Below are 72,089 nucleotides of genomic sequence, written 5' to 3'. Positions count from 1 at the left end.
CTTGAGATAATCTGCCAAGGGGTTTTCGACCACTTTTATAGGCAAAATTTGGAAGTCGAAGCAAGATTAAATGGCTTGCCATCTAGCAAAACTTTGTTTAGACACAAGATTCTTGACATCTTTTTCTAAAACAAATTTAGATGCCCTTGATTTTGTATTGATAACAAAGCTTTTGTTAATTAAATTGCTTTGAAATTTTTTGTAAACAAAGTACTATTGAAAGTATTTCTTTCTTCACTGTTGAGTAATTTTTTTTAGTAAAATTCCATAGTCCCGAATGGAAACGGACAATGGATTCTTTCTTGTCAAGAGACTGTTTCAGGATTCCTCCACATCCAATAGCGGATACGTCGGTCTCCACTATTAAACTAGCCCTTAGGTTTATCAGCGATAAACACGGAATTGACTTGACAAGGGATTTGATTTTTTCGACTGTTTTGGTGTGTTCTTCAATCCAGGGCTTTGGATTCTTTTTTAGCCTTTCAAAAAGTGGCTTGTAAATGGGTCTGATATTTTGAACGAAATCAGACATAATTGAGACATCCCAAAAATCTTTGTAGTTGGGTTTTATCCGTAATTTGGTCCGAAAAGTTAGTGGCAAACTCAATGGATCTTTGAATGGGTTTAATGAGACCCAAATGAATTTCAAATCCAAGAAAACGGATCTTTGTTTGAAAAAGTTTAATTTTTGGTTTAGACACAACTAAACCGCTTCTTTTGACTGTCGTAAAAAATGTTCGAAGATGCTTGAAATGTTGATCGATGTTTTGAGAAAAAATAAGAAAATCGTCAACATAAAGAATTGAAATGATTGAAAATATCATTCATAATCTTTTGAAATTTGGATGGAGCGTTTGTTAGCCCAAATGGCATAACGTTCCATTCGTATTGTCCGAAAGGGACATTGAAAGCCGTTTTGTAGTTGTCTTTTCTGAAATGTGGATTTGCCAAAATTTAGATTTCATATCAAATTTTGAAAATACTTTTGCATTTGAAACTCTTTGCATTAAATCGGATTTATTTGTTATTGGATATCTAATCCATTCCAAAACCTTATTTAAGGGTTTGTAGTTTATTACCAGTTGTGAGACTCCACGTTCCTTCTCTGCCTGGTTGTTGACGTAAAAAGCCGCACATGACCAGGGGCTCTTTGACGGCCTAATAAGACCCTTCTACAAAAGATCATTGGTTTCTGCTCGGCCGAATGTTAGTAATTCCTTATTCATTTGAATAGGTTGGGCCTTCGTAGGAATATTTTTCTCCTCAAAGTTTTTGACATAAGGAAGATTAACTATGTGTTGCTCCCTATTCTAAAAGGCATTAGGGATAGTTGAACAAATCTTCCTTTCTATTTGAGTTTGTAAAGTTTTGATTTTAGACTCGACGGTCTTACTTTGAATCGGTTCTTCTATTCTTTTGAATGAAATTTCTTCTTAAAAAAGAAATTTGTTTTTGTTTATAATTTAATACATTTATTGATTGAATAATTGTATTTTTTGAAGGTTATTTATTTCACTAATTCATATAGTAGAAAGAAAATTAAATTTTATTTCTTTACTAGGCTTTTGACTCTAACCACTTTTAAGTTATTTTAAAAGGGTATAATTGAGTAATTAAAGGAGTACCTAGGATTAGTTATTGTCCTATGTCCTCTACCAAAAGGACGGAATTTACGAAGCAAATTCCGTCATTACAAACATGGACTTTAGATAATTTGTAATTAATTTTGAGTCTATTGTTATTTCAACTTCTACGGCCCTCAGTAGTTTTTTTAAAATACTTTGTAGGTATTAGGCATTCCTCAATGCAATTTTTATCGGCTCCAGTATCTATGAGAACCTTTAGTGTGATTTTGAAATCATAAATTTTTAAGGTAACGAGAGCATACCATTTTTGATATTGAGAAGTGGTGATGGCTCCAACGAAGGAACTTTGAAAGTCATCCTCGTCCAGGTTTGGTTGCGCCATTTTCTTTCGTTCTGACAGCCGTGCGCCTGAAGTTTGAGAACTTCTTGGCAAAGCATATAGGATTCTGACCTGGTTTCATATCTTAATGCCTGTACTTCTTGTTTGAGATTATTAATCTCTCTTTGTAGGTCTTGAGTAGTGAGTTCTCTCGATTTTTCAAACCTTTGTTAAACTGATTGAAGTCTGTAGGGATTTCTTTCTTCCCTTTCAGGTGGCTTAGAGATTGTCATGGCATCTCTGAGTCGTTGAGCGACTTTCTATTGACTTTCTATTGAATTTCTATTTCTTGAACTTTTTCTACTACTTTGAGTAGAATTTCTTGATCCAGACATTTATGCATCCTTCGCACGTCCTCTTTCCTTCTTTTCCTGATTCATATTCTGTGCTAGAATATGAATCGGATTCTTCTTGGAGTTCGAGGATTTCTCCCTCGCTTGATTGTTCTGAGTCGGTTAGAGCCAGTCGTAGTAGCTGATTTTTCAGCTCTTGATCTATATCCAACTCATTTATCATTCTTCTTATCGGACACTCTTTAGCATAGTGTCCTTCTTCTCGACATTTGAAGCAAGTTTGCTTTTTCTTTCCTCTATGGGTTTTTGTAGGAGTATACTTTCTTCTTGAATATGTTGGTTTTTGAGATTGTACTGGTTTGTTCCGATACTTTTCTCTGGGCCTGTACGAATTATAAGGCTTTGGATGCATCTTAACCTTCATCCTTCTAGAGGTTGAGGGGGCCTCTATCCCCTTGCATCCATATTGATCGCAAAATCTTCAAAGCTCTGAGTCCTTCTTCTATGATGAAGGATGCTATTGACTCGTATGACAAAGTCAGCCACGAAATTGTTCCATTATACTTTGTCTTAAGACCGTCTTTGATCCTTCTTGAGAAGTGTTTTGGTAGTCCATTGACAAAATTCTCTTTCCAGAATTCCAACGAACTGTCTATTCTAATAAGAACATTGCAGAAATACATGTCTTTGTACCACCTGAAATCTCCTAAGGTGGGATACTTCAGGTTCATGAGTATTTTGGTGGATCTTTCCTGGTATTTCAAGGGGTCGCCAACGAAGAATTCTATAAGGGTATAAATGAGGGTGTTGACAGGATCCTCTACCCTTTCATGTTGTACTTCGGTCGTAGTTGATGGACCTTCCTCTTTGATGATTTGAGTAGTTGGCCTAATGACATAGTGGCTTAATATCTGTTGGCGAGTTGCTTCATCGAGATATTTGTCCCACCAGTCCTTGAGTTGCCCGGTAAATCCGGTCACTAAAACTTTGAGCTATTTGATGGTCGGATTTATGGCCCTGTAATTTTACGCGCCTGTGGCCATCATCATTTCATTGACAACATTCATTTGATGGTCGAATTATGGGGCTATAAATGAGAAAATGGTGAATAAGAGTGGAATATTAACTCCAAAAAGACTTGATATGACTCTACTTTTAGATAGTTATCACTTTGTCCTCATTCACATGCATCCTAGGAAAATTTCTAAAAGGTCTCCCAACATATAATTGCTCCGAGTAAAGCATGCTTAACCATGTGGTCCTATGATTGAGCTACCATAAAGGAAGGTGCTCCTTGGTTGTATAGGTAGTGACTTTCAAGTCTTTTAAACATTTCTTAGTCATCTTATCCTCACGGTCGCTCTTATAAGGATGTGATCTTAGGTGATTCATGTACCCATAATTTACTCAGAAGTCACACTTATTCACATAGTATTGTTTTTTCATACATTACTTTTTCAACCAAATTTAATAAATTCAAAGTTAAAAAGAAAAAAAAAGTAAAATAAAACGGAATTTGAGATAAATTGACCCGAATATTACTTTAACATCTTTTTTAATTATTATATGGATAAATATATTTTTGTTCTAATAATTGTAATATTATATATATTACATAAATTTACTAGTTACTCAATTCATTTTTTGTCTGAGCTTTTTTTCTTTTTTTTCATCAAACTAATATGTTTTTCTTGACAAACAAAATGTTAGTTAATATGTAAGGAACGTTGGAAAGAGAAAAATAAAATTTAACAAATGTGAAATAGAAGTTTTAGTCCTAACAAAAGTATACCTAGTTGAAGAACAATCATTCTATTTTGAGTACAAATCTACTAATTTTGCTACGGCATAGTAATATAGCATAACGTGAGACATCCGATTCCTTCAAAAACTTTTTTTCAGAACATGCCCATTAGTAGATTCATTGACAAATAGGGGCTCTGTGGTGGACCTCTTGACAACTGCAATGGAGATTCATCGTCTCCATCTTTTAAGGTAGGTGGAGTTTCTATCTTTCTAATTATGGTCATCTTATATTGCATGAGACATCCATTCGAAATGGAGCAAAACAAGGAAAGAAAATCTATTAATTGGGATGTCTATTTCCCACCTAAGGAAAAAACTTTCTTCCCAAGATCTAATTGAGGTCACTATTACTTTTCACGAGATGTGTGCTTATGGCGGGACTGTATACAAGGCAGTGATGCATTCTGGACAGGCCATTACTGTCAAGAAGTTAACATCAAACAGGGAAGGGACTAACATCGATAATAGGAAAGAACCTGTAAAGTATTTTCAGAGTTTGTAATATATGAGGTAATGGTTATGTTACCCAACTATTGCTTAGATTTTGCATTTGTTCTAGGATTCAATAAAGTATTCTCTGTATAGTTTTTGAAAGGAGCTATTTTGTTCTTGATTCTCAATCTTGTAAGTTTCTAAGGTTCATAATTCCTTGAGGCATAAGTTATAACATGCGTTCAACCATATGATTACATCGTAATAACAAACATGAGTTGTTTTAGAATGTCATACATTCATAATGAATTCCTTAGAGGATTCTAGAAGGGTCTTGATTTTTGTGTCTTGAGGTGTTTCCTTTAGGTGTTTCTTTGCTCCTAACTTGCTTTAGGTTCCAAGCTTGCTCTAATCAACTTGAACCATTGAACATAACTCCTTGTCCTTACGAATAGGCATCAAAAGGAGTAGCAAGTCATTTGGAGCACATATAGACCTTGAATTTAAATAACTAGTCCTAGGGGCATTTTGGTCATTTTATCTTTAATTCTTGGTTTGGCTAATTAAAGTGTTCCAACAACTTTCAAACATCATCACATCTTCAGACATCACATAATAAGGTCTACCACATAAGATAATAGCATTTGGAGGTCTTTTAGGTCATGAACCATAATTAGATATAATTAGGGGTGATATAGTTTTGCACCATTTCTTTGATTACTTACTTATCCTTCCTTATCCAATGTAACACCCCAAAAGTGAAGAAAAGCCATCCATGTAAGACCCAATGAATGCAAGAAAAGAAATCAAGAGGATTGATCAAGGACAACCGTCTTAATAATGACCAAGAAGGGATGAAGAATTGTTAGGAAAATTATGGATTTTTTTTTTTAGAAAAATAGTAATAATATATTCTGAACGTGACAAACTACCTAGTGACCCCTGAAGATATGGATAATTACGAAACTGCCATTATGACAAGAATCAGATGATCAACCGTGACCATTTGCACAAAATCCATCGAATCTCGACTCTCATCCTATTGGAGCAAAGATCTTAAGCAAGGTAAGGGGTTTGACCCATATCCAATCTCGACTCTCAACAGTGACCATCTCGACTCTCATTACTTGTGGATTCATAGACTAGTCGGAGAAAAGAATCCAAGCCCTATATTCTCCACCTTTAAATATCTTAAACAAGGTAAGGGTTTGACCAATTTGTAGAAGGACATCTCTTTCATCATCATTAGGACCACCAATAAGATGGAATACATACTTTATGATGAAGTTTTAAAATCAGGTAAGACTAAAAGTGTATTGGACATTCAAAATTATCTATATTGTACATTTAGTCCACGACAAACTTTCAACTTTATATCTATTTGGTCCGTAAACCTAAGACTATGTCCAATAGGTCTCTAAATTTTCATTTTTGTAAGTTCAACATTTTAGGAGTAAGAAATTGAACTACGGAACTTTGTGATCTTAATTCATACTGTATCTACTAAATTATGCTTAGGGTAGTTCATACCTTATTTGCAAACCGTCAAAATGTATGGGTCAAACTACTATAATACGACAGTTTCTCATTAGTGGAAGCATTTGCGGGTCAAACAAAACTGAGTTAATATGCGAGTGTCGCCCATCGGACCACTTGAGAGTCGTAATAAAAAAATTCCATTATGCCATTGATGTAAGACCGTGACACTAATCATGTCAATTTGAACAAACTTATAAAATGAATTGTTTTGATTGGGTTGCTATAAATTTAATTGATAATTCCATAGTAAATAGATTAGCAAATAAAAATAATGATATTCTTCGAGACTTCGCCCACATTGAAATCGGACCCATTATCATCGAAATAATATAGACAAGTAACGTAACATTAAAAGCTAATGAGATGTTTAAATTTTATAACCAATAAAAAAAGAAAGAAAGTTAATTTGGTTTTGTATTCTTGTCATATTTGAGTTTGATTTATGTTCGAAAAAATGATGGGAGATTTCGATAAATGAGGGCAAATAATTCCTATCCGGAAGAAATTAATAAATAAGTATTTTATGCATTGAAATACCTTAACAAATCTTAATAATATAATTCATTAAAACTAATACACCGTATCAAATTTATATCGATTTATTATATTCATTTAGCCGGCCATGTGTAGCAAATATCATACAATTTGGTTTTATAGTTGAACATACAAATACCATGTTCAACCACTAACCACAAACATAGAGTATCGTTGCATTTGGTTCTATCTCTATCATCCTTGTATATATCAAAGTAATGCGACCAGCCAGACCACTGGAAGGTGCAGTAAAGCTGTGTTGAGCCCCAAAAGTTTGGTCAAAAACTAAAAGCGTAACCGCTCAAAGGTGGGAGATGATGGACTCCCAAGTCATCATCACCAGATTTGCAGTGAATAGTGAGCTGATCATGAATTCTTAGAACATTTGTTATGTTTACTGTAATCGGTGGGTTTCGGAAGATTTTTCCATCGATGTTAGTAAATAAGGTAGCAAAGAACAATGACAATAGGAGAGACCCTAAAAGTGTTGAAAATGAATTCATTTTGTAAATATGAGAATATTTGTGCTGGATTTGTTCCACTTTTATATGAGTAAAATTAGGTTCCATTGTCAATTACCCCACTAAAACTAAAGAAACATATTATTGTTATATTGGAATAGGTAACCACCACCCTGTTAAGCTTGTATATTTTTTTTATTTATTATTAGTAATATTTTAGTTATTTTCAAAATAACCCATGGGAGCTATTGTTAACCATCTGTTGTTTGTTAGCAGTAACACCGGTTCTAAAGTGTAATGCAATGGTCCTTTAAATTTAAAGTTGATGAACAAGGATGACGTTTCAATATTTTATATTCTTGTTGTGAATGAAGGCAATTATGGACATGTTTGGTAACGAGTTCTCCTTCATTGTTTACTATAAAAATAGAACCATGATTGATAACGGGTTTTTTAATTGAAAAATATACATTTGAAACTCGTTACGGGTCTTAAGGAAACTCCATGAGAGAGTAGCATGAATGAGTTAAACAATACTGAGTAAGTAATCAATTCATGGGTGTTTAAAAAACTCAATTAATTTTTTTATTAATTATTCTGTTACCTCTTAAAATAAATAATATTTTTATTAATTATTCTATAATCTCTTAAAATAATTTTTTGAAGTATTTAGATGGTGATTTTTCAAAATATATATTGAGATTGAATTAAAAAAAAATGTAATTCAATGTTTTAAAATAAATAAATAGATTTTTTTAATAAATTAACATTTTATTTTTATTGAAAATAAAATTTAAACAAATGACCCGGTCTTACCCACCTAACACAAATATTCATTGGTGTGGGTTGATTCCATTATTTAATAAGGGTTTCTTAGGTTAAAAAATTTACAGTCAAATAATGGAACTAGATCTAAAAAATGTCTCAACAAAACCTAATGCAACTCATGAACACTCTATAGTGTGCAATTACGATATCATACTATGAGAGTTACAGTGATCACAATAATGTCAAAAAATATTAACCCCGATTTAGTTTTTTTCACCGTGTGGTTCTTATTAAGATTTCAACTTTAAGCAGAGAATGACGATGATTCGATACAATTAGTAGAAGACATTGTGGATGCTCTAATCCTCAGCGTGGATAGTCCGATTGAATCTTGGATTTTGGATTCAGGTGCGTCTTTTCATTCGTCTCAAAATAAAGAGTTGTTTCGAAATTTCAAGTCTGGAAGTTTTGAGATGTGTATCTTGCCAACAACAAATATTTGAAGATCGAAGTAAAAGGGGATGTCTACATAAAAACTCCGACAGGAAATTAGTGGACATTAAAGGATGTTAGATATATTCCTAGTCTCAAGAAGAACCTGATCTCTATTGGTCAGTTGGATAGCACAGATTATGCAACAAAGTTTGGTAAGAGTTCGTGGAAGATTATGAAGGGTGCTATGATGGAAGCACGTGGCACAAAATCTGGAACTTTATACACCACTGCAGGGTGTATGAACAGAGCTGTTGTTGCTGAAGTGTTTCAAATTGAAGTATATGACACAATAGACTTGGACATAGCCAGAAGAAGTTTTTGGAAGGTCTGAAATCTGTTGATACGAGTCCTTGTGAGAACTGCGTTATGAGGAAACAGAAACAAGTTAGCTTCACAAAGTCTGCCATAAAATTGAAGAAAAGTAACCGGACAACGAAGCCAGTGGGAGTTGAGGTTGAGTTGCAGAATAATTCACAGAGTGATGTTGTAGCAGATACTCGAGAAACTCCTGAGACTGTTGCTGACAAACTAGAGGTGAAGCAAGTGGCAGCTGAGGTTGAGTTGGTGAAAGATTCACATAGTGATGTTGTAGCGGATACTCAAGAAACTTCTGAGACTCTTGCTGAGGAACCAGTGGTGAAGCAAGTTGGAGTTGAGGGTTTAGTGACTTGAGCCCTTACAATTTACATGAGCTCTGTCATCCTAGTTCAATTTACATATTCAAAATAAAATTCTTTGAGTATAAGAGATTTTGAAAAAAGATTCAGAGATTCCCTATTGCTATGAATTGGGATGTTTTTCTCTGAGAATTTGATGCATGATCTTTGAGTAAAATTGAAGGTTGAGATTTTGTAGATAGTTTTAGGATCTACCTTTGGAATAGTCCAATTTTGGAATTGATCTTCGATCCTGGCAATCTGATATTCTTGATTGACAGTATTTGAGATTGTGAGATTTTCTCCCCTTCTATGTTCATTTGAACTTTCTTCTTCATTGGTAGAACATTTGAAATGGTTTGATTTTCTGAGCTTTCGCAGAAATTCATTCATAAGAAGATAGATAAGATAAGAGATAGAGTAGAATATTTTTTCTGTGAATTTTTCAATTGATATTCAAGAGAGAGCTATTGGCTGATCGATGCTCTCCTTACATTAATGAAGTCATTTTATAGACTTCGGGTTTGAACGTAAATTTGAAAAACACCAACTAAGAGATAAGATCAAATCTAACAGGACAGGACCCCTGCAAGATCTGCTTTCCTAAAAGAAAGAAAAGACATAAAGCAAACTAATAATTTAAAAGACTAATAATTTACAAACACTGATAATTCACATGTGAGCCTTCACTGTGTGGCTGACAAGTTGTCAATCTTTTTTTTTTTTTTTTTTTTTTTTTGTCTCTGATAAAGGTGTCAGGTTAGATAATATTTTCTTCAGAATTTTTCATATGACTAAGCACCCAAGCTTGCCAACGGACTTACTGCGCTTCCCGCGTCTTACCACCTGGAACACAAGGGCTATTCGCTCAGCTATCACATACTCCAAATTCTTCTGAATCTCTCTTATCATCCTCCTAGTTTACACTGTCGTTCTTAAAGATCGAGTAATTCCTCTTCCCTCACAAAAATTGAGAGGCTAGCTCTGATACCATTCCTATGCTTAATGACTTTAGTCCTTACAATTTACATGAGCTCTGTCATCCTAGCTTAATTTACATATTCAAAGTACAATTCTTAATGTACATACAAATAATTAGATGAAACTGGAAATCCATATTCATCAATAATGTGATGAAAATGGGTGGGAAAAGTGAAAATGATAAAGCAAAAGATAGAAGACAAACAAACATGATGAGATATGTGAGGAACTGACATATTTCACCTACGATTTTTTTTTTTTTTAATGTTGTAGCGGATACTCGATTCAAGGCATGAAAACTATCTCGATAGACCAATATAGTCTTTCCAACATGCTTTGTGATGTAAAATTCACAAGAATAAGTGCAATTATACACTATCACAAGTAGCAAGTAATAAGTAAATTATCGATTCCACAGGGAACCTATCTTTTTGGTTAATTTTATCGCTGGAAATTAAGTGAGTTTTTGAGTAACATTCAAATGGGTGTTGGAGATTTAACTATTTAAATAAAACTAAACAGAGTGCTACTGCTGTCGAAAAACAGAAAATGATGAGAAAATAAACTATAACGAGGAAGGTTCGGCTAAGAGAGATTAAATAAATAAGTTGTTGAGTTTTGTGGTAGATTTTAGTTCCTTTTAATAGATTCTCAAGCCCACTTCCGAGGGTCATGAATGGTGATTATTTCCATAATCGTTGTAATTTCTATTAACAAGGCTCTAGGAGAAGAATTATTCCTAATCCTTCTATTACCCTTCAAGTCTCCTTGCTATGGAACTAGAGTATTAAAGAGGATTTCATTGCTCCCTCTCTTCTCCCGAATAAGAGAACAACGATGTATATAAAGTAGCTAATTAAACATACATGTAAATCTTTAACAACAACTCTTTAATAAACTAAAATCATATCGTCAACATACTTAAACTATATAAAACTCTATCGCCTCCTCTATTAAGTTTAGCTTTCCATACAAACTGAATTAACAAAGAAATCCGCATCTTCATCATGTAAAATTGATGGAATAAGGAAATAGAGAGTTATTCCGGTTTGTTGCCGTTCGTCAATGGAAGTTCCCTTCTCTTGAGCTCTCACGTCCACCTCTTTGCCCTAATCAATCCTTGTTGGTCTCCTTTTCCTTCTGCTGTCAATAGCTGCTGGATTACGGTTTTCTTCTTCGTCTCTGGTTTCACAGTAGTTCACTGCAGCAGAAGCTGCTGCTGTGTAATTCGATTTTCTCCACAAAATGTGACTCTTCTCCTCTTGGTCTTCTTTTTCCTTTTATATTGAGCATGGGTTCCCCTTTAGGGCTGAAAAAAAATAAGTAGTACACATAGGATGTTCCTCATTGGGTAGTCAATGACCCACTTGGGACGTGAATTTATCATTTCCATGTCATCTCCCATTTGTTTCCAAATTCGCTACTCCCACACGGTTTAGCATAAATGTCTGAAATTTTACCACATAAATCAATTAAATATACAATTAAGATCGATTTATGCCAAATCATATTTTTTTCATGTTGGACCGCAATAAACGATTTCATGCTCACTAAGTAGAATAAATGGGATTATAAATGAGAAAATTGTGAATAAGAGTGCAATATTAACTCCAAAAAGACTTGATATGACTCTACTTTTACATAGTTATCACACCCCCAAACTTAAAATATTGCTCATCCTTGAGCAATCATTCTCTCCACTCTCCCCTTTTTTTTCTCATTAACAAAATGTTTGTAGAGTATTCATCAAAGGCATGATTTAGATCATATTCTTTATATTCCTTCCTCAAATTAGTTTTTCCCCACATTTCACCCTACACTTGTCACAAAATCTTACAAGAAAAAAAATAACACATTCATAACTTCCACCGTATTCCCCAAAACACTTCTAAAATGATTACTATGCCTTTACCTTTGCTTTTGTGACTTGGCTTCATAATTTATTTGATTAACTTTCTACATTTTTTTTTTCTCCCAAGAATCCTTCAAGTCATCCCCCTATTCTCTGGGTGCCTCCACTTGTGGTGCAAATCACCTAAGTCTTCAAGAGATGACTATATAGGCTAACACTCATTCTCCCTTAGCTCGACTCTTTTGCTAGCATCCTGTAGTTTTCAGTGTGGCCACATTTGTGATGCAACTAACCTGAACAATAAGGATAACTTTTTTTTTTTTTTTTCAATACATCCCTAGTTCTTGCACAAGACATCATGACTACATATGAAACAAAATATGCATGATCTATTACCCTTTCTAGAACTTCATGCTTCTAGGTTGCATGCATGAGCATGATTCAAAATTATATGCAGTCAATACAACAAAACAAACACAACATAAGGATGCATGCTTCTAAATCAGGCAGCAAGGTAAATCAGACAGCAAGGTTATAAAAGGTGTGGTAAGAGAATTCCCTTGATTTTAGGCATCATTAGAGGAAGTGTTCTCTTCCTCCTCTACCGCATGCGATGATTCTTTGCGGCTCCACTCTTTAAAAATTTCGTCTGGAAAACTTGAGAATGCTAAATTTTTGGACTTGGTTCTTAAGGCTTTATGTATTTCCTCATCCCTCTTTTTGACATAAGACCAATACGCCTTACAACTCCCTTCACTGTTTTCACACCAACTATGTAAAGCCTCTTGTTGTTTTAGCAGTTGATCCATATCGTCTGTTACTCTACTGTCCCTCCTTTTGCCACTGCTGGCGCCATCCCTATGGGTTTCTATGTAGTCCATCAAATTCCTTGCCTCAAGTCTTTCTTCTTCCTCATTAGAAGGGACTGCAGCCTCCAGGCACAACATGGTTATCAGCTGTGGAAAAAACAGGCTCCCCATTTTCTTACTTGCACATTTGACAATCTCATCCGCTACAATCTTGCCCACATCGATGCTCAAATTCATTATGATTGCATACACAAGTAAAACTCTGTCAACTAACAATGTAGTATCATGTGTAGTGGGTAGTAAGTTGGTTTTTACGAAGGCAGCCCAAACTTTCGCTTCGGGGTTGAGGTCTGCTGCTATTATCGTCTTGCTCCTCCTCTCGAGAGTTGCCACCGTGTTCCTTCTATGGTTACCATCTTCAAGGCCATCTCAAGTTGATCACCCAATGGAGCTAGCATCATTTCGTTGAAGGTAGCATACTCAAAAGATTGTAGGTGAAACAGTTGGTTGATGGCTTTAGAGCTTCAATCAACTATTTTTCCTCTTACTAATGTTGTGTACCGTTCCACTTGATCAATATGTGCGTAAAACTCCTTCACTATCGGCACTATAGCTTGTTCCCTTTTGTGACAGAACATCTCCCACCCTAGATGTTGATGGCATTAAGAAAGGACTCCAGGAATGTAAGGTAAAATGCTGGGAACCTTCTTTCCACCAACACTACTCTTGACTTGAAGAGTTCATATCTGTTGTACGCCTCCTCGTTTGCGAATATTCCTTTTTGTGTTGGGAGGTTCTCCATTTTGTTCTTGTCCTTTTCTTTTCATTTCGAACCGGTGCCCGTTAGAAAGAGATCTTGATTTATTTCTTGCACTTCATGTTGCTGCACTTCTTCCTTTCCTCGCACCATTTTGTTCCCTCTTTTTCTCGGTGCCATGATTGTCGGTTGCAAGCTATTTTTTTATTATTTTTTATCCTTGTTGCTTGTAAGTTTGAAAGTGAATTGTTATCTCTTGTAGAATAGTTTGTATATAACACAAAGGATGACTTCTTGGGGAAGTAATTTATTTTTTATTTATTATTATTTTTTTTTTTTACACAAAGGAAAATAGGCTACTGTATGCAGCTACAGTAGTCTGCTGTCAAGAACAGATAGCAGTTTGTATTTTTTTTTTCTAACAGTAGTCTGCTGTCAAGAACAGCTACATTGATGTATTTTTTCTAAGTCGGTGAGTGTCCAGTTTCTCCGACGAACCCTCAAACCACCCTCAAACCAACACCAAACGACCTGTTACCGCCACGAGAAGGATCCCTAACGAAAGCACGATAACTCAAGGTGCGTTTTGTGCTTTTTCCTAAACGTCGTCGTCGGTAACTAAGGTCGGAAAATTGGGTATTTTCTAATCGTTCTTGGATGTGTGGTTTTAGGAACCTTTAGGCCGCAAAACTCCAAGAAAAGAAAGAAGGACGACAAATAAAGAGGAAGAGGAAGAAAGAGGACCGAAATCGGCAACGGAAACGTCGCGGGAAGGAGAGAGAAAACTCGCCGGAAAATCGACCGCAGTCGGGTAAGGAAGACAAGGTCCATGTTGGGTTTTATGTTCTAAAACTCATAGTTTGTAAACAAAAACATATTCTATTTTCAATAAAGTTATTATTGTTGTTTATTCAGTAAAGATTGTTATTGAATAAAGTGAACTTTACGATCATTAATCTAAATCCAATAAACTAAGAACATTCTAGCTATAGTATGATTACTTGAACTATATGTAGAGACATAAGAGTGGATCAAGTTCAAGTATATATGGTCAAAATGATATATAGTATAAGGATAAGGCTGAGTACCTTATTCTGGGGACACTATGAATGCGGCCCACTTTTGTATATGATATAAACAATGTGATCACTAAATTGTATATGTGGAGACATGTGAGTGGGGGCGTCCTATGCAATGAGTATTGCATAAGATCGGACCATGAAGAAAACCACTCTCACTTTATAATGTCGTTTACTGTTGAGACTGATTTTCTTTTCATTCGATAACCTAGGTAACTCGGTTTTAATCTTGAGCTAACCATGAACTCCTATTTGTTCGGAAATATCCATAGATTTGCATGGGTGAGAGTGGCTCTAGATCGCCGACTCAATAGGCCTCCCATTTCAGGGGTAAGACTGGGTAAATGGCTTGGGACGTGGGGTGCAAGATGGAATTCACTCCTACCCACTTTTAAGGATAGAAGAGAGGTAGTTTCCTTAAACACTGACTCCAAGTCTTGAACAAGGGGCCCCACCCTCTCATTAGCTTGAGAGGGATTTGGTTTACAGGTTGGATCACAAACCAATTGTTCATTAGAGGATCGGTGAGACATAAGGAACAAGAAGTAACTTTAGGGGTAAAACAGTAAATTGACCTAACTTTAGTTACGAACAACCTGTGAAGGATCGATTTACTAATCATGGTTATATCAAATGGACAGAAATATATCTATAGTGAGGGGCGTGCAACTACTAGGCTATAGTGGAGTGTCCTAGTAGGTAACGAATGTTGGTTAACAAGGTTAATGAGTTTAACCGGTTAATCTTGGATGGTTGGAGCTCATGATCTATAGGTCCATTAGGTCCCTCTGCTAGCTCATATCGGACTAAACCATAGAACAGTGTGACGAGTGAGTTCGAAGTGTTCGAATTCAAATTAGGGAATATGCACTACATATATACGATATATTTAACCGCATTAAACAAAAAGAGAGGATCTGGATTTAAATATCTTAATCAATTATGTGTCGGAATTGATTGGGATTGGCATTTGAATTAATTAAATAGTTTAATTAATCATTTAATGTTACTTTAATTTGAAATTCATTATTCAAATTAATTGTTGAATTAAAATGAAGAAAGTCAAAATGTTGACTTCATTTAATGGAAAAATCCAGGTTAGTGGAATTTTGAGGTGTCAAAATTTGGTTTAACCAAACTTGCATGCTTGCCAAATAAACCCCACATGTTTGAGTTGAATTTTGAGTGTCAAAATTTGGTTAACTCAAACATGCATGCTTGCCACATAATCCCAAACATTTGAGTGGAATTTTAAGTGTCAAAATTTGGTGATCTCAAATTTGCATGAACATGGAAACATGACTCTTTAAATAGAGTGATCATGGTACATGGAAGGTGTTCTTCTTCTTGGTGAAAAACCTTGAGAAAAAACCTCTTACAAACACTCTCTTCACATATACAAAATCCCTCCCAAGTTTAGTCACTCATCGGATTCCACAATCCCGTTCTAAGGCCGGAGAATAGTGGAGAAGACACTAGTGGTGGTTCGAAACCGGTTCGTGAGGAAAAAGAAGTTTGAACTACAAAAGGTTAGTATCTAAACTCATTAAGTTTTAATACTTATGAACATGCTAGTTATTTACTATAATTGATGTTCTAAAAGTGCCTAAGATTCAAATGGCTTCCGCATGTGTTATATTAACACCATCAATTGGTATCAGAGCAAGTTTTAGGCACTTTATTTACATTAATTTGATTATGGTGGGTACCATTTCATGAATGGAATTTGTGGTTGCTAAAGTGGATGGTTTTGGTTTTGGCATTTTCTTTTATGCTTTCATTTGATACAATTATTGTAATAAGCCTAATGTGTATGAGCTTTAATGAATGAAAAAAGGTCTGTAATAATTATGGAGTCATTAGAGTCCATTTTAGGTTGTCATTGATCGAAAATGGAAGAGATAACAAATAGAACCGAAGAAGATAGAAGAGGCGGTTCGGGTGTTTTTTCTGCCGTTGGGGTCCGATTCAACATTTTTAAGGGTTGGTTCGCCCAGTTCGTGGTTCTCGAGAGCGGCTCAAGTTATTTTTAATTATTAATGTAATAATTTAGTTAATTGCTTGCTTTAAAATGCCAAAACCAACCCACTTTAGTGTGTTTAATTAATTATGCATTATGAATATATGTTTTAATTAAATAGAACATGTATATGCATAAAGTATGTCATATAGATTTAAAATCCCACCATAGGCTAAGCATGTTTCATGCATTCCAAGTATGTTATAAGTGTTACAATGTATAGTATGCATGTTTAGGGTTCCATGAGTGATAGATATAAATTGTTATATTATTACATGGAATGGATGATTATATAATTGTTATATAAAGCATGTTAGATGCATGTTACAGGTTATTTTCAACGTCATAAAACGAGATAGACGTTAAAATCTATAATAAAGATAAGTGCATGCTCACTTAGGGTTAAGAACCGAGCACGATCAATTTTAATAGTTAAAATAGGTCGATGTCTTGTAAAATTGTGCTCACAAGAAAGCTCACCTGGCACGATCTTGTCTAAGGCTGGAGGTACTTAAGTTGACGGTTTACGGAACACCTACTACCTGGAGATCGGACCAGTACTTGAGCTTAGTTAGCCAAGTTTTATGATCATGCTTGAGTGATGTATGTTTTGGAAAAATCACCTAGACTTAGGTTATATTTAATTAGCCAGAATATACCTAAGTAATGAGTATACCCAACCGTCTAAAATACTTAGTGGGAGGAAAAAGGTATATGAAATACATCATTTTCCTTTTCACGCGCTCTGAAAAATTCACACCGTGAGATTCATGCTCGGCCTCGTGTCGCCCTGGGAGCGTCCTCCATTCGGATGGTATTTGCATGAGTTAATAACAAGGTGAATAGAGAAAGTATTTATAGTAAGTGGGAGAAGGACGTCAACACGTCCTATGGTCTCCACCACTAGGTTGCACCGTGGGATTCACATGTTCCGCCTGCATGTTGCCCTAGAGCAACTACCCATTCGGAGGGTCGTAACATGGGAGTCGAAACAACGCAAACTCCAGAAATGGATAGGATTTCTTAGGTCCATTCCCAACTTTGGCTTTTTCATTCGATAGCGTTGTTGGGACCAATCTCTGAGGTCTGAAATTGGTGGGTCACACTTGCGAAGAATTACTAAGAGTTAGTATATTCTTGACCAAAATAACGATAACTAAAACACTATAGAAACAAGAGTTATTCTGGAATTAGTGTTTAAGTCAAGATGTCTTGGTTTAGTGAATGAGTGATTGACTGCCCCTCGGTAGCAGTTGCTCTAACTCACTAAAGTATCGTTGCAAATTAATAATGATTTGCGTACATTATTACATTTGCTAAAACTGATTGGATTAAACAGGATTAAGTCAAATCACTAATAGAATTTTCTTTATATAACAGCATGACAAACTCAATAGTACAATTACTCGCTTCTGAGAAATTAAACGGCGACAACTACACAACTTGGAAATCAAACCTAAACATAATACTGGTCATTGATGATTTAAAGTTTGTTTTAACTGAGGAGTGTCCTCCAAACCCCAGCTCAAATGCAAACCAAACAGTTCGGGATGCGTATGACAGATGGATAAAAGCAAATGACAAAGCCCGAGTGTACATTCTAGCCAGCATATCTAATGTTTTGGCTAAGAAACATGATGTTATGGGTACTGCAAAAGAGATTATGGAATCTCTAAAAGGGATGTTTGGACAACCGTCCTTCTCCCTTAGACATGAAGCCATAAAATACATTTACAACTGCCGTATGAAAGAAGGGACCTCAGTTAGAGAACATGTCCTGGACATGATGGTCCATTTCAATGTGGCAGAAGAAAATGAAGCTGTCATAGATGAGAAGAGCAAGTCAGTTTTATCATGATGTCTCTTCCGAAGAGCTTCTTCCAATTCCGCACCAATGTGGTAATGAACAAAATAGAATATAACTTGACTGCTCTTCTCAATGAGCTATAGACTTATCATTCCCTCTTAACGAACAAGGGACAAACAGGAGAAGCAAATGTTGCTATCTCCAAGAAATTAAAACGAGGATCGTTCTCCAAAAAATAAGTTTGGACCTTCAACTTCTAAAAGTGTTTTGATGAAGAAGAAGGGTAAAGGGAAAAAAAAGATTCCTACTAACCGCAAACACAAGGTTCAAAAAGCAGATAAAGGAAAATGTTTCCATTGCAATGAAACCGGGCACTGGAAGAGAAACTGCCCAAAATACCTTCCACAGAAGAAAGCCGAAAAGACACAACAAGGTAAATATGATTTACTCGTTGTAGAAATATGTTTAGTAGAGTATGACAACTCAACTTGGATACTAGATTCAGGGGCGACTAATCATATTTGTTCTTTTTACCAGGAAACTAGCTCCTGGAGAATGCTTGCGGACAGCGAGATAACACTCAGGGTTGGAACAGGAGAGGTTGTCTCAGCAAGATCAGTAGGAAATTTAAAGTTGTTTTTTGGAGATAGATTCATTATATTAGATAATGTACTTTTTGTTCCTGAAATGAAAAGAAATCTAATATCTATCTCTTGTTTATTAGAACAATTGTATAAAGTATCTTTTGAAATCAATGAAGTGTTCATTTGCAAAAGTGGTATTCATATTTGTTCTACAAAACTAGAAAACAACTTATATATGTTAAAACCGAGCGAAACTCAAAATAAACGACAAAAGATTTCTCCTAATACCTATCTTTGGCACTTAAGACTAGGCCACATTAATCTCAATATGATTGAGAGATTGGTTAAAAGAGGACTTCTAAATAAGTTAGAAGACAACTCTTTACCTACATGTGAGTCTTGTCTTGAGGGTAAAATGACTAAACGATCATTTTCCAAAAAAGGTTATAGAGCCAAAGAAACCTTAGAACTCGTGCACATAGATCTCTGTGGTCCAATGAATGTCAAAGCACGAGGAGGGTATGAATATTTCATCAGTTTTATTGATGATTATTCAAGGTATGGCTATCTTTACCTAATGCGTCACAAGTTCGAAGCTCTTGAAAAATTCAGAGAGTATAAGACTGAGGTTGAGAATCTATTAGGTAAAACTATTAAAACACTTCGATCAGATCGAGGAGGAGAGTACATGGACTTAAGATTTCAGAACTATATGATAGAACATGGAATAATGTCTCAACTCTCAGCCCCTGGTATGCCTCAACAAAATGGTGTATCAGAAAGGAGAAATAGAACTCTATTAGACATGGTTCGGTCTATGATGAGTTTCGCTCAATTACCCGATTCGTTTTGGGGATATGCAGTGGAGACTGCTACATACATTTTGAACATGGTTCCTACTAAGAGTGTTTCAGAAACACCTTATGAGTTACGGAAAGGGCGTAAAGGTAGTTTACGTCACTTCAGAATTTGGGGATGTCCAGCACATGTGTTGTTGCAAAACTCCAAGAAATTAGAACGTTGTTCAAAATTATGTCTATTCGTAGGATACCCCAAAGAGACGAAAGATGGTTTGTTTTATGACCCTCAAGAAAATAGAGTGTTTGTATCAACAAACGCTACATTCTTAGAGGAAGACCACGTAAGAAATCATCAACCTCGTAGCAAACTAGTATTAAGTGAGATTTCAAAAGAAGCTATTGAAAAAACAACAAGAGTTGTTGATCAAGCTGGTTAAACAGAATGTTGACGAACCTTGTGTTTATAAAAGGAGTGTCAACTCTACAGTAGCTTTCTTGGTGTTGTACGTTGACGATATCCTACTCATTGAAAATGATGTGGGATTTCTGACTGACATTAAGCATTGGCTAGCGACACAATTTCAAATGAAAGATTTGGGAGAGGCTCAGTTTGTTCTTGGAATCCAAATTGTTCAGAATCGCAAGAACAAAACACTAGCATTGTCTCATGCATCGTACATCGACAAAATGTTGATTTGATATAAGATGCAGGACTCCAAGAAAGAATTATTACCTTTCAGGCATGGAGCTTATTTGTCGAAGGAACAAAGTCCTAAGACACCTCAAGAAGTTGAGGATATGAGACACATTCCCTATGCATCAGCGGTCGGTAGTCTGATGTATGCCATGCTATGTACCCGACCCGACATATGCTATGCTGTGGGAATTGTCAGCAGATATCAGTCCAATCCGGGACATGTTCATTGGACTGCCGTTAAGAATATTCTCAAGTATCTTAGGAGAACGAGAGACTATATGCTAATGTACGGTGCTAAGGATATGATCCTTACAGGGTACACTGACTCAGATTTTAAGACCGATGTAGATTCGAGGAAATCGACATCAGGATCTGTCTTCACTCTGAACGGAGGAGCAATAATATGGAGAAGCATAAAGCAAGGTTGCATTGTTGATTCCACCATGGAGGCTGAGTATGTTGCTGCTTGTGAAGCAGCGAAAGAATCTGTATGGCTTAGGAAGTTTTTAACTGATTTGGAAGTCGTTCCAAATATGCATCTTCCTGTCACTCTTTATTGTGATAACAATGGAGCAGTTGCAAATTCAAAAGAACCAAGAAGCCATAAGCGAGGAAAACATATTGAGCGCAAATATCATCTCATAAGGGAGATTGTGCAACGAGAAGATGTGATCGTCACACAGATAGCTTCAGAGCACAACATTGCTGATCCATTTACAAAGCCCCTCACGGCTAAAGTGTTTGAAGGGCACCTAGTGAGTTTAGAACTACGAGTTATGTAATCTAGCGCCAGTGAGAGAAAAGGCATGAGTATGTGATGCCCTAGTTTATTGTATTTCTCTCTACTCAACGTTATAAAACCCCACTAGAGTTTTAGTCCAAGTGGGAGTTTGTTGGGTTTTATGTCCTAAAACTCATAGTTTGTAAACAAAAACATATTCTATTTTCAATAAAGTTATTATTGTTGTTTATTCAGTAAAGATTGTTATTGAATAAAGTGAACTTTACGATCATTAATCTAAATCCAATAAACTAAGAACACTCTGGCTATAGTATGATTACTTGAACTATCTGTAGAGACATAAGAGTGAATCAAGTTCAAGTATATATAGTCAAAATGATCTATAGTATAAGGATAAAGCTGAGTACCTTATTCTGGGGACACTATGGATGCGGCCCACTTTTGTATATGATATAAACAATGAGATCACTAAATTGTACATGTGGAGACATGTGAGTGGGGGCGTCCTATGCAATGAGTATTGCATAAGATCGGACCATGAAGAAAACCACTCTCACTTTATAATGTCGTTTACTGTTGAGACTAATTTTTCTTTTCATTCGATAACCTAGGTAACTCGGTTTTAATCCTGAGCTAACCATGAACTCCTGTTTGTTCGGAATTATCCTTAGATTTTCATGGGTGAGAGTGGCTCTAGTTCGCCGACTCAATAGGCCTCCCATTTCAGGGGTAAGACTGGGTGAATGGCTGGGGACGTGGGGTGCAAGATGGAATTCACTCCTACCCACTTTTAAGGATAGAAGAGAGGTAGTTCCCTTAAACACTGACTTCAGGTCTTGAACAAGGGGCCCCACCCTCTCATTAGCCTGAGAGGGATTCGGTTTACTGGTTGGACCACAAATCAATTATTCATTAGAGGATCAGTGAGACATAAGGAACAAGAAGTAACTTTAGGGGTAAAACGGTAAATTGACCCAGCTCTAGTTACGAACAACCTGTGAAGGATCGACTTATTAATCATGGTTATATCAAATGGAAAAAAATATATCTATAGTGAGGGGAGTGCAACTACGAGGCTATTGTGGAGTGTCCTAGTAGTTAACGAATGTTGGTTAACAAGGTTAATGAGTTTAACCGGTTAATCTTGGATGGTTGGAGCCCATGATCTATAGGTCCATTAGGTCCCTCTGCTAGCTCATATCGAACTAAACCATAGAACAGTGTGACGAGTGAGTTCGAAGTGTTCGAATTCAAATTAGGGAATATGCACTACATATATACGATATATTTAACCGCATTAAACAAAAAGAGAGGATCTGAGATATTTAAATAAGATTTAAATATCTTAATCAATTATGTGTCGGAATTGATTGGGATTGGCATTTGAATTAATTAAATAGTTTAATTAATCATTTAATGTTACTTTAATTTGAAATTCATTATTCAAATAAATTGTTGAATTAAAAGGAAGAAAGTCAAAATGTTGACTTCATTTAATGGAAAAATCCATGGTAGTGGAATTTTGAGGTGTCAAAAATTGGTTTAACCAAACTTGCATGCTTGCCAAATAAACCCCACAAGTTTGAGTTGAATTTTGAGTGTCAAAATTTGGTTAACTCAAACATGCATGCTTGCCACATAATCTCAAACATGACTCTTTAAATAGAGTGATCATGGTACATGGAAGGTGTTCTTCTTCTTGGTGAAAAACCTTGAGAAAAAATTTCTCACAAACACTTTCTTCACATATACAAAATCCCTCCCAAGTTTAGTCACTCACCGGATTCCACAATCCCGTTCTAAGGCCAGAGAATAGTGGAGAAGACATATTCGTGAGGAAAAAGGAGTTTGAACTACAAAAGGTTAGTATCTAAACTCATTAAGTTTTAATACTTATGAACATGTTAGTTATTTACTATAATTGATGTTCTAAAAGTGCCTAAGATCCAAATTGCTTCCGCATGTGTTATATTAACACCATCAGTCCACGGATTCGGGTCAACCCGAACCAAAAACCCGAGAGAGTCAGCCCATTCTTTCCCTTGGCCTCTGCCTTCGGCCAAGCCCAACTACAGCGGCCCAAACCTCAAATCAGCCCAGAAGCTACGATTTAGTTGAACTAACCCGAGACCAGACCATCGGTCCAATCGAGCCGGCCTGCAACCCAAAAAAAAACTTTTGGCCCAGCCCAATAAGCCGAGGCCCAACGATAGTCTTGGCCTAGTAGCCTCCGCAGCCCGCGACCCAGACCACGACCTAAACCAGACTGCGACCCGCGCTTTGACTAGACGCTACCACACGACGTGGCTCGCTCTACTGCTTCCACGTGTCACATAGCGGCGCTAGCAGTCCCTCGGCTCGGCTCGGTGCGGCGTAAATAGCTCAGGCTCCCTCCAGCGACGCTCTAGCAGCTCCCAGCGGCTGTTCGGCTCGGCTCATCTTTTTTCAGCCCGGTTTCCACTATTTCGACCCTCCCAGATCTTTTTTCGGCCCCGATTAAGGTATCCAAGGCTGTTTTAGAGCCGTATTTCACATTTATTGAATTATAGGGAAATTAATTGTGAAATACTAACAGAAAGTGGTGAACGGTGTGATAGAAAACAAACCCCGGTGACGTAGGAAGCAGCTCTTACGGAATGGGAGCTTACGTTTATCTATTTAGGGAGTACTTCGGCCAAGGCCAACCAAGTAAGTGGCCTTACTATAGGATAGGCTAAAAAATTGTATGAGTTATGATGATGTGTGGATTACGATGCTTGATGATATGTGCAGTATATACATATTTTGATGAATGATGTACTTGATATGTTTGACGCACTTTGTGGCAATATGATGAGTATGATGATTGCATGATGTTTACCTTAATATGATGATGGTTTCCATATTGAGCATGCTAGATGATGATGAGTGCCATATTGCATCATGTCGTTAGATCGACATAGGACACAACCCTAAGAGCTTGAATATGATATTAATATAAATACCCACGAGCATGTGTTACCTAGAGTAACAAAGAGATGAGACTAGAGGGTTGTGTCAGAAGAGACATTACGATGGATTTAGAGGGACCTCATGCATATTGTATGCTCATAAGCATAGGGCTACTTCCCCTAGAGATGATGAGTGCGGACGCGCACCTTATGATGAGCGCGAATGCGCATAGGTGCGAATGCGCACGGATGAGGGTGTTCATGAGGCGCATGACACTATGGGGTTCCGCTGACCTCCGGACGTCGCTATATATTAGCTGGACCAGAGGGTCCAGGGGGTGTGCGAGCGCCCTGGGGATTCACACTCGTATGTGTGAGTCGTGTGTAGGGAAGTACTACAAATCCAATTTGACTGAGACTGGAGGCCACCCTTAAGATGATTAGAGATAGGTCCCTAATTCATGATTGCATGTGTTTGCAATAGCATGACCCCTATAGTGGGGTCACTTACTGAATATTTCTTCGAAATACTCAGGCCGTGTGCCATGTTGTTTTTCAGGTAAAGGCAAGACTCCCATGTATGGTTAACGGTGGCGTCGTGATTAGAGACTGTGGCGCGTGCATAGGATAGTTGCATATTTAAAATTCCTAGTCTTGGTTAGGATAGGGCGTTTGCATTTCATTCATTTATATTATTTAATTTGTAATCGTTATTTTTTTATCTTTTTGAACTCCAGCATGATGTTTGAAACACGTAAGTCCGGCAATGTTTTCCAATGTTTTGAAGTTTTAAATTTTTCCGCTAATAAAGATTAGCATTCTTAGATTTTTATTCTTCATTAGAGATGAGCATGATTCGTTAGTGGCAACTCTAGATATGTGGAAATTTAAGGTCGTTACAGTTGGTATCAGAGCTCTAGGTTTTAGATTCTATAGACTAGCCTACGATGTAGGCTTGGCACACTCCACGGTCCCAACGTCGATGCCCCGACACCGTTAGGTACGCCTTGCATAAGATAAGAAAAGAGAAACGTTTTAAAACTCGCATGCATTTTTTTATGTGGACATTATTGAAATGGTTGTGATATTTCACGTATTTATTATTTAAGAGTATGATGTCATATGTTGCATGCTGAGTAATTTTGTTGGTGGTATGATATGATGTTTAGCATGATGAATGTTTACTTCTTTGGCGTTACGATGTATTATATAGTGTGTGTATTGTTATTTATGTATATGCATAGTATTAAGGCCTTAGACTTAAGCAACCTTATATTGGTTTATAGAACCATGCCTAGAGGACGAGGACGAGGAAGAGAAAGGGGAAGAGGAAGAGGAAGACGAGGATGGGGGCGACCCCGTCGAAGAGAAGTAGGACGAGGTGTGGCAGTAGAGGGCCCACCTCAAGAAAGATCAGAGACTGGGTCAGTAACAGTAACACCGCCCCAAGTCTAACCACCAGTTGAGCTACCTTCTCTAGCTCCAATGCAAGCTGAGCCTCCACCACCAGTAGAGCCTCCACAACAAGTAGAACCTCCACCCCAGCCTACCCTACCACTCCAAGTCGCACCTGAAGCTACACCCCCAGCGGGTGGAGTAGATGCTAATACTAGGTTAATGTATGACTCCATCCAAGCCCTAATTCAAACCTTGGTTCATCCCAAATGTAACTTTGGATTCATGGAAAACCTCTTCCTTTGTTGATAATTTTTCTCTTCGGGTATGATGGCACAAGAAAAAAATTTTGCTATGTCTGCATACCATGGAGTTGCTATCATTCTGCTACTGCTGTTTATCCCAAGCAGCTGTTCATCCGAAAATGCATCATCAATTTCTTTGCTATTGACCTTTTCTTCCATGTTCTCCATTCTAGATAAGTGATCTGCTACATGGTTATTAGCTCCTTTCGTGTCCACGATTTCTATCTCGAACTCTTGTAACAGTAGAATCCATCTAATTAATCTTGGCTTGGCATTCGGTTTCATCATTAGGTGCTTGATTGCTGCGTGGTTAGTGTACACTTTCACCTTCGCTCCAAATAAATAAGCTCTGAACTTTTCAACAGCGAATACTACGACCAACAATTCTTTTTCAGTTGTTGTATAATTCACTTGAGCCTCATTCAACGTTTTGCTGGCATAATAGATAGGATGAAGTACCTTCCCCTTTTTCTGTCCTAACATTGCCCCCACAGCATGGCCACTAGCATCACACATCAACTCAAATGGTGAATTCCAATCGGGTGTTGACATTATAGGAGTTGTGGTCAGCGCTGTCTTTAATGCTTGGAAGGCAGTCATGCATTGTTTGTCAAAAACGAATTTTCTATTTGACTCCAACAAACTACACAATGGTTTTGCAATCTTGGAGAAATCTTTAATAAACCTCCTATAAAACCCTGCATGACCCAAAAAGCTTCTTATACCTTTAACTGACGTAGGTGGATTCAATCTTTCAATAGCTTCTATCTTGGCTCTATCAACTTCTATTCCTCTTCTTGAGATCTTGTGGCCTAACACTATTCCCTCATTGACCATAAAATGACATTTTTCCCAATTCAGTACAAGATTCTTCTCTTCACATCTTTGTAGAACCTTCCCTAAATTGCACAAACAAGTCTCAAAAGATTCTCCATTAACCGAAATATCATCCATGAATATCTCCATAAATGTTTCTACCATATCTGTAAAAATGACCATCATGCAACGTTGAAATGTCGCTGGAGCATTACATAGTCCAAAGGGCATTCGTCTAAAGGCAAAAATTCTATATGGGCATGTGAATGTAGTTTTCTCTTGATCTTCTGGACTGATTGTAATTTGATTGTATCCCGAATAACCATCCAAGAAGCAATAATGTTACTTTCCAGCAAGACTATCAAGCATTTGATCAATGAATGGTAAAGGAAAATGATCCTTACGTGTCGCTTTGTTTAGCCTTCTATAATCCATGCAAATTCTCCATCCATTCACTATTCTAGTGGAGATCAACTCATTGTTCTCATTTGCCATTACTGTTATCCCTCCTTTCTTTGGAACACATTGAATAGGACTGACTCAGCTGCTGTTTGCAATTGGATAAATTATTCCAGCATCTAGCCATTTGAGAATCTCCTTTCTAACAACCTCCTTCATCATGGGATTTAATCGTCTTTGTTGCTCAATGGACTTAACTTTTCCTTCCTTCAATTGTATTTTGTGCATGCATAGTGAAGGGCTAATTCCTTTTATATCCGCCAATGTCCAACCTATCGCCCCCTTGTGCTTCTTCAATGTTTCTAGGAGCATATCCTCTTGAGTCGAGGATAGTGTCGCTGAGATGATGATGGGTAGTGTCTTCTTGTCACCTAAATAAGCATACTTAAGGTTAGGTGGTAGTGGTTTCAAGTCCAGCTGCGGCGCTTCCTCAATAGATGGTCTCATCGGTGAATTCTTTCTTCCCTCACATTCTAGTGACTCAAAAGCTGTGCTAAATTCACCTAAATCTGGTAACGGTTCTATTCTGTAATTTCAGCTGCTGTCTTCTTCCTGCCCGCTTTCCCCATCATCCCATTCCTCGGTCGCTGGTTGTTCTGTCAATTCATACACTGCTGAGCATTCTTCTGTCACTACTGGATATTTCATGCTGTCATTGATGTTAAATTCAACTTTTTGGTCACCCATTCTTAATGTGATGGTTCCTTTGTAGACATCGACTAATGTTCTTCCGGTCTTTAAAAATGGTCTCCCTAAAATAATTGGAACATCATGATAGGCTTCATCATCTAAAATGATAAAATCTGCAGGAAATATGAATTTGTCAACTTGAATTAAGATGAACTCAATCTTTCCTTCGGGATAAGTGAAAGATCGATCTGCTAGTTGAAGAGTGACTGTAGTTGGTCTAGCTTCACCAATACTTAACTTTTTGTAAATAGACAGCGGCATTAGATTAATGCTTGATACCAAATCACATAATGCTCGACCTAGCTTCTTCCCTCCTATTGATATTGGAATTGTGAATTTACTGGGGTCTTTCTTCTTTAGCGGGATCTTGTTTTTCAATATTGCACTACACTCTTCATTCAATGGTACCACCTTGAATTCTTCAAACTTTCTTCTATTGGTGAACACATCCTTCAAGAATTTCACATAATTTGGCATTTGCTTCAAAGCTTCAACTAATGGTATATTTATGTGAATTTCCTTAAATATGTCCATGAACTTCTCAAAGTTGGCTTCTTCCTTCTTTTTTTTTTTTATTCTTTGTGGAAAAGGAGGTGTTGGTGTGTATATTTTGCTTTCTTGTCCACTGCTGACTGATGTCTGTGTTTTAGGAGGCTTCACAACGGGTGGAGTAGAGGCTTACTAAGAGGTCTATTTCGTAACTCATTTGCTAATTGACCTACTTGAACTTCCAAATTTCGCAATGATGCTTGTTGACTTTGTATCGCAGCATCATTTTTAGCCATATATTCCTTTATTAGGCTCTAAAGCGATATTTTCAGTATGTGTTGAGCTTGGCTAGTTCCTTCCCCTTGGGTGGTGGTGGCTTGTTGAGAACCATATGTCAATTGATTTTGTAATCCAAAACCCGGAGGGTAATTTGCTTCAAGGGGCATTTGTTGGTTGTACAAGCCTTGTCCCTTCCATGAGAAATTTGGATGATTTCTCCACCCCGGATTATAAGTATTTGAGAAGGGGTTATTTTTTAGGTTGCCTTGACTAACTTGATTCCCGACATAGAAAATTGAGGTCAGATTGCTTGAACATTGATCAAAGGTGTGTTCCTCTCCACAACATACACAAGATTCGGCTGCTGTCTGGTTAATTACAGCAGCTGTATGAACTGGTGCTTTGATCATGGAGTCTTGCCCCAACGCTAGATTTTGTAAAATATTAGTCACCGAAGCTAGTTGAGCATTGATAGAGGACAAAGCATCAACTTCAAGTACTCCTTGAGTCTTCCTTCCTGGGTTGCTTCTCACATCGGCCCATTGACAATTGTTAGATGCTATTCTCTCTAAAATCTCATATGCTTCATTGTATGTCTTTGACAAAATAGCTCCATTGGCGGAAGCATCAACTACTTGTTTAGTAGCAATATTTAATCCATTGTAGAAAGTCTCCATTTGTATACAATGAGGTAGTCCATGGTGAGGACACTTTCTAAGCATCTCCTTAAATCTCTCCTAAGCTTCACTTAGTGTCTCATCTTCAAACTATTGAAAAGCAACAATCTCATTTTTGAACCGTGCATTTCTCGTGGGTGGGAAATACTTGATAAAAAATTTCTCTTCTAGACTATTCCACGAATCAATTGTTCCCGGTGCTAAGGTATTCAACCATGATTTAGCACCATCCCTCAATTAATATGGGAATAAGCTCAGTCTAATCACATCTTTATCCACTCCTTGAAATCGAAATGAGTCACTAACTCCCAAAAATGACTTTAGGTGTAGGTGAGAATCTTTCGACGGTAGTCCATGAAATTGCCCAATGGTTTGCAGCATTTGAAACATCACAGGTTTTAGCTCAAACGTGGTTGCTTGTATTTCGGGTATAATGATGCACGGATTTAGCTCTTCCACAGCTGGGTGTGCATATGCTCGGATCGCTCTTTCTCTGTCATCTGCTAAATGAATGGCATTGGCAGTAATTCTCTCTTGATTATCCATCATCACTGGATTTTCAAACTCCCGATTTAGTTGGGCCATTTGCTGTATATTCTGTTTTGTCATTTCCTTTTTCTCCCTCAACCTTCGTCTAAATATTCTCTCTATTTTAGGATCCAAAATAAATTCCAAACCCGTAGGTGGGTTCATACACAGAATTTTGCAGCAGTAAACTCAATTCTTTAGCAGTAAATACAGCAGTAGGAACACTCAGCTTACTATGACTTCTTGTTGGCTCCCGCTCACAAAAATCTACAACAAGTAAAATAACCAAATTAGGTTCTCCGGCAACGGCGCCAAAAACTTGATTGCTTGTGGATGTATATAATAAAATGATGTAAAATTCACAAGAATAAGTGCAAGTATACACTATCACAAGTAGCAAGTAATAACTAAATTATCGATTCCACAGGAAACCTATCTTTTTGGTTAATTTTATCGCTGGAAACTAAGTGAGTTTTTGGGTAACATTCAAATGGGTGTTGGAGATTTTATCTATTTAAAAAAAACTAAAACAGAGTGTCACTGCTGTCGAAAAACAGAAAATGATGAGAAAATCAACTATTATGAGGAAGGTTCGGCTAAGAGAGATTAAATAGATAAGTTGTTGAGTTTTGTGGTAGATTTTAGTTCCTTTTAATAGATTCTCAAGCCCACTTCCGAGGGTCATGAATGGTGATTATTTCCATAATCGTTGTAATTTCTATTAACAAGGCTCTAGGAGAAGAATTATTCCTAACCCTTCTATTACCCTTCAAGTCTCCTTGCTACGGAACTAGAGTATTAAAGAGGATTTCATTGCTCCCTCTCTTCTCCCGAATAAGAGAACAACTATGTATGTAAAGTAGCTAATTAAACATACATGTAAATCTTTAACAACAACTCTTTAATAAACTAAAATCATATCGTCAACATACTTAAACTATATAAAACTCTCTCGCCTCCCCTATTAAGTTTAGCTTTCCATACAAATTGAATTAAACGAAGAAATCCGCATCATCATCATGTAAAATTGATGGAATAAGGAAAGATAATAAGGAAATAGAGAGTTATCCCGGTTTGTTGTCGTTCGTCAATGGAAGTTCCCTTCTCTTGAGCTCTCACGTCCACCTCTTTGCCCTAATCAATCCTTGTTGGTCTCCTTTTCCTTCTGCTGTCAACAGCTGCTGGATTTGGGTTTTCTTCTTCTTCTCTGGTTTCACAGCAGCACAAGCTGCTGCTGTGTAATTCGATTTTCTCCCCAAAATGTGGCTCTTTTTCTCTTGGTCTTCTTTTTCCTCTTATATTGAGCATGGGTTCCCCTTTAGGGCTGAAAAGAAATAAGTAGTACACATAGGATGTTCCTCATTGGGTAGTCAATGACCCACTTGGACTGCTAACGTGGATTTATCATTTCCATGTCATCCCCCATTTGTTTCCAAATTCGCTACTCCCACATGGTTTAGCATAAATGTCTGAAATTTTACCACATAACTCAATTAAATATACAATTAAGATCGATTTATGCCAAATCATATTTTTTTCACGTTGGACCGCAATAAACGATTTCATGCTCACAAAGTAGAATAAATATGGTTATAAATGAGAAAATGGTGAATAAGAGTGCAATATTAACTCCAAAAAGACTTGATATGACTCTACTTTTAGATAGTTATCACTTTGTCCTCATTCACATGCATCCTAGGAAAATTTCTAAAAGGTCTCCCAACATATAATTGCTCCAAGTAAAGCATGCTTAACCATGTGGTCCTATGATTGAGCTACCATAAAGGAAGCTGCTCCTTGGTTGTATAGGTAGTGACTTTCAAGTCCTTTAAACATTTCTTAATCATCTTATCCTCACATCGTTCTTATAAGAGTGTGATCTTAGGTGATTCATGTACCCATAATTTACTCACAAGTCACACTTATTCACATAGTATTGTTTTTCATAAATTACTTTTTCAACAAAATTTAATAAATTCAAAGTAAAAAAGAATAAAAAAAGTAAAATAATATAAAATTTGAGATAAATTGACAAGAATATTACTTTAAAATCTTTTTTAATTATTATATGAATAAATATATTTTTGTTCTACTAATTGTAATATTATATATATTACATAAATTTAGTAGTTACTAAATTGATCTTTTGTTGAGCTTTTTTTTTTTTTTTTTTTTTTTTTTTTTTTTTTTTTTTTTTAATCAAACTAATGTGTTTTTCTTGACAAACAAAATGTTAGTTAATAGGTAAGGAACGTTGGAAAGAGAATAATAAAATTTAACAAATGTGAAATAGAAGTTTTAGTCGTAAAAAGTATACCTAGTTGAAGAACAATCATTCCATTTTGAGTACAAATCTACTAATTTTGCTATGGCATAGCAATATAGCATAACGTGAGACATCCGATCCCCTCAAAAACTTTTTTTCAGAACATGCCCACTAGTAGATTCATTGACAAAGAGGGGCTCTGTGGTGGACCTCTTGACAACTGCAATGGAGATTCATCGTCTACATCTTTTAAGGTAGGTGGAGTTTCTATCGTTCTAATTATGATCATCTTATATTGCATGAGACATCCATTCGAAATGGAGCAAAATAAGGAAAGAAAGTCTATGGATTTGGATGTCTATTTCCCACCTAAGGAAAGAATTTCTTCCCAAGATCTAATTGAGGCCACTATTACTTTTCACGAGATATGTGCTTATGGCGGGACTGTATACAAGGCAGTGATGCATTTTGAACAGGCCATTACTGTCAAGAAGTTAACATGAAACAGGGAAGGGAGTAACATCGATAATAGGAAAGAACCTGTAAAGTATTTTCAGAGTTTGTAGTATATGAGGTAATGGTTATGTTACCCAACTATTGCTTAGATTTTGCAATTGTTCTAGGATTCAATAAAGTATTCTCTCTATAGTTTTTGAAAGGAGCTATATTGTTCTTGATTTTCATTCTTGTAAGTTTCTAAGGTTCATAATTTCTTGAGGCATAAGTTATAACATGGATTCGTAAACATATGAATACATCGTAGTAACAAACATGGGTTGTTCTAGAAGGTCATACATTCATAATGAATTCCTTAGAGAATTCTAGAAGGGTCTTGACTTTTGTGTCTTGAGGTGTTTCCTTTGTTGGGATCAATACCAGTTGTTAGCTCTGATACCAGTTGTTAGGATCGCACAACAACGCACACGCTCGATCTAGATGAACACAAAGAATGGGATAGAGAATTGTGCAAGGAGAACTCTGGCTAAAAGAATTTTTTTTTTATTGATGACTTCAGGTATATACAACAGGAGAGAGTACAGAGAATATAGAGTACATCTTCAAAACTCTATCGGACGGGATATATATATGGTTTAGTTTACTATATATAGCTTTACCAGATTTAGCCATCTACTATATATAGCTATTTACCATATATAGCTTTACCGGATATAACTTTACCATATATAGCTTTACCAAATATAGCTTTACCGGATATAACCGTTGACCAAGCTATAAATAAGGAGCAGACTCCATAACCTAACATTCTTTAGGTGTTTCTTTGGTCCTAACTTGCTTTAGGTTCCAAGCTTGCTCTAATCAACTTGAACCATTGAACATAACTCCTTGTTCTTACCAATATGCCTTAAAAGAAGTAGCAAGTCATTTGGAGCACATATAGACCTTGAATTTAAATAAGTAGTCCTAGGGGCATTTTGGTCATTTTATCTCTAATTCTTGGTTTTGCTAATCAACGTGTTCCAATAACTTTCAAACATCATCACATCTTCAGACATCACACAATAAGGTCTACCACATAATTTAATAGCATTTGGAGGTCTTTTAGGTCATGAACCATAGTTAGATATCCTTAGGGGTAATATAGTTTTGCACCATTTCTTTGTTTACCTACTTATCCCTCCTTATCCTTAGGGGTAATAATACGACAGTTTCTCATTAGTGGAAGCATTTGCGGGTCAAACTAAACTGAGTTTATTATGCGAGTGTCGCCCATCGGACCACTTGAGAGTCGTAATAAACAAATTCCATTATGCGATTGATGTAAGATCGTGACACTAATCATGTCAATTTGAACAAGCTTATAAAATGAATTATTTTGATTGGGTGGCTATAAATTCAATTGACAATTCCATAGTAAATAGATTAGCAAATAAAAATAATGATATTCTTCGAGACTGTGCCAACATTGAAATCGGACCCATTTTCATCGAAATAATATAGACAAGTAACGTAACATTAAAAGCTAATGAGATGTTTAAATTTTATAACTAATAAAAAAAGAAAGAAAGTTAATTTGGTTTTGTATTCTTGTCATATTTGAGTTTGATTTATGTTCCAAAAAATGATGGGAGATTTCGATAAATGAGGCCAAATAATTCCGATCAAAGTGGAAGAGATTAATAAATAAGTATTTTATGCATTGAAATACCTTAACAAATCTTAATAATATAATTCATTAAAACTAATACACCGTATCAAATTTATATCGATTTATTATATTCATTTAGCCGGCCATGTGTAGCAAATATCATACAATTTGGTTTTATAGTTGAACATACAAATACCATGTTCAATCACTAACCACAAACATAGAGTATCGTTGCATTTGGTTCTATCTCTATCATCCTTGTATATATCAAAGTAATGCGACCAGCCAGACCACTGGAAGGTGCAATGAAACTGTGTTGAGCCCCAAAAGTTTGGTCGAAAACTAAAAGTGTAACCGCTCAAAGGTGGGAGATGATGGACTCCCAAGTCATCATCACCAGATTTGCAGTGAATAGTGAGCTGATCATGACTTCTTAGAACATTTGTTATGTTTACTGTAATCGGTGGGTTTCGAAAGATTTATCCATCGATGTTAGTAAATAGGGTAGCAAAGAACAATGACAATAGGAGAGACAGTGAAAGTGTTGAAAATGAATTCATTTTGTAAATATGAGAATATTTGTGCTGGATTTGTTCCACTTTTATATGAGTAAAATTAGGTTCCATTGTCAATTACACTCACTAAAACTAAAGAAACATATTATTGTTATATTTGAATGGGTAACCACCACCATGTTAAGCTTGTATATTTTATTATTTATTATTAGTAATATTTTAGAAAACCACCGATGGGAGCTATTGTTAACCATCTGTTGTTAGTAGTAACACCGGTTCTAAAGTGTAATGCAATGGTCCTTTAAATTTAAAGTTGATGAACAAGGATGACGTTTCAATATTTTATATTCTTGTTGTGAATGAAGGCAATTATGGACATGTTTGGTAACGAGTTCTCCTTCATTGTTTACAATAAAAATAGAACCATGTTTGATAACGGGTTTTTTAATTGAAAAATTTACATTTGAAACTCGTTAGGGGTCTTATGGAAACTCAACCAGAGTAAGTAATCAATTCATGGGTGTTTAAAAAACTCAATTAATTTATTATCCTTGCTCTGGAACCTTATACTCAATGACTTTTACTGACAGTTAAGTAAATAAATGAAAAGAAATGATTGAAGAACTCTTTCACCTTATAGGCTGTATGAGAAGAAGAAGAAACCGTCACCCTTTCTTTGACTGATTGAACTGAACTTGGCTCGGTTGGAACTATTCTGGATCTGATCCTTTCTTTCCCTGAAAAGACAGTAAACGAAGAACTACTGAACCTGAACCTAATTGAACTCATGAACCTTTGACTGATTTCACTCTTTTACTTATATGTGCTGGATGAGAAGCTATAATCTCTTAAAATAATTTTTTGAAGTATTTAGAGGGTGATTTTTCAAAATATATATTTAGATTGAATTAAAAAAATGTAATTCAATGTTTTAAAATAAATAAATAGATTTTTTTAATAAATTAACATTTTATTTCTATTGAAAATAAATTAAACAAATGACCCGGCCATACCCAACCTAACACAAATATTCATTGGTGTGGGTTGATTCCATTATTTAACAAGGGATGCTTAGCTTAGAAAATTTACAATCAAATAATGGAACTGGATCTAAAAAATGTCTCAACAAAACCTAATGCAACTCATGAACACTCCATAGTGTGCAATTACGATATCATACTATGAGAGTTACACTCATCACAATAATGTCAAAAAATATTAACCTCGATTAAGTGTTTTTCACTGTGTTGTTCTTATTAAGATTTCAACTTTAAGCAGAGAATGACGATGATTCGATACATTTAGCAGAAGACATTGGGGATGCTCTAATCCTCAGCGTGGATAGTCCGATTGAATCTCTGATTTTGGATTCAGGTGCGTCTTTTCATTCGTCTCAAAATAAAGAGTTGTTTCGAAATTTCAAGTCTGGAAGTTTCGAGATGTGTATCTTGCCAACAACAAAGATTTGAAGATCAAAGTAAAAGGGGATGTCTGCATAAAAACTCCGGCAGAAAATTAGTGGACATTAAAGGATGCTAGATATATTCCTAGTCTCAAGAAGAACCTGATCTCTATTGGTCAGTTGGATAACACAGGTTATGCAACAAAGTTTTGTAAGAGTTCATGGAAGATTGTGAAGGGTGCTATGGTGGTAGCACGTGGCACAAAATCTGTAACTTTATACACCATTGCAGGGTATATGAACGGAGCTGGTGTTGCTGAAGTGTTTCAAATTGAAGTATATGGCACAATAGACTTGGACATATGAGCGTCAAAGGAATGAAGATGCCGGAAGGAGTTTTTGGAAGGTCTGAAATATGTTGATATGAGACCTTGTGAGAACTGCGTTATAAGGAAACAGAAACGAGTTAGCTTCACAAAGACTGCAAGAGAATTGAAGAAAAGCACCGGGACAATGAATCTAGTGGGAGTTGAGGTTGAGTTGCAGAACAATTCACAGAGTGATGTTGTAGCAGATACTCGAGAAACTCCTAAGACTGTTGCTGAGAAACTAGAAGTGAAGCAAGTGGGAGTTGAGGTTGAGTTGCTGAAAGATTCACATAGTGATATTGTAGCGGATACTCAAGAAACTTCTAAGGAACCAATTGTGAAATTATTCAAAATACAATTCGTAATGTACATACAAATAATTAGATGAAAATGGAAATCCATATTCATCCATAATGTGATGGAAATTGAAAAATTGAAAATAATAAAAGTTGGAAAAATGAAAATAATAATAAAAAAAAAGATAGAAGATAAACAAACATGATGAGATATGTGAGAAAATTGATGGTGTTAATATTAACACATGCGGAAGCAATTTGGATCTTAGGCACTTTTAGAACATCAATTATAGTAAATAACTTGCATGTTCATAAGTATTAAAACTTAATGAATTTGAATACTAACCTTTTGTAGTTCAAACTTCTTTTTCCTCACGAACCGGTTTCGAACCACCATTAGTGTCTTCTCCACTATCCTCCGACCTTAGAACGGGATTGTGGAATCCGGTGAGTGACGAAACTTGGGAGGGATTTTGTATATATGAAGAGAGTGTTTGTGAGAGGTTCTTCTCAAGGTTTTTCACCTAGAAGAAGAAGACCTTCCATGTACCATGATCACTCAATTTAAAGAGTCATGTTTGCATGTTCATGCAAATTTGAGATCACCAAATTTTGACACTTAAAATTCCACTCAAATGTTTGGGATTATGTGGCAAGTATGCATGTTTGAGTTAACCAAATTTTGACACTCAAAATTCCACTCAAACTTGTGGGGTTTATTTGGCAAGCATGCAAGTTTGGTTAAACCAAAATTTTGACACCTCAAAATTCCACTAACATGGATTTTTCCATTAAATGAAGTCAACATTTTGACTTTCTTCATTTAAATTCAACAATTAATTTGAATAAAAATTTTCAAATTAAAGTAACATTAAATGATTAATTAAACTATTTAATTAATATTTAATATTAATTCAAATGCCAATCCCAATCAATTCCGACACATAATTGATTAAGATATTTAAATCTTATTTAAATATCTCAGATTCTCTTCTTTTGTTTAATTCGTAAATAAAACAAAAATGCGGTTAAATATATCATATATATGTAGCGCATATTCCCTAATTTGAATTCGAACACTTCGAACTCACTCGTCACACTGTTCTATGGTTTAGATCGATATGAGCTAGCAGAGGGACCTAATGGACCTGTAGATCATGGGCTCCAACGATCCAAGATTAACCGGCTAAACTCATTAACCTTGTTAACCAACATTCGTTAACTACTAGGACACTCCACTATAGCCTAGTAGTTGCACTCCCCTCACTCTAGATATATTTCTGTCCATTTGATATAACCATGATTAGTAAGTCGATCTTTCACAGGTTGTTCGTAACTAGAGCTGGGTCAATTTACCGTTTTACCCCTAAAGTTACTTCTTGTTTCTTATGTCTCACTGATCCTCTAATGAACAATTGGTTTGTGGTCCAACCAGTAAACCGAATCCCTCTCAGGCCAATGAGAGGGTGGGGCCCCTTGTTCAAGACCTAGAATTAGTGCTTAAGGGAACTACCTTTCTTCTATCCCTAAAAGTGGGTAGGAGTGAATTCCATCTTGCACTCCACGTCCCCAGCCATTCACCCAGTCTTACCCCTGAAATTGGAGGCTTATTGAGTCGGCGAACTAGAGCCACTCTCACCCGTGCAAATCTAAGGATAATTTCGAATAAACACGAGTACATGGTTAGCTCAGGATTAAAATGGAGTTACCTAGGTAATCGAATGAAAAGAAAATCAGTCTCAACAATAAACGACATTATAAAGTGAGAGTGGTGGTGGATGAGAATCCAAGAATGGATCATTTAGATCATAAATCGTGTCTTCCTCTTCTTCTTATACAATAGAAGGAGAAGATGTCGAACCGACTGATGCTGCCTCTTGAAGAAACTTTTGAAAATCAGCTTCTGAAGTTGTCTGGGCTAATACAACGAGTAGCTTCGACTTTGAATTAAGGAATTCGGAGGTCCTCTTCTTGGATAAATCCTGAAGGTGGCAATTCTATGATTGCCAGACCTTTACCACTTTGATATCTGCGTGGGTATAAGTATATTTATCCCACCATTTGATTTTAATAGTTTTGAAGACCTGTTTTATTTGGTCTTCCGCTTCTTTTATTTGAAAATTCTAAGTTAAAATCCAAGAAATTTGAAAGTATACGCAAAAGTGCATGGTTAATGGAAATGGGGTTTTGAATATATTTTTTATAAAGTAGTGGAAGGATTCCTGTATTGGAACCAGAATATATCTTTGGGTGATCCAAAGATTTTCCACCATTTGATGAACCAAAATGGATAATGAATTTTATAAGCATTCTGGCAAAATTGGAAAAACCATGAGTGCTCATAATTTTGATACCAAATGACATTGAACCATGCCATCTGATAGTCTCTGTATGAGTAGGAGTGAGAAACAAACGGTTTTGAAAAAGTCTTTTCCGTGTGTGGATCTTGATTCCAGTACGTCGGATTCATGACTTTGAAAATTTTTAACTTTGAGTACGAGATTTTTGAAGGATCATTACGACTCGAAATATGAGTAATTTCGACGGATTTTGTGTCGACTAAAATGAATTCATAAAACCGTCTGGTCTTATGAAGATCTTCTGGGATATAGAAGAATCCCGATGGATAGGCTTTCTTGACAACCTCGCTGATTTTTGGGTCGTCGTATTCTGGTTCTACCAAGGCTTCTGGTATAGACACAAATTTTTGAAAATAGGTCCTGATTTCAGGAACTGGAGAAAATCGAACGGTTACAACCACGTCTGAGTAGGTTGAGGGGACAGAAGGTCCCTTTGAAGTGGAAGAGACAGTAGGTCTCGATGGAATAGCGGCAGATGGCCGTATTGAAGTGGCAGAAGGCCTCGTCGAAGTGATAACCTCCGCTTGTTTTTTAGAAAGCTTTGCTCTAGACCTGGTCACTAATGTGAAACCAGCATCCATTGCGTAGCTATCAGACGTCATTGGAGTAGGTGTGTTTGAAGAAGCAATGGGCTTCTTCCCTTTTTCTGTTGCTTTCTTACCTGTCATCATTGGAGAATGAGGTTGGCTAGGGAGAGTTTTTCTTCGAGAGTAAGAACTCTCTTGAGAGGTAATCTGCCAAGGGGTTTTCGACCCCTTTTATAGACAAAATTTGGAAGTCGAAGCAAGATTAAATGGCTTGCCATCTACCAAAACTTTGTTTAGACACAAGATTCTTGACATCTTTTTCTAAAACAAATTTAGATGCCCTTGATTCTATTTTGATAACAAAGCTTTTGTTAATTAAATCGCTTTGAAATTTTTGTACACAAATTACTATTGAAAGTATTTCTTTCTTTACTGTTGAGTAATTTTTTTGAGTAGAATTCCATATTCCCGAATGGAAACAGACAATGGATTCTTTCTTGTCAAGAGACTGTTTCAGGATTCCTCCATATCCAATGTCGGATGCGTGGTCTCCACTATTAAACTAGCCCTTAGGTTTATCAGCGATAAACACGGAATTAACTTGACAAGGGATTTGATTTTTTGGACTGTTTGTGTGTGTTCTTCAGTCCAGGGCTTTGGATTCTTTTTGAGCTTTTCAAAAAGTGGCTTGCAAATGGGTCTGATATTTTGAACGAAAGAAGACACATAATTGAGACATCCCAAAAATCTTTGTAGTTGGGTTTTATCCGTAATTTGGTCCGAAAAGTTTGAGGCAAACTCAATGGATCTTTGAATGGGTTTAATGAGACCCAAATGAATTTCAAATCCAAGAAAACGGATCTTTGTTTGAAAAAGTTTATTTATGGTTCAGACACAACTAAACCACTTCTTTTGACTGTCGTAAAAAATGTTCGAAGATGCTTGAAATGTTGATCGATGTTTTGAGAAAAAATAAGAACATCGTCAACATAAACAATTGAAAAGGATTGAAAATATCATTCATAATCTTTTGAAATTCGGATGGAGCGTTTGTTAGCCCAAATGGCATAACGTTCCATTCGTATTGTTCGAAAGGGACATTGAAAGCCGTTTTGTACTTGTCTTTTTCTGAAATCTTGATTTGCCAAAATTCGGATTTCATATCAAATTTTGAAAATACTTTAGCATTTGAAACTCTTTGCATTAAATCTAATTTATTTGGAATTGGATATCTAATCTATTCCAAAACCTTATTCAAGGGTTTGTAGTTTATTACCAGTTGTGAGACTCCACGTTCCTTCTCTGCCTGGTTGTTGACGTAAAAAGCCACACATGACCAGGGGCTCTTTGACGGACTAATAAGACCCTTCTGCAAAAGATCATTGGTTTCAGCTCGGCAGAATGTTAGTAATTCCTTATTTATTTGAATAGGAGTGGCCTTCGTAGGAATATTTTTCTCCTCGATGTTTTTGACATAAGGAAGATTAACTATGTGTTGATTCCTATTCTAAAAGGCATTAGGGATATTTGAACAAAATCTCCCTTTCTATTTGAGTTTGTAAAGTTTTGATTTTAGACTTGACCGTCTTACTTTGAATCTGTTCTTCTATTCTTTTTGAATGAAATTTCTTCTTTAAAAAAAGAAATTTGTTTTTCTTTATAATTTAATACATTTATTGATTGAATAATTGTATTCTTTCACTACTCCATATAGGAGAAAGGAAATTAAATTTTATCTTCTTCCCTAGGGTTTTTGACTCTAACCACTTTTCAGTTATTTTAAAAGGGTATAATTGAGTAATTAAAGAAGTACTTAGGATTAGTTCTTGTCCTAAGTCCTTTACTAAAAGAACGAAATTTACGAAGCAAATTCCGTCATTACAAACATGGACTTTAGATAATTTGTAATTAATTTTGAGTCTATTGTTATTTGAACCTCTAAGGCCCTCCGTAGTTTTTTCAAAATAATTTGTAGGTATTAGGCCTTTCTCAATGCAATTTTTATCGGCTCCAGTATCAATGAAAACCTTTAGTGTGATTTTGAAATCATAAATTTTTAAGGTAACAAGAGCATACCATTTTTGATATTGAGAAATGGTGATGGCTCCAACGAAGGAACTTTGAAAGTCATCCTCGTCCAGGTTTGGTTGCGCCGTTTCCTTTCGTTCGGGCAGCCGTTCCTGAAGATTAAGAACTTCTTGGCAAAGCATATAGGATTCTGACCTAGTTTCAGATCTTAATGCCTGTACTTCTTGTTTGAGATTATTAATCTCTCTTTGTAGGTCTTGAGTAGTGAGTTCTCTTGATTTTTCAAACCTTTGGAGAACTGATTGAAGTCTGTAGGGATTTTTTTCTTCCCTTTCAGGTGGCTTAGAGATTTTCATGGCATCTCCGAGTCGTTGAGCGATTTTCTATTGAATTTCTATTTCTTGAACTTTTTCTACTACTTTGAGTAGAATTTCTTGATCCAGGCAATTATGCATCCTTCGCACGTCCTCTTTCCTACTTGTCCTGATTCATATTCTATGCTAGAATATGAATCAGATTCTTCTTGGAGTTCGAGAATTTCTCCTTCACTTGATTGTTCTGAGTCGGTTAGAGCCAGTCGTAGTAGCTGATTTTTCAGCTCTTGATCTATATACAACTCATTTATCTTTCCTCTTATCGGACACTCGTTACCAAAGTGTCCTTCTTCTCGACATTTGAAGCAAGTTTGCTTTTTCTTTCCTCTATGGGTTTTTGTAGGAGTATACTTTCTTCTTGAATATGTTGGCTTTTGAGATTGTACTGGTTTGTTTCGATACTTTTCTCTGGGCCTGTACGAATTATAAGGCTTTGGATGCGTCTTAACCTTCTTCTTTTTGGAGGTTGAGGGGGCCTCTATCCCCTTGCATCCATATTGATCGCAAAATCTTCCAAGCTCTTTTCTATTTGATATCGAAGAAAGCTTGTTTTGAATCTTTGACTCATTGCAAAGTCTGAGTCCTTCTTCTATGATGAAGGATGTTATTGACCCGTATGACAAAGTATGCCACGGAATTGTTCCATTATACTTTGTCTTAAGACCGTCTTTGATCCTTCTTTAGAAGTGTTTTGGTAGTCCATTGACAAAATTATCTTTCCAGAATTCCAACGAACTGTCTGTTCTAATAAGAACATTGCAGAAATACATGTCTTTGTACCACCTGAAATCTCCTAAGGTGGGACACTTCAGGTTAATGAGTATTTCGGCAGATCTTTCCTGGTATTTCAAGGGGTCGCCAACGAAGAATTCTATAAGGGTATAAATGAGGGTGTTGACAGCATCCTCTACCCTTTCATGTTGTACTTCGATCCTAGTTGATGGACCTTCCTCTTTGATGATTTGAGTAGTTTGCCTAATGATATAGTGGCTTAATATCTGTTGGCGAGTTGCTTCATCGAGATATTTGTCCCACTAGTCCTTGAGTTGCCTAGTAAATCCGGTCACTAAAACTTGAGCTATTTGATGGTCGGGTTTATGGCCCTGTAATTTATACGCGCCTGCGGCCATCATCATTTCATTGACAATATTCATTATCAGATAGTCGGACAATCCATCGATATTCTATTCATAGATTGCTAGACCATCGTAAATATTCATTATCAGATAGTCGGACAATCCATCGATATTCTATTCATAGATTGCTAGACCATCGTAATGAGCTTGAGTTTGTAGAGTCTTTTCTTCGAATTGAATATCCAGAAAAGACGGTTGAGGATACAAGTTTTTCTGATTACTGGTATTATTTTGACTTCTTCCGGAGATTCTTTCAATTCGATTGTAGAGAGGCTATTCTACCTCATCTAAAATCTCGTCTTCGAATTCTTGAATTTCGTCGTCATTGTTAACGACATTGACAGATGAATCCTGATGTGTTATCCCAGGATTTAGGATTCTATCCAACTGTTCTTCTATTTTGGCCATCGTGTCCTCTTCTTTTGAAATCCTCTTTGTAAATACGTCGAGGTTTGACGGTCTGAGTATTGGGATTGACTCATCGACTTTCGTTACAGAGCTGCCTGCTTGTTCTTGCAGAGTACCATAATTTTTTGAGATTTTTCCCTCGATACTCTCAAGCTGGGTGGAGATCGTGGATAAAATCTTGTTTGAATAATTATTTTGATGCTTCATATTCTTGATGTCCTTTAGGGTCGGATTACCCTTTTCTAGTTCTTCTGGGATAGTTTTGAAAGGACTAGCTTTGACCTTTTCTCCGTAATAATTGTCAAATTCGACTTCTTCCAACGGAGGATGTTTTGAATATACTTCGCCTCTTCTGGTAGTTTTCCAGCTTCTTTGAGTCGAAGTGCATATTTGCAAAATATTTTCTTCAAACAATTCGAAGAATGATATGTTTTCTTCTATGGTTTCCATATGAGAATACCATTGAGCTTTTAATTCACTTCGCTCAACTTCTTTGTAGGTTTGGAAGAAAGCTTTTCTCTTTGAAGAGTTGGCAGCTGACATAAAATCTGCCTTCAATAATTCTTTGTCTATCTTGAAAACAGCCGTAATGACATTTAGCTGACTTTCATAGACGGATTGAGTATCCATATCCGTATGGGTTGGAGATCTTGAGCCATCTTCATAGTGGACTGATGCCTTTTTTTTTTTCTTTTTTTTTTTTTTTTATCATAATTGACCTCTTTTACCTTTAAGGGGTCATACATTGATCTTTAAACTCCCGACGTACTTGGTGTAGAACTCAGAATTCTTTTACTTTTGATTCTGACGAGAGTTCTTTGCTGAATTTTATTTCAACGCTTCCATCGTCATGTTCGATGATTTGTAATGGGTTTTAAGATTTCTTTTTCCTCGAAAGATTAGCATCTTCTATTTTCCAGAGAGTATTTCTGGTTATTTGATCCCAAGAAAGAGTTTTTGGAACAGCCACCGAGGACTTTCCAATATTTGCCTCTATGAGCATGGTTGATCCTTTTGGCGAGGATCTTAATGCTCTTGGAGAAATATTTGTATTCATGAGTTTATAATAAACCCTGAATATGACGACTGAAGAATGAGTTTCAGCCTTGATGTTCAAATTGTTTTATTGTAAGTCCAGCATGAGGGCGGATAATATGTGCGAGTCCTGGAGCGCCAAAGTAAAATTTTGATAACAATTGAAATAGATTGGTCCATTCTCTTGATTGGATTGAACCATTCCCAATAAAGAATTTGAGAAATCTTCATGTCTCTTATCTCGTAAGGAGATAAGGACTGGGATATCTAACCCAAGTCTGAACAATGGTTTTACAGCTTCTTAGACAAGACAGACGTGAAGATAGTTAAACTCTTCACGGTGTTGGAGTGTAAGAGATTTTGAAAAAAGATTCAGAGATTCCCTATTGCTATGAAGTGGAATGTTTTTCTCTGAGAATTTGATGCATGATCTTTGAGTAAAATTGAAGGTTGAGATTTGGTAGATAGTTTTAGGATCTACCTTTGGAATAGTCCAATTTTGGAGAAGATCTTCGATCCTAGCAATCTGATATTCTTTATTGATAGTATTTGAGATTGTGAGATTTTCACCCCTTCTATGTTCATTTGAACTTTCTTCTTCATTGGTAGAACATTTGAAATGGTTTGATTTTCTGAGCTTTCTCAGAAATTCGTTCATAAGAAGATAGATAAGATAAGAGATAGAGTAGAATAATTTTTCTCTGATTTCTTCAATTGATATTCAAGAGAGAGCTATCGGCCGATTGATGCTCTCCTTACATTGGTGAAGTCATTTTATAGACTTCGGATTTGAACGTAAATTTGAAAAACACCAACTAAAAGAAGATAAGATCAAATCTAATAGGACAGGACCCATGTAAGATCTGCTTTCCTAAAAGTAAGAAAAGACATAAAGCAAACTAATAATTTACAAACACTGATAATTCACATGTGAGCCTTCACTGTTTGGGTGACAAGTTGTCAATTTTTTTTTTTTTTTTTTTTTTTCTCTGATAAAGGTGTCAGGTTGTAGATAAGATTTTCTTCAGAATTTTTCATATGACTAAGAACCCAAGCTTGCCAACGGACTTACTGCGCTTCCTACGTCTTACCACCTGGAACACAAGGGCTATTCGCTCGGCTATCACATACTCCAAATTCTTCTGAATCTCTCTTATCATGCTCCTGGTTTACACTGTCGTTCTTAAAGATCGAGTAACTTCTCTTCCCTCACAAAAATTGAGATGCTGGCTCTGATACCATTCCTACGCTTAATGACTTGAGCCCTTACAATTTGATTTTCTCCCCAAAATGTCGCTCTTCTCCTCTTGGTCTTCCTTTTTTTTTTTTTTTTTTTTACCAATAGTTTAACGACTATTCAGTCATTGATGATGATATTTACAGAGGTGGTTGAGAATACAAGAATGGATCATTGAGATCATAAATCGTGTCTTCCTCTTCTTCTTCTACAATAGAAGGAGAAGATGTCGAACCGACTGATGCGGCCTCTTGAAGAAGCTTCTGAAAATCAGCTTCTGAAGTTGTCTGGACTAATGTAGCGAGTAGCTTCGACTTTGAATTAAGGAATTTGGAGGTCCTCTTCTTGGATAACTCCTGAAGGTGGCCATTCTATGATATCCAGACCTTTACCGCTTTGATATCTGCGTGGGTATAAGTATATTTATCCCACCATTTGATTTTAATAGTTTTGAAGACCTATTTTATTTGGTCTTCGGTTTCTTTTATTTGAAAATTCCAAGTTAAAATCCAAGGAATTTGAAAGTATACGCAAAAGCGCATGGTTAATGGAAATGGGGTTTTGAATATATTTTGAATAAAGTAGTGGAAGGATTCCTGTATTGGAACGGGGAATCCAAAGATTTTCCACCCTTTAATGAACCAAAATGGATAATGAATTTTATGAGCATTCTGGCAAAATTGGATAAACCATGAGTGCTCATAATTTTGATACCAAATGACATTGAACCATGCCATCTGATAGTCTCTGTATGAGTAGGAGTAAGGAACAAACGGTTTTGAAAAAGTCTTTTCCATGTACGGATCTTGATTCCAGTACGTCGGATTCATGACTTTGAAATTTTTTAACTTTGAGTACGCGATTTTTGAAGGATCATCGCGACTCGGAAGATGAGTAATTTCGATGGATTTTGTGTCGACTAAAATGAATTCATAAAACCATCTAGTCTTATGAAGATCTTCTGGGCTATAGAAGAATCTCGATGGATAGGTTTTCTTGACGACCTCGCTGATTTTTGGGTCGTCGTATTCTGGTTCTACCAGGGCTTCTAGTATAGACACAGTTTTTTGAAAATAGGTCATGATTTCAAGAACGGGAGAAAATCGAACAGAAACAACCACGTCTGAGTAGGTTGAGATGACAGAAGGTCCCTTTGAAGTGGAAGAGACAGTAGGTCTCGATGGAGTAGCGGCAGATGGCCGTGTTGAAGAGGCAGAAGGCCTCGTCGGAGTGATAACCTCCGCTTGTGTTTTAGAAAGCTTTGCTCTAGACCTGGTCACCAATGTGAAACCAGCATCCATTGCGTAGCTATCGGACGTCATTGGAGTAGGTGTGTTTGAAGAAGCAATGGGCTTCTTCCCTTTTTCTGTTGCTTTCTTACCGGTCATCACTGGGAGAAGGAGGTTGGCTAGGGAGAGTTTTTCTTCGAGAGTAAGAACTCTCTTGAGAGGTAATCTGCCAAGGGATTTTCGACCCCTTTTATAAGCAAAATTTTGAAGTTGAAGCAAGATAAAATGGCTTGCCATCTAGCAAAATTTTGTTTAGACACAAGATTCTTGACATCTTTTTCTAAAACAAATTTAGATGCCCTTGAATCTGTTTTGATAACAAAGCTTTTGTTAATTAAATCGCTTTGAAATTTTTGTACACAAAGTACTATTGAAAGTATTTCTTTCTTCACTGTTGAGTAATTTTTTTGAGTAGAATTCCATATTCCCGAATGGAAATGGACAATGGATTCTTTCTTGTCAAGAGAGTGTTTCAGGATTCCTCCATATCCAATATCGGATGCGTCGGTCTCCACTATTAAACTAGCACTTAGGTTTATTAGCGATAAACACGGAATTGACTTGACAAGGGATTTGATTTTTTGGACTGTTTGTGTGTGTTCTTCAGTCCAGGGCTTTGGATTCTTTTTGAGCTTTTCAAAAAGTGGCTTGCAAATGGGTCTGATATTTTGAACGAAAAAAGACACATAATTGAGACATCCCAAAAATCTTTGTAGTTGGGTTTTATCCGTAATTTGGTTCGAAAAGTTTGAGGCAAACTCAATGGATCTTTGAATAGGTTTAATGAGACCCAAATGAATTTCAAATCCAAGAAAACGGATCTTTGTTTGAAAAAGTTTAATTTTTGGTTTAGACACAACTAAACCGTTTCTTTTGACTGTCGAAAAAAATGTTTGAAGATGCTTGAAGTGTTGATCGATGTTTTGAGAAAAAATCAGAACATCGTCAACATAAACAATTGAAAAGGATTGAAAATATCATTCATAATCTTTTGAAATTCGGATGGAGCGTTTTTTAGCCCAAATGGCATCACGTTCCATTCGTATTGTCCGTAAGGGACATTGAAAGCCGTTTTGTACTTGTCTTTTTCTGAAATCTGGATTTGCCAAAGTCCTGATTTCATATCAAATTTTGAAAATACTTTTGCATTTGAAATTCTTTGCATTAAATCTGATTTATTTGGAATTGGATATCTAATCCATTCCAAAACCTTATTTAAGGGTTTGTAGTTTATTACCAGTCGTGGGATTCCACGTTCCTTCTCTGCCTGGTTGTTGACGTAAAAAGCCGCACATGACCAGGGGCTCTTTGACGGCCAAATAAGACTCTTCTGCAAAAGATCATTGATTTCTACTCTGTAGAATGTTAGTAATTCATTATTCATTTGAACAGGTCGGCTCTTCGTAGGAATATTTTTCTCCTCGAAGTTTTTGACATAAGGAAGATTAAGTATATATTGCTTCCTATTCCAAAAGGCATTACAGATAATTGAACAAATCTCCTTTTCTATTTGAGTTTGTAAAGTTTTGATTTTAGACTGGACGGTCTTACTTTGAATTTGTTCTTCTATTCTTTTGAATGAAATTTCTTCTTTCAAAATAGAATTTTTTTTTATATTTATACTTTAATACATTTATTGATTGAATAATTGTATTCTTTTTTAAGATTATTTATTTCACTAATCCTTATAGTTGAAAGGAAATTAAAGTTCATCTTCTTTCCTAGGGCTTTTGACTCTAACTACTTTTACTTTATTTTAAAAGGGTATAATTGAGTAATTAAAGAAGTACCTAGGATTAGTTCTTGTCCTAGTCCTTTACTAAATGGAAGGAATTTACGAAGCAAATTCCGTGATTACAAAAATGGACTTTAGATAATTTGTAATTAATTTTGAGTCTATTGTTATTTGCACCTCTAAGGCCCTCAGTAGTTTTTTCAAAATACTTTGTAGGTATTAGGCCTTCTTGAATGCAATTTTGATCTGCTCTAGTATCTATGAGAACCTTTAGTGTGATTTTGAAATCATAAATTTTTAAGGTAACGAGAGCGTACCATTTTTGATATTGAGAAGTGGTGATGGCTCCAATGAAGAAACTTTGAAAGTCATCCTCGTCCAGGTTTGGTTGCGCCGTTTCCTTTCGTTCGGGCAGCCATTCCTGAAGATTGAGAACTTCTTGGCGAAGCATATAGGATTCTGACCTGGTTTCAGATCCTAATGCCTGTACTTCTTATTTGAGATTATTAATCTCTCTTTGTACGTCTTGAGTAGTGAGTTCTCTCGGTTTTTCAAACCTTTGGAGAACTGATTGAAGTCTGTAGGGATTTCTTTCTTCCCTTTTTTACTACTTCGAGTAGAATTTCTTGATCCTTTGTAAGGACATTTATGCATCTTTCGCACGTCCTCTTTCCTTCTTTTCCTGATTCATATTCTGTGCTAGAATATGAATCGGATTCTTCTTGGAGTTCGAGGATTTCTCCCTCGCTTGATTGTTCTGAGTCGGTCGTAGTAGCTGATGTTTCAGCTCTTGATCTATATCCTACTCATTGATCTTTCCTCTTATCGGAGACTCGTTAGCATAGTGTCCTTCTTCTCGACATTTGAAGCAAGTTTGCTTTTCCTTTCCTCTATGGGTTTTTGTAGGAGTATACTTTCTTCTTGAATATGTTGGCTTTTGAGATTGTACTGGTTTGTTTCTATACTTTTCTCTGGGCCTGTACGAATTATAAGGCTTTGGATGCGTCATAACCTTCTTCTTTCTGGAGGTTGAGGGGGCCTCTATCCCCTTGCATCCATATTGATCGCAAAATCTTCCAAGCTCTTTTCTATTTGATATCGAAGAAAGCTTGTTTTGAATCTTTGACTCATTGCAAAGTCTGAGACTTTCTTCTATGATGAAGGATGCTATTGACCCGTATGACAAAGTTTGCCATGGAATTTTTCCATTATACTTTGTCTTAAGACCGTCTTTGATCCTTTTTTAGAAGTGTTTTGGTAGTCCATTGACAAAATTCTCTTTCCATAATTCCAACGAACTGTCAGTTCTAATAAGAACTTTACTGAAATACATGACTTTTTACCGCCTGAAATCTCCTAAGGAGGGGCACTTCAGGTTCATGAGTATTTCGGCGGATCTTTCCTGGTATTTCAAGGGGTTGCCAACGAAGAATTCTATATGGGTATAAATGAGGGTGTTGACAACATCCTCTACCCTTTAATGTTGTACTTCGGTCCTTGTTGATGGACCTTCCTCTTTGATGATTTGAGTAGTTGGCCTAATGATATAGTGGCTTAATATCTGTTGGCGAGTTGCTTCATCGAGATATTTGTCCCACTAGTCCTTGAGTTGCCTGGTAAATCCGGTCACTAAAACTTGAGCTATTTGATGGTCGGATTTATGGCCCTGTAATTTATACGCGCCTTCGGCCATCATCATTTCATTGACAATATTCATTATCAGATAGTCGGACAATCCATCGATATTCTATTCATAGATTGTTAGACCATCGTAATGAGCTTGAGTTTGTAGAGTCTTTTCTTCGAATTGAATATCCGGAAAAGACGGTTGAGGATACAAGTTTTTTTGATTACTGGTATTATTTTGACTTCTTCCGGAGATTCTTTCAATTCGATTGTAGAGAGGCTATTCTACCTCATCTAAAATCTCGTCTTCGAATTCTTGAATTTCGTCGTCATTGTTAACGACATTGACAGATGAATCCTGATGTGTTATCCCAGGATTTAGGATTCTATCCAACTTTTCTTCTATTTTGGCCATCGTGGCCTCTTCTTTTGAAATCCTCTTTGTAAATACGTCGAGGTTTGTCGGTCTGAGTATTGGGATCGACTCATCGACTTTCGTTACAGAGCTGCCTGCTTGTTCTTGTAGAGTACCATAATTTTTTGAGATTTTTCCCTCGATACTCTCAAGCTGGGTGGAGATCGTGGATAAAATCTTGTTTGAATAATTATTTTGATGCTGGATATTCTTGATATCCTTTAGGGTCGAATTACCCTTTTCTAGTCCTCGTGGGATAGTTTTGAAAGGACTAGCTTTGACCTTTTCTCCGTAATAATTGTCAAATTCGACTTCTTCCAACGGAGGATGTTTTGAATATACTTCGCCTCTTCTGGTAGTCTTCCAGCTTCTTTGGGTCGAAGTGCATATTTGCAACATATTTTCTTCAAACCATTCGAAGAATGATATGTTTTCTTCTATGGTTTCCATATGAGAATACCATTGAGCTCTTAATTCAATTCGCTCAGCTTCTTTGTAGGTTTGGAAGAAAGCTTTTCTCTTTGAAGAGTTGGCAGCTGACATAAAATCTGCCTTCAATAATTCTTTGTCTATCTGGAAATCAGTCGTAATGACATTTAGCTATCTTTCGTAGACAGATTGAGTATCCATATCCGTATGGGTTGGAGATCTTGAGCCATCTTCATAGTGGACTGATGCTCTTTTTTTATCATAACTGACCTCTTTTACCTTTAAGAGGTCATACATTGATCTTGAAACTCCAGACGTACTTGGTCTAGGACTCAAGAATTCTTTTACTTTTGATTCTGACGAGGGTTCTTCGCTCAATTTTATTTCAACGCTTCCATCGTCATGTTCGATGATTTATAATGGGTTTTGAGATTTCTTTTTCGTTGGAAGATTAGCATCTTGTATTTTCTAGAGAGTATTTCTGGTTATTTGATCCCAAGAAAGATTTTTTGGAACAGCCACCGAGGACTTTCCAATATTTGCCTCTATGAGCATGGTTGATCCTTTTGGCGAGGATCTTAATGCTCTTGGAGAAATATTTGTATTCATGAGTTTTGTAATAAACCCTGAATATGACGACTGAAGAATGAGTTTCAGCCTTGATGTTCAAATTATTTTATTGTAAGTCCAGCATGAGGGCTGATAATATGTGCGAGTCCTAGAGCGACAAAGTAAAATTTTGATAACAATTGAAATAGACTGGTCCATTCTCTAGATTGGATTGAACCATTCCCAATAAAGAATTTGAGAAATCTTCATGTCTCTTATCTCGTAAGGAGATAAGAACTGGGATATCTAACCCAAGTCTGAACAATGGTTTTACAGCGACTTGGACAAGACCGACGTGAAGATAGTTAAACTCTTCACGGTGTTGGAGTATAAGAGATTTTGAAAAAAGATTCAGAGATTTCCTATTGCTATGAATTGGGTTGTTTTTCTCTGAGAATTTGATGCATGATCTTTGAGTAAAATTGAAGGTTGAGATTTGGTAGATAGTTTTAGGATCTACCTTTGGAATAGTCCAATTTTGGAGTTGATCTTCGATCCTCGCAATTTGATATTCTTGATTGATAGTATTTGAGATTGTGAGATTTTCTCCCCTTCTATGTTCATTTGAACTTTCTTATTCATTGGTAGAACATTTGAAATGGTTTAATTTTCGGAGCTTTCTCAGAAATTCATAAGAAGATAGATAAGATAAGAGATAGAGTAGAATAATTTTTATCTAAATTCTTCAATTGATATTCAAGAGAGAGCTATCGGCCGATCGATGCTCTCCTTACATTGGTGAAGTCATTTTATAGACTTCGGATTTGAACGTAAATTTGAAAAACACCAACTAAGATATAAGATCAAATCTAACAGGATAGGACCCCTACAAGATCTACTTTCCTAGAAGTATGAAAAGACAAAGCAAACTAATAATTTAAAAGACTAATAATTTACAAACATTGATAATTCACATGTGAGCCTTCACTGTGTGGCTGACAAGTTGTCAATCTTTGTTTTGTCTCTGATAATTCACAGGTTGTAGATAAGATTTTCTTCAGAATTTTTCATATGACTAAGCACCCAAGCTTGCCAACGGACTTACTGTGCTTCCCGCGTCTTACCACCTGGAACACAAGGGCTATTCGCTCAGCTATCACATACTCCAAATTCTTCTGAATCTCTCTTATCATCCTCCTGGTTTAAACTGTCGTTCTTAAAGATCGAGTAACTCCTCTTCCCTCACAAAAATTGAGAGGCTAGCTCGGATACCATTCCTACGCTTAAGGACTTAAGCCCTAACAATTTACATGAGCTCTGTCATCCTAGCTTAATTTACATATTCAAAATACAATTCTTAATGTATATACAAATAATTAGATGAAAGTGGAAATCCATATTCATCAATAATGTGATCAAAATGGAAAAGGTGAAAATAATAAAAGTGGGAAAAGTGAAAATGATGAAGCAAAAGATAGAAGAAAAACAACCATGATGAGATATGTGAGGAAATATGTTTCATCTTGACATATTTGACCTACAATTTTTTTTTTTTTAATGTTGTAGCGGATACTCGATTCTAGGCATGAAAACTATCTCGATAGACCAATGTAGTCTTTCCAACATGCTTTGTCCTCGTTCACATGCATCCTAGGAAAATTTCTAAAAGGTCTCCCAACATATAATTGCTCCGAGTAAAGCATGCCTAACCATGTGGTCCTATGATTGAGCTACCATAAAGGAAGGTGCTCCTTGGTTGTATAGGTAGTGACTTTCAAGTCTTTTAAACATTTCTTAGTCATCTTATTCTCACGGTCCCTCTTATAAGGATGTGATCTTAGGTGATTCTTATACCCATAATTTACTCAGAAGTCACACTTATTCACATAGTATTGTTTTTTCATAAATTACTTTTTCAACCAAATTTAATAAATTCAAAGTAAAAAAGAAAAAAAAAGTAAAATAAAATGGAATTTGAGATAAATTGACAAGAATATTACTTTAACATCTTTTTTAATTATTATATGGATAAATATATTTTTGTTCTAGTAATTGTAATATTATATATACTACATAAATTTAGTAGTTACTCAATTGATTTTTTTATGTGAGTTTTTTTTTTTTTAATCAAACTAATATATTTTGCTTGACAAACAAAATGTTAGTTAATATGTAAGGAACGTTGGAAAGAGAAAAATAAAATTTAACAAATGTGAAATAGAAGTTTTAGTCGTAAAAAAAGTATACCTAGTTGAAGAACAATCATTCTATTTTGAGTACAAATCTACTAATTTTGCTACGGCATAGTAATATAGCATAATGTGAGACATCCGATTCCTTCAAAAACTTTTTTTCAGAACATGCCCACTAGTAGATTCATTGACAAAGAGGGGCTCTGTGGTGGACCTCTTGACAACTGCAATGGAGATTCATCGTCTCCATCTTTTAAGGTAGGTGGAGTTTCTATCATTCTAATTATGATCATCTTATATTGCATGAGACATCCATTCCAAATGGAGCAAAACAAGGAAAGAATATCTACGGATTCGGATTTCTATTTCCCACCTAAGGAAAAAACTTTCTTCCCAAGATCTAATTGAGGTCACTATTACTTTTCACGAGATGTGTGCTTATGGCGGGACTGTATACAAGGCAGTGATGCATTCTGGATAGGCCAGTACTGTCAAGAAGTTAACATCAAACAGGGAAGGGAGTAACATCGATAATAGGAAAGAACCTATAAAGTATTTTAAGAGTTTGTAGTATATGAGGTAATGGTTATATTACCCAACTATTGCTTAGATTTTGCATTTGTTCTAGGATTCAATAAAGTATTCTCTGTATAGTTTTTGAAAGGAGCTATTTTGTTGTTGATTCTCAATCTTGTAAGTTTCTAAGGTTCATAATTCCTTGAGGCATAAGTTATAACATGCGTTCGTAAACATATGAATACATCGTAATAACAAACATGAGTTGTTCTAGAAGGTCATACATTCATAATGAATTCCTTAGAGGATTCTAGAAGGGTCTTGACTTTTATGTCTTGAGGTGTTTCCTTTAGGTGTTTCTTTGGTCCTAACTTGCTTTAGGTTCCAAGCTTGCTCTAATCAACTTGAACCATTGAACATAACTCCTTGTCCTTACAAATAGGCCTCTAAAGAAGTAGCAAGTCATTTGGAGCACATATAGACCTTGAATTTAAATAAGTAGTCCTAGGGGCATTTTGGTCATTTTATCTCTAATTTTTTGTTTTGCTAATCAACATGTTCCAATAACTTTCAAACATCATCATATCTTCAGACATCACATAATAAGGTCTACCACATAAGTTAATAGCATTTGGAGGTCTTTTAGGTCATGAACCATAATTAGATATCCTTAGGGGTAATATAGTTTTGCACCATTTCTTTGTTTACCTACTTATCCTTATCCAATGTAACACCCCAAAAATGAAGAAAACCCATCCATGTAAGACCCAATGAATGCAAGAAAAGAAATCAAGAGGATTGATCAAGGACAACGGTCTTAATAATGACCAAGAAGGGATGAAGAATTGTTACGAAAATTATGGATTTTTTTATAGAAAAATAGTAATAATATATTCTGAACGTGACAAACTACCTAGTGACCCCTGAAGATATGGATAATTACGAAACTGCCATTATGACAAGAATCAGATGATCAATCGTGACCATTTGCACAAAATCCATCGAATCTCGACTCTCACCTATTGGAGCAAAGATCTTAAACAAGGCATGGGGTTTGACCCATATCGAATCTCGACTCTCAACAGTGACCATCTCGACTCTCATTACTTGTGGACTCGTAGACTAGTCGAAGAAAAGAATCCAAGCCCTATATTCTCCACCTTCAAATATCTTAAACAAGGTAAGGGTTTGACCCATTTGTAGAATGACATCTCTTTCATCATCATTAGGACCTCCAATAAGATGGAATACATACTTTATGATGAAGTTTTAAAATCAGGTAAGACTAAAACTGTATTGGACATTCAAAATTATCTATATTGTACGTTTAGTCCACGACAAACTTTCAACTTTATATCTATTTGGTCCGTAAACCTAAGACTATGTCCAATAGATCTCTAAATTTTCATTTTTTTAAGTTCAACATTTTAGGAGTAAGAAATTGAACTACCGAACTTTGTGATCTTAATTCATACCGTATCTACTAAATTATGCTTAGGGTAGTTCATACCTTATTTGCAAACGGTCAAAATGTATGGGTCAAACTACTATAATATGATAGTATCTCATTAGTGGAAGCATTTGCGGGTCAAACTAAACTGAGTTTATTATGCGAGTGTCGCCCATCGGACCACATGAGAGTCGTAATAAACAAATTCCATTATGCGATTGATGTAAGACCGTGACACTAATCATGTCAATTTGAACAAGCTTATAAAATGAATTATTTTTATTTGGTGGCTATAAATTCAATTGATAATTCCATAGTAAATAGATTAGCAAAGAAAAATAATGATATTCTTCGAGACTGCGCCCACATTGTAATCCGACCCATTTTCATCGAAATAATATAGACAAGTAACGTAACATTAAAAGCTAATGAGATGTTTAAATTTTATAACTAATAAAAAAAGAACGAAAGTTAATTTTGTTTTGTATTCTTGTCATATTTGAGTTTGATTTATGTTCGAAAAAATGATGGGAGATTTCGATAAATGAGGGCAAATAATTCCGATCAAAGTGGAAGAAATTAATAAATTAGTATTTTATGCATTGAAATACCTTAACAAATCTTAATAATATAATTCATTAAAACTAATACACCGTATCAAATTTATATTGATTTATTATAATATCATAATCAAAACCCTCCCATTCATGGATATATCGATTTTTTATATTCATTTTGCCGGCCATGTGTAGCAAATATCATACAATTTGGTTTTATAGTTGAACATACAAATACCATGTTCAACCACTAACCACAAACATAGAGTATCGTTGCATTTGGTTCTATCTCTATCATCCTTGTATATATCAAAGTAATGCGACCAGCCAGACCACTGGAAGGTGCAGTAAAACTGTGTCGAGCCCCAAAAGTTAGGTCGAAAACTAAAAGCGTAACCGCTCAAAGGTGGGAGATGATGGACTCCCAAGTCATCATCACCAGATTTGCAGTGAATAGTGAGCTGATCATGACTTCTTAGAACATTTGTTATGTTTACTGTAATCGGTGGGTTTCGGAAGATTTTTCCATCGATGTTAGTAAATAGGGTAGCAAAGAACAATGACAATAGGAGAGACCCTAAAAGTGTTGAAAATGAATTCATTTTGTAAATATGAGAATATTTGTGCTGGATTTGTTAAGCTTGTATATTTTTTTTATTTATTTATTGTTATATTGGAATGGGTAACCACCACCATGTTAAGCTTGTATATTTTTTTTATTTATTTATTATTAGTAATATTTTAGTTATTTTCAAAACCACCCATGGGAGCTATTGTTAACCATCTGTTGTTAGCAGTAACACCCGTTCTAAATTGTAATGCAATGGTCCTTTAAATTTAAAGTTGATGAACAAGGATGACGTTTCAATATTTTATATTATTGTTGTGAATGAGGGCAATTATGGACATGTTTGGTAACGAGTTCTCCTTCATTGTTCATATTAAGAGGATATTTTGCCGTGATAATTAGTTAGAATATATCTTAGATATTTAGGGAGTTGTTAGTATAGATTTGATTAACCGTATATTCTATTTATTTACCAGATTTAGTTAGATATATATTTTTTCTATTTTTAGGTATTAGTTTATAGTTTGTATCCTATTTAAACGTGGTAAACCTGAATGAAGATCATACTTTCGATCCCAATTCTATTTCGTTCTCATTCTTAACATGGTATCAGAGCTATGGCAAATACTTGTTTAGAGTTAACTTGGTTAAGATACATTCTTAAGACTTGAATGTTCCACTGTCCGAACCAGCATTATTATATTGTGATAATCAAGCAGCATTACATATAGCAGCCAATCCAGTTTTTCATGAACGTACGAAACACATTGAAATAGATTGTCATATAGTTCGAGAAAAGTTACAAGCTAGAATCATCAAACCGTGTTATGTTTCGACCAAAATGCAATTGGCAGATGTTTTTACTAAAGCTTTGGGAAGACAGCAATTTGACTTTTTGAAGGACAAGTTGGGTGTGATCGACATACACTCTCCAACTTGAGGGGGAGTATTAAGAGGATATTTTGCCGTGATAATTAGTTAGAATATATGTTAGATATTTAAGGAGTTGTTAGTATAGATTTGATTAACCGTATATTTTATTTATTTACCAGATTTAGTTAGATATATATTTTTTCTATTTTTAGGTATTAGTTTATAGTTTGTATCCTATTTAAACGTGGTAAACCTGAATGAAGATCATACTTTCGATCCCAATTCTATTTCGTTCTCATTCTTAACAGTTCACAATAAAAATAGAATCATGTTTGGTAACGGATTTTTTAATTGAAAAATATACATTTGAAACTCGTTAGGGGTCTTATGGAAACTCCGCCAGAGAGTAGCATGAATGAGTTAAACAATAGTGAGTAAGTAATCAATTCATGGGTATTTTTGAAAAACTCAATTAATTTTTTTATTAATTATTCTATAATCTCTTAAAATAATTTTTTTTTGAGTATTTAGAGGGTGATTTTTCAAAACATATATTGAGTTTGAATTAAAAAAATGTAATTCAATGTTTTAAAATAAATAAATAGATTTTTTAATATATTAACATTTTATTTTTATTGAAAATAAAATTTAAACAAATGAATGGGCCTTACCGAACCTAACACAAAGATTAATTGGTGTGGGTTGATTCCATTATTTAATAAGGGTTGCTTAGGTTAAAAAATTTAGAGTCAAATAATGGAACTAAATCTAAAAAATGTCTCAACAAAACCTAATGCAACCCATGAACACTCCATAGTGTGCAATTACGATATCATACTATGAGAGTTACACTCATCACAATAATGTCAAAAAATATTAACCCCGAATTAGTTTTTTTCACCGTGTGGTTCTTATTAAGATTTCAACTTTAAGTAGAGAATGACGATGATTCGATACAATTAGCAGAAGACATTGGGGATGCTCTAATCCTCAGCGTGGATAGTCCGATTGAATCTCTGATTTTGGATTCAGGTGCGTCTTTTCATTCGTCTCAAAATAAAGAGTTGTTTCGAAATTTCAAGTCTGGAAGTTTTGAGATGTGTATCTTGCCAACAACAAAGATTTTAAGATCGAAGTAAAAGGGAATGTCTGCATAAAAACTCCGACAGGAAATTAGTGGACATTAAAGGATGTTAGATATATTCCTAGTCTCAAGAAGAACCTGATCTTTATTGGTCAGTTAGATAGCACAGATTATGCAACAAAGTTTGGTAAGAGTTCATGGAAGATTCTGAAGGGTGCTATGATGGAAGCACGTGGCACAAAATTTTGAACTTTATACACCACTGTAGGATGTATGAACAGAGCTGCTATTGCTGAAGTGTTTCCAATTGAAGTATATGGCACAATAGACTTTGACATATGAGTGTTAAAGGAATGAAAATGCTGGATGAAATTTTTGGAAGGTCTGAAATCTGTTGATAGGAGTCCTAGTGAGAACTGCGTTATGAGCAAACAGAAACGAGTTAGCTTCACAAATACTGCCAAAGAATTGAAGAAAAGTATTGGGACAACAAAGCCAATGGGAGTTGAGGTTGAGTTGCAGAACAATTCACAAAGTGATGTTGTAGCAGATACTCGAGAAACTCCTAAGACCGTTGCTGGAAACTAGAGGTGAAGCAAGTGGAAGTTGAGGTTGAGTTGCTGAAAGATTCACATAGTGATGTTGTAGCGGATACTCAAGAAACTTCTGAGACACTTGCTTAGGAACCAGTGGTGAAGCAAGTTGGAGTTGAGGGTTTAGTGACTTGAGCCCTTACAATTTACATGAGCTCTGTCATCCTAGCTTAATTTACATATTCAAAATACAATTCTTAATGTACATCCAAATAATTAGATGTAAGTGGAAATCCATATTCATCAATAATGTAATGAAAATGGAAAAAGTGAAAATAATAAATTTTTAAGGTAACGAGAGCGTACAATTATTGGTATTGAGGAGTGGTGATGGCTCCAATGAAGGAACTTTGAAAGTCATCCTCGTCCAGGTTTGGTTGCGCCGTTTCCTTTCGTTCGGGCAGCCGTTCCTGAAGATTGAACTTCTTGGCGAAGAATATAGGATTCTGACATGGTTCCAGATCTTAATGCCTGTACTTCTTGTTTGAGATTATTAATGTCTCTTTGTAGGTCTTGAGTAGTGAGTTCTCTCGGTTTTTCAAACATTTGGAGAACTGATTGAAGTCTGTAGGGATTTCTTTCTTCCCTTTCAGGTGGCTTAGAGATTGTCATGGCATCTCTGAGTCGTTGAGCGATTTTCTGTTGAATTTCTGCATCTTGAACTTTTTCTACTACTTCGAGTAGAATTTCTTGATCCTTTGTAAGGACATTTATGCATCCTTCGCACGTCCTCTTTCCTTCCTGTCTTGATTCATATTCTGTGCTAGAATATGAATCGGATTCTTCTTGGAGTTCAAGGATTTCTCCCTCGCTTGATTATTCTGAGTCGGTTAGAGCCAGTCGTAGTAGCTGATTTTTTAGCTCTTGATCTATATCCAACTCATTGATCTTTCCTCTTATCGAACACTTGTTAGCATAGTGTCCTTCTTCTCGACATTTGAAGCAAGTTTTCTTTTTCTTTCCTCTATGGATTTTTGTAGGAGTATACTTTCTTCTTGAATATGTTGGCTTTTGAGATGTACTAGTTTTTTTCGATACTTTTCTCTGGGCCTGTATGAATTATAAGGCTTTGGATGCATCTTAACCTTCTTCCTTCTTGAGGTTGAGGGGGCCTCTATCCCCTTGCATCCATATTGATCGCAAAATCTTCTAAGCTCTTTTCTATTTGATATCGAAGAATTGAGCTTGTTTTGAATCTTTGACTCATTGCAAAGTCTGAGTTCTTCTTATATGATGAAGGATTCTATTGACCTTTATGACAAAGTCTGCCATGGAATTGTTCCATTATACTTTGTCTTAAGACCGTCTTTGATCCTTCATGAGAAGTGTTTTGGTTGTCCATTGACAAAATTCTCTTTCCATAATTCCAACGAACTGTCTGTTCTAATAAGAACTTTGCTCAAATACATGTCTTTGTACCACCTGAAATCTCCTAAGGTGGGGAACTTCAGGTTCATGAGTATTTCGACGGATCTTTCCTGGTATTTCAAGGGGTCGCCAACGAAGAATTCTATAAGGGTATAAATGAGGGTGTTGACAGCATCCTCTACCCTTTCATGTTGTACTTCGATCCTAGTTGATGGACCTTCCTCTTTGATGATTTGAGTAGTTGGCCTAATGACATGGTGGCTTAATATCTGTTGGCGAGTTGCTTCATCAAGCTATTTGTCCCACCAGTCCTTGAGTTGCCCGGTAAATTCGTTCACTAAAACTTAAGCTATTTGATGGTTGGATTTATGGCCCTGTAATTTATACGTGCCTGCGGCCATCATCATTTCATTGACAACATTCATTATTTGATAGTCGGATAATCAATCGATATTCCATTCATATATTAGTAGACCATCGTAATGAGCTTGAGTTTGTAGAGTCTTTTCTTCGAATTGAATATTCGGAAAAGACGATTGAGGATACCAGTTTTTCTGATTACTGGTATTATTTTGACTTCTCCTGGAGATTCTTTCAATTCAATTGTAGAGAGGCTCTTCTACCTCATCTAAAATCACGTCTTCGAATTCTTTAATTTCGTCGTCATTGTTAACGACATTAACAGATGAATCCTGATGTGTTATCCCAGGATTTAGAATTCTATCCAACTTTTCTTCTATTTTGGCCATCGCGGCCTCTTCTTTTGAAATCCTCTTTGTAAATACGTCGAGGTTTGCCGGTCTGAGTATTGGGATTGACACATCGACTTTTGGTACAGAGCTGCCTACTTGTTCTTGCAGAGTACCAGAATTTTTTGAGATTTTTCCCTCGATACTCTCAAGCTGGGTGGAGATCGTGGATAAAATCTTGTTTGAATAATTATTTTGATGCTAGATATTCTTGATATTCTTTACGGTCGGATTACCCTTTTCTAGTCCTCCTGGGATAGTTTTGAAAGGACTAGCTTTGACATTTTCTCCGTAATAATTGTCAAATTCGACTTCTTCCAATGTAGGATGTTTTGAATATACTTCGCCTCTTCTGGTAGTCTTCCAGCTTCTTTGAGTCGAAGTGCATATTTGAAAAATATTTTTTTCAAACAATTCGAAGAATGATATGTTTTCTTCTATGGTTTCCAGAATGAGACAGAACTACTAAACGAACCCCTATTCTGACAGTTCACTCTCATTTATCTTTCGTTTCGTCTCCCTTCTCTTTCCCTTCTTTCTTTCACTGTCAAGTCGTCTTCAATTCTTCTTTCGTTTCATCTTTCCTTAATAATGAATGAATTACCTTGACTCTCTTTTATCCCAAAAAAATAGGGTAAAGATAGACTTTTTAATCAAAAAAATAAGGGGAGATAGGATCATTCTTGTTTTTTGAGTGTTTACAGTCGAGTTCTAGAGGGAAATCAGGGAAAATGGACTCTTTTATCCCTAAAAATAGGGGGGAGGATAGAATTTCTTTTCTTGAAGCTCCAGCTATTAGGGAAAAAGGTCTTTTAATGTTTTACCACTATGCTGGATAGAATTTCTTTTCTTGAAGCTTCAGCTGTTAGGGAAAAAGCTCTTTTAATGTTTTACCCCTATGTTGTATAGAATAAATTAATTAATGGTCCGTCAGAGTTCCAGAAGTAGGAGTCTTTGTCTTTGTTTCCTCTCCCCTCACTGTAAACTCTCATTCATCTTGCATTAATCTTTCGTCTTTGTTTACAGTTCAAGAAGAAATAGGTTCCAGAGGTAAGATCATAAGAGTTGTAGAGGTTCATGAGTAAGTCGCTGCTCGAGGAGAAAGATCAGATCAAGAAGCCGAGGTGTAGGAGTTCCATCTGGTTCAGTAGTTCAGTCGTCTTCCTCTTTCGTTTCGTCTTTCCTCTCCCTTCTTTCATTCTGTAAAGGTTCTGGTTCCGGTTCAGGAGCCAAGCAGCTTTACCTCGTTCAAGAAGAATCAATTGTCCAGTTTACCCTGTGAAATAAGGTGAAGGATTGAATTCATCCTGACTCAACTCAAAAGAAGAAGAATTGAGAATAAAGAACTAAAACGGACATGACACAGCAAGTTGCTAGTACCTTCCTTCGGAAACCCCGTAATACGCCCTGAGGAATTCCTACCAGGAGTTCGATTGGATCTAAGCTTCTTCCCTGTACAAGAGATGCTATGTACCTCCTTCCTATGTTACAAATCTTGAACCCGTAAACGCCTGTTCGCATCACAAGAGGGCCAAGCGGCTAAATTTCTTCAAGCAGGCCCCCTTTTTAAGTAGATGAAAGACAGATGCAAGTATATTATCTCAACGCTTCTTTTCTCTTTACCCCTTTTATTTGATATCCTTCTAAATTGGGGTGCACCTCCAGATGGGCAGGGGCCGGCCTCCCACTCTCTTAACTGTAGCATTTATTAGCTTAGCTGAGTTGGGTGGATCGTGCAATAAGCCTCTCTCGACCTTCCCTTTCTCATACGTCTTCTTTATTCAATCCTCTCGCCTCGCCTTTCGAGATCCGGTCCATCATCAACTCAGTCAGATAGATCTGATTGTTGACTTTTCTTAGGTGAACTTTAAGGGATTTGATCGTCATTTCGTGCGCCCTTCGGAATTCGACCTTTTATCAGCAGGTTGGGTAGCGTAGTCAGGTTAGAGGCGCAATTCAATTCTCCGAGTTGGCCCTATATTTCTTTCTTTCTCTTTTTTGCGAAATTCGATTGCTGTCTCCGAAGTCCTTCTTGATCGATGGTCCCCATTAGCATGCCAATTAGCAACCGCTTCTTTTGGAAGGCGAGGTACTCATGTGTGATCGGCAGATTCCACGGTAGCTCTCGTTCTAGCTCGACATTAGGAGCACGGGGGCTCGAGATATCTAAAGGAGGTACGGAACCCTACCGTACGATGCAGTTGAAAACCGTAAGCCCAGCCTATCCAAACAAGAGCTTGGCTTCAGTTTTCTTTTTCTTTGTTGAACCCTCCACCTGGTCGGTCTACCCTCTTTGGAGATATCCCAATTCTAGCGTTCGTTATCAGAAGTAGAGATAGGATTTATTACAACTCCAACATTTATGTGAAAATGACAGAGCTTTAAGGGGAAGAAGCACATCCTCCACCTTCACTTGCGAAGCGCTACGCTCCTACTTACGAAAGACTACTTTCTAAGCTAATTACTGAAGAAAGACTACTGGGAGTGGGAATCAAGCTCCAGCCTTGAAAAAACTGCCCGAGGATCGACCTATGCTACTACCAAGCTCACCGCAAGGGATGGCAATAACTCAAACTTCGATACCCAAATTCATTCACCCAAAGACTGAAGACAGAACTAATCTCATTCTTTTTTATGAATTACTGCAACGCCCGAAGCAGAAAGCGAAGCTCCTCTGTAATGCCTATATATGTGTGTGAGTGGCTCTTTTTGGAGACTTAGCCCAATGGCTACCACCCGAAGTGTGCTAAGTTAGTCACAGGGAAACCTCAAAGTGCTTTCGAACTTCCGACTCTATAAACTTGTATGGCTTGCTTGTTTAGCTTGTCCCCTCTTTGAATGTGTACAGTTCGAGCAAGCAAATGGCTAGCAGGGCCGAGTAACCACAATGAACGGGACGAGAGAAGTTACACAAGAATATGACCCTAGAGATATCTATTATTCTTCGTGCATCTAGGTCTGGTTCCTGAGAAAACGGATATATATTATGAGCGAGTTTCGCTGTACAATATAGAACCCGAGACAGGATGAAACTAATGAATTACCCTGGTTGGTTGGCGTCGGCTAGCTAATAGGGCGAGCAGCATAATAGAGTGGACGGACGACGTGAGTGAGAGCCCAGACCATAGCGGCTGATGAGACTTCTCTCTCGACTTTAGCGACAATAACTTTCTCCGAGAGGCTTTCTCTTTCTTTCTTTCTTTATAGGGGATCCGCTGAGGTTTTTGGCTCGCAATAAAGCTAGGGCCCTAATCGAGCAACTAGTAGTCCTATCTATCTACCTCTCCAGACACAATATCTTGAGTACCAATGATGGTGACTACATCTGCTGGCATGTGATGTTTGGCCATAGAATCGAGTCCTTGTGAATGGGCAGAGCCAGGTGCTCTTATTTTACGACGGTAGGGACGATTGCTTCCATTACTGACCAGAAAGACACCAAATTCCCTTTAGGTGCTTCCACTGCGGTATAGGTAGAAGAAGCTGGTACGGAAAAACATTCTGTATAAAGTTCGAAATGGTGAATTGAGGTAGAGTAGACCGATGATGATCCTGTAGTTTCCCATCATAGGGCTTTCTATCTATAGATTGAGGCATTACCAAGGAGCTAATTCGTTCAGAACTCAGTTGACTGCTTCTATAGATAAGGCGGAGCGTCCTTGGCTCAGCATTATAGCACATAGGGCTTCAGCACTACTACAGTGCTTCGCTAACGCTCGGCTAAGTCTTGAACCTTCGCGCTGACCGTTCGCTTTCTCAGTTGCAAAAGCTCTTCTCTTTGCCCCTTACGATGAAAGCCTTAAGCGAGAGATTTGTTGTTTTATTGCTCCTGCTTCCTCACTGGGCTCGTCAAGCCAACTTAGCTTTTTGGTAGTTGAAGCGGACATTTCGAAATGAGAGCATCGAAGATATATATACACGGTTACGCTTACTAAAAGACTGACTTAGGCCAGCATGAAAGAAAGGGCGGGCACTCTCGTGTTTCAACCCCACCATACTCTGAATAAATAGTTGTGGGGCACTGTATACTGATAGCTTCTACGATAAGCAAGTGAATGGGGGCGGTGCGTGGCGAACGGTTCATCAAGCCATTTCTCGCCTCAACCCCCGTCATATAGGAAGAGGGGTGAAACAGCGAGACAAAAGGGAGAGGGGTGAAACAGCAAGACCAAAGGGAGAGGGATGAAACAGCTCGACCGGTAGGGAGAGGGGTACTTTACAAATAGGGGGTAATTGATTCGTACCTGACTGTGATAGCCCTCTCGATATCTTATTATGTGAGCTTTGTTACTAGTGGTCGATTTCCCGTGGCGTTATAGCCTTTTCCCAGTGCGCGAAGCCCCAACGAAGAAGATGTTAGTGGTTTCTCATTGGGTCAATAAGCAAAATCCCTCTTTTTGTGCTACTCCTACTCCGTCAGCGGTAAAAAGACTAAGAAAAGGCGAAGCGTTCTCTTGGTTTCCCAACCTCTTGCTTCTAAAGGTTGCCCTCTCTCGGCTGGATGTTGTTCCAGCCTACTACGAGGATCCCGTATCCAGCAACCCAACCTAAAAAAAGGGCATCAAAAAACCTTATGACGGTTGGAACTATGAAGCTGACCTTATTATTCATTCAAAGGGTAAAGGGCTTTTTCAGCTGGTGTGCAGGAGCGCACTTCTGTTTTCCCTTTACTAGACTAGTGGTGGGGTCCCGTGGTTCCTATACCGCCGTGTTTCCTGGTCCTTTTCTTTTAGTGCTTCGACCCGAAGCATTAGCTTCTAGCTAGTTCAGTGGCTAAGATGGCTGCGCTCCAGCTCACTCAAGAATGGGACGGCAATGGTCCGCCGGCAAGCTCGTTCTGATCTTGGATGCAGTACATTGGAATCCTGAAGCACCACCACGAAAGCTACTGCGGGTTCACCTTCGGTGCGGTAAGGCACCACCCAGTTGTGCCAGCAGCCAACTCCGGCGTGTCAGCTTAGTTATCCTCATCAAGCCACTTAATGTCTAGCTTCCCAACAGGTAGACGGTTCCTTTTCCCCCAGATCAATGAAGAAGGGAGAAGTGTGTGTATTCTTCCGAATCCCCGAAAGCGAAGCGCTATGCCGGGGCAGGGGGACGGGACAAGAAACGGCTCCGAAGAAAGCTATTTTGGTTCCCAATGTTTCTCCACGCCCAACGAGATGCGTCAACCTCGAGATGCTTTACTCCTAACCCCACAAGGTTCCGAGACGGAGCTTAACCTGAGTCTCGGTTAAGAACGGCGATGATCTACGTTTCACACGGCACACGATTCTATGGATAGTTTCATTCGAGATCGTGATGGAGGACATAGCTTACGATCATCGGCTTTTATCATGCCACTAGGCATTTGATTTGGACATTGCACAATGATACGAACACTTTGTCGCATCTCTTCGATACAGATACAGTAACGATCATAGCAATCTCCTCTGGTACCTACGGGTACGTCAGGATCCAATTGGTCATGAACATCGTAAGGTGCTGCTCTTCGCAAATCCCAGCATACCCCTTGTTGGGATGGGTAGGCCCACCACTTCACTTTCACTTAGGCCCGTAAAAAGTTAGTGGGGGGACCCTGTCGGGCTCCTTCCCCCCCCCCCCCCCCCAAAAAAAAAAACAAGAAACTGTACGTGAGAGTTTCCCTTCATACAGCTCGAATCATTCTCAGATGCCCCGACGAGAGAGAGGCATCCTTTCCTTCTTTGTTGGGTTGGTTCACGCGCAAACGAGCACCGGCCGCAACAGCAGGGAACTATGACCAATATAGTCAGACACTTAGCTACATCTGCACGCAAAAGGAATGTGGTTCTTGTTGAGGCTTTCTTTCCTTTATTAGTAAAGGGGGCGTGGGACGTTCGCGGAGTCCGTGCCTTACGTACCACCACGGGACTGTTCGTTCTTTTCCGGAATACAAATTTTTTAGTAAACGAGATTTTACGAAAAAAGTTCTTCATATTCATAGGGAGAACAACGATTTTTTTTTAATGTGAATTTGATATAACAGGTGAGAAACCGCTATTTTTCAATTAAATCAATTAAAATAATAATTTAATTGATTTAATTGAAAAAAAAATTCTCTTTTGCGAGAACCCTAAGTATAACTTCACTATATTATATATGACGAAACCCTTTTTTTTTAAGACCCACTCGTTAGTAGTTAATAATCCGAGTGATTGGATTTAGATCCTATTCCTGGTAGGAAATGAGATATTCAAATGATTTATTTTTTATCGAATGACTATTCATCTATTGTATTTTGATGGAAATAGGGGCAAGAAAGCTCTATGGAAAAAAGATGGTTAAATTCGAGGTTGTCTAATGGGGAGTTAGAATACAGGTCTAGGCTAAGTAAATCAATCAATAGTCTTGGTCCTATTGAAAGTGAAGGATCAATTATCAATAATATGAATAAAAACATTCCTATTCATAGTGACAATTCTAGTTACAGTACTGTTGATGATTTAGTCGGCATTCGGAATTTCGTATCTGATGACACTTTTTTAGTTAGGGATAGTAATAGCAGCAGTTATTCCAAAAGATACCTGAATGCCAAGTATGGCTCGTAATAATCTATCTTTGGTGGCATACGATGATTCTTTCGCCATTTGAGGCGTTAATTTACCTACTAAAATATCGCCTGTCTCCACCCACGATCCCAGCATCACAATTCCATTTTTGTCTAAATTTTGGAGTAAGCGGGCTTCTAGATGTGGGATTTCGTTAGTGATTCTTTCAGGTCCGTGGCTTGTCACATGAGTTTGAATTTCATATTTCCGTATGTGGAAAGTATAAATATCTTCATATACCAGACGCTCGCTAATTAGTACCGCATCTTCAGAATTGTAACCTTCCCATGGCATATAAGCTACTAATACGTTTTTTCCCAACGCAAGTTCGCCACTTACTGTAGTAGCACCGTCCGCTAAAATTTGCCCTTTTTTAATGCATTTACCCTGGTTAACCTGGGAATTTTGCTGCATACAAGTATTTTTGTTAGAACGTTGATACAGAACTAATGGAATTCTTCGAGTATACCCATTGCCCGAAAAAATGATCTTGTCAGTATCGGTATAAATGATCTTTCCCCCGTGTTCGACTATAGCGGCAACCCCTGAATCTCGAGCCACGTGGCGTTCCAACCCAGTTCCAACAATGCACTTTTCGGACCGAGAAAGCAGGACTGCTTGACGTTGCATATTAGAACTCATTAAAGCACGATTCGCATCATTATGTTCGATAAAAGGAATGAGGGAAGCTCCAATAGAAAAATATTGGAAGGGAAAAATAATTCGAAGATGAACTTGTTCCCATTCAATAGTCAAGAATTATTGACGGTATCGAGCTGGAACAATCTGTTCTTCCTGAATACCTGGATTCAGTGCCAAAGAATTTCCTGTCGCTACCATATAGTATTCATCTCGACTTGGTGATAAATAAAGCATCCGCACTTTTTTTGATCTCTCAGAAATTTCATAAAATGGAGTTTCTAGAGATCCCCAAAGACCAATCCTTGCATGAATTGCTAATGATCCAATAAGTCCAACATTAATTCCTTCATACGTGTCAATTGGGCAAATGCGTCCATAATGACTAGGATGGATATCTTGTATCCGAAAACTAGCAGTTCGCCCTGTCAATCCTCCTGGGCCCAAATAACTCAATTTTCTCCCATGAACTATTTGTGTCAATGGATTAGTTTGATCTAAAACTTGAGATAATGGGTGTAATCCGAAAAAAGATTCAAACGTGGTTGTTAATGGAGTTGAAGTTACCAAATTCTGAGGAGTCGGTATCAATTTATGTCTAATTGCTCCACATATATTTCCTCTAACCATATTTTCTAAACGAACTAGAGCCAATCCGAATTGATCTTGTAAGAGTTCGGCGACAGAACGAATCCGTTTATTTTTCAAATGATTCATATCGTCAAGTGTACCCATTCCAAATTTCAGTCCAATCAAATGATCTGCAGCTGCCAATATATCTCGCGGTAACAAAAAAAAAAAAGTACTCTCCTAAAAAACGTACCCTATAGAGTACACGTCACTCTTTAGAACAGTCATTACACATAAAAACACAAACACTATACTTTACAAAAACATAGACATTTTCAACCAACAACAAACATGAAAAATACCACTAGCCATATCATACTACTGACACACTTACACAAACTCCATAAACTCCCTTCAAAACACTGAACCACTCAAACAACACTCACATATCGGATAATGCGATTTCTCCTCATGAGCCAAAATACATAAAACAATACCCAGAATGCTGTTCTAAAACGTTACACACCAAAGATATCACACAATTATCACTCTCAATAACTTCTAACTCACACCAATGTATCCCGTACTCCTTACACCTTCCGGCTACGTAGTTTAACAGTTGCATCGTAGACCGGACCCTCCTTTTACGGTGAGGCACCCTCCACTGTGCGCAAAAGCCGAAGGCGTAGTGGCATTTCCTTCGGTTACTGCATTTTGCCTATCCTCATGCAGTGCGGGGTAGAGATACGGAGGTATGACGTTTAGACAGATAATAAGCTCCACCCTAACTCCTTAAGTTGGTAGTGACGTTAACCCTCTGATGTGATGGTATGAGAATACCATTGAGCTCTTAATTCACTTCGCTCAGCTTCTTTGTAGGTTTGGAAGAAAGCTCTTCTCTTTGAAGAGTTGGCAGCTGACATAAAATCTGCCTTCAATAATTCTTTGCCTATCTGAAAATCAGCCGTAATGACATTTAGTTGACTTTCGTAGACGGATTGAGTATCCATATCCATATGGGTTGGAGATCTTGAGCCATATTCATAGTGGATTGATGCTCTTTTTTGATCATAACTGACATCTTTTACCTTTAAGGGGCCATACATTGATCTTGAAACTCCCGACGTACTTGGTTTAGAACTCAAGAATTCTTTTACTTTTGATTCTGACGAGGGTTCTTCGCTGAATTTTATTTCAACGCTTCCATCGTCATGTTCGATGATTTGTAATGGGTTTTGAGATTTCTTTTTCCTCGGAAGATTAGCATCTTCTATTTTCTAGAGAGTATTTCTTGTTATTTGATCCCAACAAAGAGTTTTTGTTACAGTCACGGGGGACTTTCCAATATTTGCCTCTATAGCATGGTTGATCCTTTTGGCGAGGATCTTAATGCTCTTGGAGAAATATTTGTATTCACGAGTTTGTAATAAACCCTGAATATGACGACTGAAGAATGAGTTTCAGCCTTGATGTTAAATTTTTTTTTATTGTAAGTCCAGCATGAGGGTTGATAATATGTGCGGGTCGTGGAGCGACAAAGTAAAATTTGGATAACAATTGAAATAGACTGGTTCATTCTCTAGATTGGATTGAATCATTCCCAATAAAGAATTTGAGAAATCTTTGAGTAAAATTGAAGGTTGAGATTTGGTATATAGGGTTAGGATCTACCTTTGGAATAATCCAATTTTGGAGTTGATCTTCGATCCTGTCAATCTGATATTCTTGATTGACAATATTTGAGATTGTGAGATTTTCTCCCCTTCTATGTTAGGTGATTCATGTACCCATAATTTACTCAGAAGTCACACTTATTCACATAGTATTGTTTTTTCATACATTACTTTTTCAACCAAATTTAATAAATTCAAAGTTAAAAAGAAAAAAAAAAGTAAAATAAAACGGAATTTGAGATAAATTGACCCGAATATTACTTTAACATCTTTTTTAATTATTATATGGATAAATATATTTTTGTTCTAATAATTGTAATATTATATATATTACATAAATTTAGTAGTTACTCAATTGATTTTTTGTCTGAGCTTTTTTTCTTTTTTTTCATCAAACTAATATGTTTTTCGTGACAAACAAAATGTTAGTTAATATGTAAGGAACGTTGGAAAGAGAAAAATAAAATTTAACAAATGTGAAATAGAAGTTTTAGTCCTAACAAAAGTATACCTAGTTGAAGAACAATCATTCTATTTTGAGTATAAATCTACTAATTTTGCTACGGCATAGTAATATAGCATAACGTGAGACATCCGATCCCTTCAAAAACTTTTTTTCAGAACATGCCCATTAGTAGATTCATTGACAAATAGGGGCTCTGTGGTGGACCTCTTGACAACTGCAATGGAGATTCATCGTCTCCATCTTTTAAGGTAGGTGGAGTTTCTATCGTTCTAATTATGATCATCTTATATTGCATGAGACATCCATTCGAAATGGAGCAAAACAAGGAAAGAAAATCTATGGATTCAGATGTCTATTTCCCACCTAAGGAAAAAACTTTCTTCCTAAGATCTAATTGAGGTCACTATTACTTTTCACGAGATGTGTGCTTATGGCGGGACTGTATACAAGGCAGTGATGCATTCTGGACAGGCCA

The 72,089-nt window shown here is 36.7% G+C and overlaps 1 non-coding gene across 1 annotated transcript; it reads left to right on the top strand.

Annotated features, from left to right (window-relative positions):
- The first annotated feature begins 29,133 nt into the window (after nt 1–29,133).
- LOC147790211 (small nucleolar RNA R71) lies at nt 29,134–29,239 on the top strand. Its single transcript, XR_015423030.1, has one exon. It is a non-coding gene; the product is annotated as a small nucleolar RNA R71 (small nucleolar RNA).
- Nucleotides 29,240–72,089: the final 42,850 nt, after the last annotated feature.

Source organism: Cucurbita pepo, chromosome 11 (assembly GCF_057944985.1).
Source record: "Cucurbita pepo subsp. pepo isolate OVF chromosome 11, ASM5794498v1, whole genome shotgun sequence".
NCBI lineage: Eukaryota > Viridiplantae > Streptophyta > Magnoliopsida > Cucurbitales > Cucurbitaceae > Cucurbita > Cucurbita pepo.
The sequence above is the reverse complement of the archived record's forward strand: the minus strand, read 5'-3'. Positions and strand labels throughout refer to the sequence as shown.